The sequence below is a fragment of the Arachis stenosperma genome, chromosome 3 (assembly GCF_014773155.1).
Source record: "Arachis stenosperma cultivar V10309 chromosome 3, arast.V10309.gnm1.PFL2, whole genome shotgun sequence".
NCBI lineage: Eukaryota > Viridiplantae > Streptophyta > Magnoliopsida > Fabales > Fabaceae > Arachis > Arachis stenosperma.
The window spans coordinates 68,506,278-68,578,366 of record NC_080379.1 but is presented as its reverse complement, the minus strand read 5'-3'; the positions used below and the strand labels follow the sequence as shown (position 1 = coordinate 68,578,366).

General features: G+C 41.0%; 2 protein-coding genes and 2 non-coding genes across 4 annotated transcripts; 3 read left to right on the top strand and 1 right to left on the bottom strand.

Moving 5' to 3' along the window:
• The first annotated feature begins 8,855 nt into the window (after positions 1-8,855).
• LOC130966227 (uncharacterized) lies at positions 8,856-10,070 on the top strand. Its single transcript, XM_057891013.1, has one exon. It carries the CDS (start codon positions 8,856-8,858, stop codon positions 10,068-10,070), a length of 1,215 nt encoding a protein of 404 aa, XP_057746996.1.
• Positions 10,071-33,386: 23,316 nt separating this feature from the next.
• On the bottom strand, positions 33,387-33,490 carry LOC130971038 (small nucleolar RNA R71). The gene has a single exon (XR_009082276.1). It is a non-coding gene; the product is annotated as a small nucleolar RNA R71 (small nucleolar RNA).
• A 654-nt stretch (positions 33,491-34,144) lies between these two features.
• Positions 34,145-35,368, top strand: LOC130966225 (uncharacterized). Its single transcript, XM_057891010.1, has 2 exons — positions 34,145-34,582; positions 35,111-35,368. Exons 1-2 carry the CDS (start codon positions 34,145-34,147, stop codon positions 35,366-35,368), a joined length of 696 nt encoding a protein of 231 aa, XP_057746993.1.
• A 20,939-nt stretch (positions 35,369-56,307) lies between these two features.
• On the top strand, positions 56,308-56,415 carry LOC130971836 (small nucleolar RNA R71). Its single transcript, XR_009083042.1, has one exon. It is a non-coding gene; the product is annotated as a small nucleolar RNA R71 (small nucleolar RNA).
• Positions 56,416-72,089: the final 15,674 nt, after the last annotated feature.

Here is a 72,089-nt window from a genome sequence, read left to right as displayed (position 1 = left end):
GAAGCAAGAAAAAGCAGTGAATACAAAAAAAAAAAGCGAGACGAAAAAAAAAAGAGAAAGAAAAAAAAAGAAAGAAAAAGAAAGAAATAAAGTTGTGATCCAAGGCAAAAAGAGTGTGCTTAAGAACCCTGGACACCTCTAATTGGGGACTCTAGCAAGGCTGAGTCACAATCTGAAAAGGTTCACCCAATTATGTGTCTGTGGCATGTATGTATCCGGTGGTAATACTGGAAGACAGAGTGCTTTGGGCCACGGCCAAGACTCATAAAGTAGCTGTGTTCAAGAATCATCATACTTAACTAGGAGAATCAATAACACTATCTGGATTCTGAGTTCCTAAAGAAGCCAATCATTCTGAATTTCAAAGGATAAAGTGAGATGCCAAAACTGTTCGGAGGCAAAAAGCTACTAGTCCCGCTCATCTAATTTGGAGCTAAGTTTCATTGATAATTTGGAGTCTATAGTATATTCTTTTCTTTTTATCTTATTTGATTTTCAGTTGCTTGAGGACAAGCAACAATTTAAGTTTGGTGTTGTGATGAGCAGATAATTTGTACGCTTTTTGGCATTGTTTTTAGTATGTTTTTAGTAGTTTGAGTTGAGTTTTTAGTATATTTTTATTAGTTTTTAGTTAAAATTCACTTTTCTGGACTTTACTATGAGTTTGTGTGTTTTTCTGTGATTTCAGGTATTTTCTGGCTGAAATTGAGGGACCTGAGCAAAAATCTGATCCAGAGACTGAAAAGGACTGCAGATGCTGTTGGATTCTGACCTCCCTGCACTCGAAGTGGATTTTCTGGAGCTACAGAAGCCCAATTGGCGCGCTCTCAACGGCGTTGGAAAGTAGACATCCTGGGCTTTCCAGAAATATATGATAGTCCATACTTTGCCCAAGATTTGATGGCCCAAACCGGCGTTCAAAGTCACCTTCAGAAATTCCAGCGTTAAACGCCGGAACTGGCGCCAAAATGGGAGTTAAACGCCCAAACTGGCACAAAAGCTGGCGTTTAACTCTAAGAAGAGTCTCTACACGAAAATGCTTCATTGCTCAGCCCAAGCACACACCAAGTGTGCCCGGAAGTGGATTTTTATGTCATTTACTCATCTCTGTACACCTTAGGCTACTAGTTTTCTATAAGTAGGACCTTTTACTATTGTATTGGGACATCTTCTGATCTTTGGAACCTTTTTCTTTAGATCTTTTGATCACTTTGGGAGGCTGGCCATTCGGCCATGCCTAGACCTTGTTCTTATGTATTTTCAACGGTGGAGTTTCTACACACCATAGATTAAGGTGTGGAGCTCTGCTGTACCTCAAGTATTAATGCAATTACTATTGTTCTTCTATTCAATTCCGCTTGTTCTTTGTCCAAGATATTCATTTGCACTCAAGAACTTGATGAATGTGATGATTATGTGACACTCATCATCATTCTCACTTATGAACAAGTGACTGACAACCACTCTGTTCTACAAGCAACAAGGCTCTAATGTTTATCTCTTGGATTCCTGATACACGATGCATGGTTGATCGCCTGACAATCGAGTGCTCGCCTGACAACCAAGCCAGCCATTCCGTGAGATCAGAGTCTTCGTGGTATAGGCAAGAACTGATGGCGGCATTCAAGAGAATCCGGAAGGTCTAACCTTGTCTGTGGTATTCTGAGTAGGATTCAATGATTGAATGACTGTGACGTGCTTCAAACTCCTGAAGGCGGGGCGTTAGTGACAGACGCAAAAGAATCAATGGATTCTATTCCGGCCTGATCGAGAACCGACAGATGGATAGCCGTGCCGTGACAGGGTGCGTTGAACATTTCCACTGAGAGGATGGGAGGTAGCCACTGACAACGGTGAAACCCTTGCATAAGCTTGCCATGGAAAGGAGTAAGAAGGATTGGATGAAGGCAGTAAGAAAGCAGAGAGACGGAAGGGAAAGCATCTTCATACGCTTATTTGAAGCTCTCACGAATGATATACATAAGTATCTCTATCTTTATCTTTATGTTTTATTCATATATCATCTATACCCATTTGAGTCTGCCTGACTAAGATTTACAAGGTGACCATAGCTTGCTTCATACCAACAATCTCCGTGGGATCGACCCTTACTCGCGTAAGGTTTATTACTTGGACGACCCAGTGCACTTGCTGGTTAGTTGTGCAAAGTTGTGTTTATGCCATGGTATTAAGCACCAAGTCTTTGGGGCCATTACTAGGGATTATTTGAGTTGTGAAAAGTAGTGATCACAATTTCGCACACCACCTCCTCTGTGGTTGGACCACTGGTTTGGCATTATCCTCCAACAGGATCTTGTGCATGCATCTAGCTGGGCTAATGCCCTTAAGATCACTTATGGACCACCCAAGAGTTGTCTTGTGTGTCCTTAGCACTTGAATCAGTGCTTCCTCTTCCTGTGGATTTAAGGCAGAGCTTATAATCACTGGAAAAGTGTCACCCTCTCCCAGAAATGCATACTTCAGGGATGGTGGTAGTGGTTTGAGTTCAGGTTTGGGAGGCTTATCCTCCTCTTGAAGAGTTTTCGAAAATTCCTTTGTTTCCTCTGGTTCTTCTTGATCAGGTTGAGCATCCTTGAAGATGTCCTCAAGCTCTGATTCTAGGCTTTCAGTCATATTGATCTCTTCCACCAAAGAGTCAATAATGTCAGCGCCCATGCAGTCATTTGGTGTGTCTGGATGCTGCATAGCTTTCACAGCATTCAACTTGAACTCATCCTCATTGACTCTCAGGGTTACTTCCCCTTTTTGTACATCAATGAGAGTTCGTCCAGTTGCTAGGAAAGGTCTTCCTAGAATGAGAGTTGCACTCTTGTGCTCCTCCATTTCCAGCACCACAAAGTCAGTTGGAAAGGCGAATGGCCCAACCTTGACAATCATATCCTCTATTATGCCTGATGGATGTTTAATGGAGCCATCAGCAAGTTGGAGGCATATCCGGGTTGGTTTGACTTCTTCAGTCAACCCAAGCTTTCTGATAGTGGATGCAGGTATTAGATTGATGCTTGCTCCAAGATCACATAGGGCTGTCTTGGTGCAAGCACCTTCTAATGTGCATGGTATCATAAAGCTTCCTGGATCTTGAAGCTTTTCTGGTAAGCTTTTCAGAATGACTGCACTGCATTCTTCAGTGAGAAATACTTTTTCAGTTTCTCTCCAATCCTTCTTATGACTTAAGATCTCTTTCATGAACTTAGCATAAGAAGGTATTTGCTCAAGTGCCTCTGCAAACGGAATCTTTATTTCAAGAGTCCTTAGATAATCTGCAAAGCGGGCAAATTGCTTATCCTGCTCCGCTTGGTGGAGTTTCTGAGGATAAGGCATCTTGGCTTTATATTCTTCAACCTTAGTTGCTGCAGGCTTATTCCTTACAGAAGTGGTTGAAGAATCCTTTTTAGAGGGATTACTGTCAGCACTCTCAGTTGTCTGATCCTCCCTTGGCGTCTGAACGCCAGGAATGGGTGAAGATTGGGCGTTTAACGCCAACTTCTCCCCCTTTTCTGGCATTTGAACGCCAGAACTGGGCAAGGAATGGGCGTTCAACGCCAGCTTTCCTTCCCTTTCTGGCGTTTGAACGCCAAAAGTATTCCTCTCTGGGCTCTTACTGTCCTCAGAGGGATTTTGGGCAGTGGCTTGGTTATCCTCTGTCAATTGTTCCTTATTTGACTTTTTGCTCTTTTGAGTGGTGTTGTTCAGTGTCCTCCCACTCCTCAGTTGAACTGCTTGACACTCTTCTGTTATCTGTTTAGATATCTGCTGTTTTGCTCGATTCAACTGCAGTTCTATGTTCTTGTTAGCAACTTTAGTTTCATGGAGCATCTCTTTAAATTCTGCTAACTGTTCTGTCATTAGGAGCAATTGTTGATTAAGCTCAATCATCTGTTCTTGAGGATTAGGATCAGTGACTACTGCCAAGACTTCCTCTTTTGGAGAGAACTCATTGCTAGAGTACAAATATTGGTTTCTAGCAACAGTGTCTATAAGCTCTTGAGCTTCTTCAATTGTCTTCCTCATGTGTATAGATCCACCAGCTGAGTGGTCTAGAGACATCTGAGCTTTTTCTGTAAGTCCATAGTAGAAAATGTCTAACTGTACCCACTCTGAAAACATTTCAGAGGGGTATTTTCTTAGCATACCTCTATACCTCTCCCAGGCATTATAAAGGGATTCATTATCCTCTTGTTTAAAGCCTTGGATGTCCAGCCTTAGCTGTGTCATCCTCTTTGGAGGGTAAAAATGATTCAGGAATTTGTCTGATAACTGTTTCCATGTCTTTATGCTTGCCGTAGGTTGGTTATTCAACCACCTTTTAGCTTGATCTTTTACAGCAAATGGAAACAGTAATAGTCTGTAGACATCCTGATCCACCTCTTTATCATGTACTGTGTCAGCAATTTGTAAGAACTGTGCCAGAAACTCAGTAGGTTCTTCTTGTGGAAGACCGGAATACTGGCAGTTTTGCTGCACTATGATAATGAGTTGAGGATTTAGCTCAAAGCTGCTTGCTTTGATGGGAGGTGTATAGATGCTACTCCCATATGCAGCTGTGATGGGGTTAGCGTATGACCCCAGAGTCCTTCTGGACTGTTCAATTCCACTTAGGTCCATGATGGATAAAGGGAAATGATATGGATTGCAAGTAGATAAATATATATATATATATATATATATATATATATATATATATTTTGACCGAAAATAATAAACTAAAATAAATGGAAAATAAAGTCAAATTTCAAAAACTAAAAGAAAATAAGATCAAAGCAAATTGAAAACTGAATCAATTAGTCAATTAAGAAGATTTTGAAAAAGATTTGATTTTTGAAATGAGGAGAGAGAAAAACAACAAAATGACACCAAACTTAAAATTTTTAGGAAATCAGACACTAATTTTAGAAAATTTTTAAGGGAAAAACACAAAGAGGACACCAAACTTAGAAGTTTTAAGGATCAAAAAGGGACTAGGGACATGCAAATTCGAAAGTTAAAAGAAAAGCAAAAGCATGCAATTGACACCAAACTTAAAATATGAAACTAGACTCAACTAAAAGACTCTAAACCAACAAAAATAAAACAGTCCTAATCTAAGCAACAAGATAAGCCGTCAGTTGTCCAAACTCGAACAATCCCCGGCAACGGCGCCAAAAACTTGGTGCACGAAATTGCAATCACACTTTTGCAATCCCGCACAACTAACCAGCAAGTGCACTGGGTCGTCCAAGTAATACCTTACGTGAGTAAGGGTCGATCCCACGGAGATTGTCGGCTTGAAGCAAGCTATGGTTATCTTGTAAATCTTAGTCAGGATATCAATAATTATCAGGATTGATTGTGAAAAGCAAAAGAACATGAAATAAGTACTTGTTTTGCAGTAATGGGGAACAGGTTGAGGCTTTGGAGATGCTCCATCTTCTGAATCTCTGCTTTCCTACTGTCTTCTTCTTCAAACACGCAAGGCTCCTTCCATGGCAAGCTGTATGCAAGGGTTTCACCGTTGTCAGTGGCTACCTCCCATCCTCTCAGTGGAAATGTTCAACGCACCCTGTCACGGCACGGCTATCCATCTGTCGGTTCTCAATCAGGTCGGAATAGAATCCAGTGATTCTTTTGCGTCTGTCACTAACGCCCCGCCTTCAGGATTTTGAAGCTCGTCACAGTCATTCAATCATTGAATCCTACTCAGAATACCACAGACAAGGTTTAGACCTTCCAGATTCTCTTGAATGCCGCCATCAGTCCTAGCTTATACCACGAAGATTCTGATTAAAGAATCCAAGAGATATCTACTTAATCTAAGGTAGAACGGAGGTGGTTGTCAGGCACACGTTCATAGTTGAGAATGATGATGAGTGTCACGGATCATCACATTCATCCGGTTTAAGAACAAGTAATATCTTAGAATGGAAGCAAGCATGATTGAATGAAAAACAGTAGTAATTGCATTAATCCATCAAGACACAGCAGAGCTCCTCACCCCCAACCATGGGGTTTAGAGACTCATGCTGTAAGAAGTACACAAAGAAATGTGTAAAGTGTCATGAGGTACAGATACAATGTCAAAAGATCCTATTAATAGTGAACTAGTAACCTAAGGTTTACAGAAATGAGTAAATGACAGAAAAATCCACTTCTGGGCCCACTTGGTGTGTGCTTGGGCTGAGCATTGAAGCATTTTCGTGTAGAGGCTCTTTCTGGAGTTAAACGCCAGCTTTTATGCCAGTTTGGGCGTTTAACTCTAATTTTTATGCCAGTTCCAGCGTTAAACGCTGGAAATTCTGAGGCTGATTTGCAACGCCGGTTTGGGCCATCAAATCTCGGGCAATGGACTATTATACATTGCTGGAAAGCCCAGGATGTCTACTTTCCAACGCCGTTGAGAGCGCGCCAATTGGGCTTCTGTAGCTCCAGAAAATCCACTTCGAGTGCAGGGAGGTCAGAATCCAACAGCATATGCAGTCCTTTTCAGTCTCTGAATCAGATTTTTGCTCAGGTCCCTCAATTTCAGCCAGAAAATACCTGAAATCATAGAAAAACACACAAACTCATAGTAAAGTCCAGAAAAGTGAATTTTAACTAAAAACTAATAAAAAGTATACTAAAAACTAACTAAAACTACTAAAAATATACTAAAAACAATGCCAAAAAGCGTACAAATTATCCGCTCATCAATAGACTTAATGAACCTATACTTGGGACAGGCTAACTATTCATACCAAAATTTACATAACCTTCAACTATATATGTTAAGCAGAGAAAATCAGAGCAGAGTAGGGAAACACAGAGAACAGAATAATCAGAGTTGAGGAAAGAGATAAAGAGAAGAAGAGTAACATATATATAAAGGAAATAGTAATCAGAGAAAAATAAAGAGATACAAAAAACAGAGTAATTAGAGCAGAGTAAAGAGATAAAGAGAAAGTTAAGAAAGGTTTAGGAATATGTGTTAAGGATTCAAAGGGAAAGAGGAAATGAAGATTGATTTGTGGATTTGTTGAGGTTGAAAAAGGATAACGAAAAATGATAAAAGGCAGGAATACCCCACGAACTGTTAGTTGTTTAACTACGGGGGACACCCATGAACTGATAATTGGTTGAATTCGGAAAGTACCCACGAACTGAATGATCATTGATCTCGGGAAAAGCCATAAATTGTTATTTGTTTTATAAGCGGGAAAAACCCACGGACTGATAATCATTGATTACGGGAATAACCCATGAATCGTTGTATGTTGATCTCGGGTATAACCCACGAACTGAAGATCACTATGTTATTGTGTATTGATCTCGGGGAATAACCTACGAACTGAAGATCTCTGTTTTATTGTTGTGAATTGATCTCGGGGACGCCCACGAACTGAGGATCACTGTTTCCCCTTGTGCGTATATTATGGGGTCGGGCTTTGCGCCGACTGCCGGTAGTCACGAAGGAGTGGTATTCTCACCACCGACACATATGCACTAAGGACACAAAGGGAAGCCATATCTGGGACTTGTTCCTAGGTAATGTCGGGATGCAGGGTGTAAACCGACACGTGAGCTCATGGCCTGCATAGGACAGACATGCATCATACTTGGTTGTGCATTTCCTCTGTCATGATTGTTGAGTAAATGTATGCTTTGTTTGTTTGTATTCTATTCTTTGTATTTGTGTTGTATTTTCTTGTATTCTTTTGTTTGTGTCCTGCTTTCTGTTGTCTCTATTTTTTAATTTATCTATCTTCTGTTTACTGCTCATCTATATTCTGTTATTCATCTGCCAAACAACATAGAATTAATGAACTTAACTAATAACCCCGACCCTACTAAGAACTCCCCAGTTCTTACCCCTTCTCTCTCCCTTCCCCCTCCAGATGGAAGCATGAGTACCCTTCCGTAGTTCGCTGATGACTGTTCGTAAAGAGGATACTGCTCTAGGTAGTCTTCTGAGTCTAGGGTGAATTCCGTTCTCTGTTCATATGTATATACGGTGAGGCCAGCCAACGTCTGCACCCCGCTTATCTACAAACTTTAGCCTAACTCCTTCGTACGATGTTGCTGTTATGTGGCCACTCGATGAAGTACTTGAGAGATGCTCTTTGATGTCATATGATCGTGCAGAGGAGTAGTATACAACCTTCCACCTTTTGATGACGTTCCACCTGACTTGAGTTTAGAAGACCTAGAACGTATTTTCCCTCGCTTTAGTAGGTTAGAGGGACTAGGTGAGTATAGAGTCTAGGCTAGCCTGGGCGCCAGCTTAGGGACTTCTTGAACAGGTCAGGGCCTAGGATGTTGTATGTATATATATGTATATAGTTATTATTTAGCTATATCTAGGGGTGTTTTAACTAACGGTCTATGTTCTAATAAAGCTGGATCACGGAATGTTATCAACTGCTTGAGATGTATTTATGTGTGGTTGTTTATAACTATTTTATCTATTATTATTTGTGAATTGCTTATGAATGATTCTGTTTATTAATCCAAATGTTTTCAAAAAAAAAAAGTACCTCACAAATTAACTACGTTTTTAACAGCGAATCAGGCTCATATGATAAATAATAGATAATAATTAGGAAGACAAGTTGGTAGCGCTCAGTTTTTAGTATGATCATGACGTACAAGAAATTGGGTCGTTACAATTTGGTATCAGAGCAGTTCGTTCCCAGTAGAGCCTGGGGAGTGGACTGACTATGCTTCATTGCATACTCTGTTGTGTGTCTCATGCTTATAGGATATCTCAATGATATGTGTTGCATGATCGTTTCTGTGTTTTTATTTTGGGAATGTTCACACTTAAGTTGAGGTATTGAGACTGATCACCTTAATAACGATTGTTTGGTGTGAACAGGACTACAATGAGACCACAGAGACGGAGTGCGCGAGGAGGAACCCCTAGTGATAACCGAGAGAGAGAACAGGAAACGTTTATGACTACCATGAACGTTGTAGCTGAGGCAGTGCGTGAGGCTGCAGTTGCAACGGCTAGGGCTGTTGACCGTCTTGGAGTGAGAAACAGGAATGAGAATGAGCATGGGGAAGATAGTAGGAATGATGAGAACAACTTAGGGCATCCTGAAAGACCTATGACCCTTGCGACCTTTCTAAAGGTTAACCCGCCTAAGTTTAAAGGTACACTCGTTGCGGCCGATGCTGACAACTGGTTTCGAGGTATCGAACGATCACTGCGAGCGCAACATGTTCCGGAAGGCCAACACGTGGAGTTCGCTACTTATATGCTGGAAGGAGAAGCGGAGCATTGGTGGCAGGGGATACAGCGACTACTGCAACAGAATGAAAATGACATTCCTTGGGATACCTTTAGGGATGAATTTTATAAGAAGTATTTCCCGAGAGCAGCACGTGATGCCAAGGAGATGGAGCTTATGCAGCTGAAACAAGGGGATATGACTATTGCTGAGTATGCCCGTAAATTCGATGACTTGTGTCGTTTCTCCAAGATTTGTCAAGGGAACCCAGCAGACTTTGAGGAATTGAAGTGTTTAAAGTTTGAAGGAGGACTCCGAGAAGAACTAATGAATTCTGTTGTTCCGCTAGAAATACGAAATTTTGCTGAACTAGTGAATAAAAGTAAACTAGTGGAAGAATGTTCAAAGAAGTTGGCGATAGCTCGAGCAAGTCGTAGGGAGGATTTACAAAGAGACTTTGTTCAGAATTTAGCCCCTCAAGGTCGCAACTTTAAAGCCATTGGTCAATTCCAGCATTGGAATGGAAACCTCCGAGCTGTCAGCCTTCTAACTTGCAATAATGGTAGTGACAATAACCGTGACATTCGACAAGGACATGAGAGTCAACCTCACCAAGCTCAGAATGGTGTAATATGCCCAATTTGTGGAAAGAACCATGGTAATAGGCTTTTCCGGGTTAGAACAGGTTTATGTTACTATTGTAATAAGGAAGGACATCGGGCAAGAGACTGTCGGAAAAGAATGGTAGATGAGTCTGCTGGCAACACTATAAAATTTGGATCTATCGCTCGAGGTAAGTTCTATGCTAAGAATTTGCTTAAGTCAGATATCATTGCAACTTTTTACCTACGCCTCAAATTTTGAGGGCAAAATTTTCTTTTAGGAGGGTAGAATGTAACAACCCTAATTTTCGAGTACGTGAGATCTTTTCTAAAGATACGGAGAACTCCGGAGGATCGGTAAAAGGAGAACCTTTGATATATCATCAAGTATCTCAATCCCCATTGTCATTATGTCATCTTTAAGCTAGAACCTTTTCCGAGTCAAGCTCGATAACGCAGTCATGAAGAACATAGTTTTTCAACCGTATCGGTTAGGTATTTTGATCCGATTTTCCGTAAATAGTCTCAGTTTGACGAACCGGACTCGATTCATGAGAAAAGAGAGATAATAGGGTAATATCATCATTATATGAGTATTAGAAGCTTCTTGAATGATATTATAAGGTTACCTGGTCAGTTTTAGTTAAAAACAGAAAATCGGTTTAACCGGGTTCACAATTTACTGGTGCAGCTTAGCACCAGCACTCTCTGATGACTTTAGCAATGCTAAGGCCTCATCATACATGTTTTATTCTCATAATAAATATGTTACTAGTGTCATTTATGCTAGTAGCTCAGAAAATAATTTTTAGAGATGTTTTTACAAGTGTTCTGATACACCTAGTTTTAGTAGTTATACACCAGAGATATTTTAATATTATTTTAATCCACCTCCAAGCCAACCAATCACAACTCACCCTACACCCCCAAAACCCGCAAGGCTGCCTCATTTGCTCATTGTGGCCGAAAATCACCAAGAGAAAAAGGAGAGAAAATTTTTGGTTCATAAATCTTCAAAGCTTGATTTCTTCTGAACTAAAACTCAAATCAAAACTCCGATTTCACCAAAATGATCCTCTCTTCTTCCTCTACATAACCATATAACATATCAAGGCTGGAAATAAGGTGAGATGGCTGTCTCCCTCCCTTTTCAATTCGGTTTTCAAGGAAAACCATGTAAACATGTGTTTTCTTGATGTTTTTCCTTAGAAATCATGCTTAACTCGACTTGAGGGCCAAGAAACGTGAATTTCCAGCAACTCTAAGGTGATATATCTCTTCCTAACATGCTGAGTGAGATTTGGTCAGTTGAGAGTTTTTGGATTTAAAGTTGTTCTTGATGTGATTTAGGAGGAAAAAGTGCTTAAGGACCACCTGAAAGTTTGATTGAATTAGGAGCAGCAAATCAAGGTAGGGTGTCACGAAATTAATCTTGAATATTTGTGTTTGAGATGTGTGAATGTTGTATTATTTGGATGTGCTAAAAATTGGTTGCATATATGAATGATTCTTGGTGAAAATTTGGTGAAATTTTGATGAAATTTGATGAAATTCAAGCTTTAAAGTTCATGTTCTTGGGCAGCTGGGAAAAACGAAACCCTAAGCTTAAATTGAGGTTCAATTTATGTTGAAATCATGTAGAAAAGATGGGGTTTTAGTGGCTGCTAATTTATTATGAATTTTGGTAAAAATCGGTTGCTGAAAAGACTGAAAAACGGGTAAAAACAGAGAAAGAATTTGAAGAATATACGAAGAACATGAAGAACACTTTGAGTGTGGTGAAGAACATTGAAGAACAGGCCTTAGATCTTAAAAAGGGCAAGGAAGTAAAATTTTTGGTGTTTTAGGGGTTGTTTGGTAATTTCTAAAAGTTAGGGTGGTAAAAGTAGAAATATTAAAAGTTACGGATGGTAACAAGTGAATTTTAAAGGTTAAAAGTAAAAGTGAGTTAATTTTCGAAAATTTAATAATAAAATAATAAATAATAATAAAATATTAAATAATAATATTTAATTAAAAATAATATTTTAATAAAAATAATAAAATAATGCAGAAAAGGCAGTTTTCTGTAAAAGCTTTAGAAAGACAACATTAAGTGCAGAATCTCATAATTACCTTCATAAAACACTTAGGGAGTGGTAATAACATGTTAGTGAGGAAAAGATAAAGAAAAGATAAAAGTCAAAGAAAAAGTCTGTAAAGTTTTAATGACAGAAAACAGACAGAGATTAGTGAACGAATTAGGGCAACTTAGATAGTACTTGAGTTGCGACTAGGGTTAGGTATTATATGAAAAGTTAAACTGTTTCAGTATAGACTTAATGAACCTATACTTGGGACAGGCTAACTATTCATACCGAAATTTACATAAGCTTCAACTATATATGTTAAGCAGAGAAAATCAGAGCAGAGTAGGGAAACATAGAGAACAAAATAATCAGAGTTGAGGAAAGAGATAAAAAGAAGAAGAGTAACATATATATAAAGGAAATAGTAATCAGAGAAAAATAAAGAGATACAGAAAACAGAGTAATTAGAGCAGAATAAAGAGATAAAGAGAAAGTTAAGAAAGGTTTAGGAATATGTGTTAAGGATTCAAAGGGAAAGAGGAAATGAAGATTGATTTGTGGATTTGTTGAGGTTGAAAAAGGATAACAAAAAACGATAAAAGGCAGGAATACCCCACGAACTGTTAGTTGTTTAACTACGGGGGACACCCATGAACTGATAATTGGTTGAATTCGGGAAGTACCCACGAACTGAATGATCATTGATCTCGGGAAAACCCATAAATTGTTATTTGTTTTATAAGCGGGAAAAACCCACGGACTGATAATCATTGATTACGGGAATAACCCATGAATCGTTGTATGTTGATCTCGGGTATAACCCACGAACTGAAGATCACTATGTTATTGTGTATTGATCTCGGGGAATAACCCACGAATTGAAGATCTTTGTTTTATTGTTGTGAATTGATCTCGGGGACGCCCACGAACTGAGGATCACTGTTTCCCCTTGTGCGTATATTATGGGGTCGGGCTTTGCGCCGACTGCCGGTAGTCACGAAGGAGTGGTATTCTCACCACCGACACATATGCACTAAGGACACAAAGGGAAGCCATATCTGGGACTTGTTCCCAGGTAATGTCGGGATGCAGGGTGTAAACCGACACGTGAGCTCATGGCCTGCATAGGACAGACATGCATCATACTTGGTTGTGCATTTCCTCTGTCATGATTGTTGAGTAAATGTATGCTTTGTTTGTTTGTATTCTATTCTTTGTATTTGTGTTGTATTTTCTTGTATTCTTTTGTTTGTGTCCTGCTTTCTGTTGTCTCTATTTTTTTAATTTATCTATCTTCTGTTTACTGCTCATCTATATTCTGTTATTCATCTGCCAAACAACATAGAATTAATGAACTTAACTAATAACCCCGACCCTACTAAGAACTCCCCAGTTCTTACCCCTTCTCTCTCCCTTCCCCCTCCAGATGGAAGCATGAGTACCCTTCCGTAGTTCGCTGATGACTGTTCGTAAAGAGGATACTGCTCTAGGTAGTCTTCTGAGTCTAGGGTGAATTCCGTTCTCTGTTCATATGTATATACGATGAGGCCAGCCAACGTCTGCACCCCGCTTATCTACAAACTTTAGCCTAACACCTTCGTACGATGTTGCTGTTATGTGGCCACTCGATGATGTACTTGAGAGATGCTCTTTGATGTCATATGATCGTGCAGAGGAGTAGTATACAACCTTCCACCTTTTGATGACGTTCCACCTGACTTGAGTTTAGAAGACCTAGAACGTATTTTCCCTCGCTTTAGTAGGTTAGAGGGACTAGGTGAGTATAGAGTCTAGGCTAGCCTGGGCGCCAGCTTAGGGACTTCTTGAACAGGTCAGGGCCTAGGATGTTGTATGTATATATATGTATATAGTTATTATTTAGCTATATCTAGGGGTGTTTTAACTAACGGTCTATGTTCTAATAAAGCTGGATCACGGAATGTTATCAACTGCTTGAGATGTATTTATGTGTGGTTGTTTATAACTATTTCATCTATTATTATTTGTGAATTGCTTATGAATGATTCTGTTTATTAATCCAAATGTTTTCAAAAAAAAAAAAGTACCTCTCAAATTAACTACGTTTTTAACAACGAATCAGGCTCATATGATAAATAATAGATAATAATTAGGAAGACAAGTTGGTAGCGCTCAGTTTCTAGTATGATCATGACGTACAAGATATTGGGTCGTTACAATTTGCTGATAACTTGGGTTGACTTGGTCCGACTTTTTAGTGTCGGCCAGTCTTTTTAAGTTATTATATAGCAATCCATAAGACCTCGTCAGGTTCTTTTTGGGATCACTTTCGATAACTTCTTGCATTATTCTGTGTTCATCTTTGCCGATTTATAAATGGTGGTTTCTGTCCTGGTTTAATCGACCTTTAGGTGAATCGCGTTTTCATCTTTGTCGGTTGATCATTCCTATCGAGATCGTACAGTGAATCTGTTCTTCACTTTTTGTTCGATCCGTTGCTTTATAATCGGATGATGAATGCTTCAGATTAATGCGTCTTGGGAATTTGTAGAATATCTAAAATGTATTTTATTTAAAGAAAGTGCAAATATATACAGGCGGGAGTTTTTCATACCCTTAAGTCGGATTAAATCTCAATCTTGACGCCTCATTAAAAAACCTTTTCAGGAAAAAGAGTGCATCTTGTGATGAGATCTTTTACCTTTCCTAACTATAGTACATTCTTAGGTTACAGGCATGCCATGATCTGGGGAGTTCTCGTCCCTAGAGTTCGGACAGTCTGTAGTAGCCCTTCCCAAGTACTTCTGTGACTCGGTAGGGTCCTTTCCAGTTGGCTGCCAGCTTTCCTTCTCCGGGTCGAGTTGTTCCAATATCATTTCGGATTAAGATGAGATCATTCTTAGCGAAACCTCTTGGCACTACCTTTTGATTATACCTGGAAGCCATTCGCCGCTTTAGTGCTTCTTCTCTGATCCGAGCTTTTTCTTGGATTTTTGGAAGTAGGTCGAGCTCTTCTCTTTGAAGTTGAGAATTGGTTTGTTCATTGTAGTGGACTACTCGGGGAGACCCTTCCTCAACTTCTATTGGAATCATTGCCTCCACTCCGTATGCTAATCAAAATGGTGATTCGTTCATAGTAGAATAGGGGGTTGTTCGATACGTCCATAGGACTTGTGGAAGTTCCTCGGCCCAAGCCCCCTTTGCTTCTTGCAGTCTCCGTTTCAGCCCAGCCAATATGACTTTGTTGGCCGCTTCGGCTTGTCCATTGGCTTGGGGATGCTCTACGGAGGTGAACTGGTGTTTTATATTCATGTCGGCCACTAGTTTTCTGAAACCTGCATTTGTGAATTGGGTGTCATTGTTTGTGGTGATGGAGTATGGGACCCCAAACCTTGTAACGATGTTCCTATATAGGAATTTTCGGCTTCTTTGAGTAGTGGCGTTGGCTAGGGGTTCTGCCTCGATCCATTTCGTGAAATAGTCTACCCCTACTATGAAGAATTTTACTTGTCCCGATCCCTGTGGAAAGGGTCCGAGAAGATCGAGTCCCCATTTTGCAAATGGCCAGGGTGAGGTCACGCTGATGAGTTTTTCCGGCGGGACGATGTGAAAGTTGGCATGCTTCTGACATGGTGGACATGTCTTTACAAATTTTGTAGCTTCCCTTTGTAGAGTTGGCCAATAGAATCCCGCCCGGAGTACCTTTTTGGTGAGAGCTTGCGCTCCAAGATGATTGCCACAAATGCCGCTGTGTACTTCCTCCAAGACTTCCTTTGTGTTGGAAGTCGGTACGCACTTTAACAATGGTATTGAGATCCCTCTTTTGTATAGTGTGTTGTTTATGATAGCGTAGTACTGTGCCTCTCTTTTTAACCTCTTTGCCTCTTTTTCATCTGTAAGGAGAGTTTCTGTTTTGAGGTAATTAATTATGGGGGTCATCCACCCTTGATCCCGACCTGTTATGGCTAGGACTTTTTCTTCTTCCAATATTGATGGGTTCTGCAGTACTTCCTGGATGAGGCTTCTATTGTTGCCCCCTGGTTTGGTGCTGGCTAGTTTTGAGAGTGCGTCAGCTCGGACGTTCTGCTCGTGGGTTATGTGGCAGATCCTATATTCCCCGAGTTGTCCGAGCTGTTCCTTGGTTTTATCCAAATATTTTTTCATAGTAGGATCTTTGGCTTGGTAGCTCCCTATTATTTGTGAGGTAACGACTTATGAGTCGCTATAGATGTTGAGTTTCTGAGATCCAACTTCTCTAGCCAGCTTCAAGCCAGCTAATAATGCTTCGTATTCTGCCTGGTTGTTTGAGGTCGGGAATCCGAATTTGAGGGAAAGCTAAAGTTGGGTTCCTTGGTTGCTTTCGATTATTACACCTGCACCACTTCCGACTTTATTCGAGGAACCGTCCATGTATATATTCCACTCTATGGGGATCTCTGGGGTGTCTGTGAATTCTGCAATGAAGTCGGCTAGGTATTGTGATTTGATGGCTGTCCGCGCTTCGTATTGGAGGTCGAACTTGGACAACTCGATTGCCTATTGTAGGATTCTTCCTGCTAGATCTATTTTCTGCAATATCCCCTTTATGGGCTGGTTGGTCCGAACCTTAATGGTATGCGCTTGGAAGTACGAGCGAAATCGTCGGGATGTGAGTATGAGAGCGTAGGCAAACTTCTCTATTTTCTGGTAGTTCAGCTTTGACCCCTGCAGTGCTTTACTAATGAAGTAGACAGGTTGTTGCCCACCCTGGTCTTCTCTAATTAGTGCTGAGGCTATTGCTCGACTTCCTACTGCGAGGTACAATATGAGTGGTTCCCCTTCTCGTGGGCGAGATAGGATAGGTGGCCGTCCCAAGAATTCTTTGAAGTCTTGGAAGGCTTGTTCACATTCCATTGTCCACTCAAAGTTCTTTCCCTTCCTTAAAGTAGCGTAGAAAGGGAGGGATCTTATCGCTGACCCTGCTAGGAATCTGGATAAGGCTGCCAGTCTCCCATTGAGTTGTTGTACCTCTTTAACACAGGTTGGGCTCTTCATGTTGAGTATGGCCTGGCATTTATCTGGATTTGCCTCGATTCCTCTTTGTGTGAGCATAAAGCCCAAGAACTTACCGGCTTTCACTGCGAAGGTGCATTTAGCCGGGTTAAGTCGCATGCCATGCTTCCGTATGGTGTCGAATACTTGAACCAAGTCGGACAGTAATGTTTCTTCACTTTGTGTCTTTATCAACATGTCATCCACGTAGACTTCCATGATTTTTCTGATGTAGTCTGAGAAGACCTTATTCATTAGCCTTTGATAAGTAGCTCACGCGTTCTTAAGGCCGAAAGGTATTACGATGTAACAATAGTTTGCTTTGGGTGTTAGAAACGAGGTTTTTGCTTGATCTGGTGGATACATTGGAATCTGGTTGTACCCCGAGTATGCATCCATAAACGAGAGATACTTATATCCCGATGAGGCATCTACTAGAGCGTCGATGCTTGGTAGTGGATAAGGGTCTTTTGGGCAGGCTTTGTTGAGGTCGGTGTAGTCGGTGCACATTTGCCACTTCCTATTTGACTTTCTCACCAAGACGACGTTTGCTAGCCATAATGGGTACTTAACTTCTCTTATAAACCCTGCCTCTAGTAGTGCTTGCACCTGTTCTGCTACAGCCTGAGACTGTTCTGGCCCGAGTTTTCTTCGTCTTTGTTGTACCGGTCGGGATCCCAGATAGACTGCCAACTTGTGGCTCATCAGTTCGGGATCTATGCCTGGCATGTCGGCGGCTTTCCATGCGAAGAGATCAACATTATCTCGTAGGAACTGTATGAGTGATTCCTTTGTGTCTCCTTTCAGGATCGTGCCAATATTAGTTGTCTTATCCGAGGTGTCTCTGGTGCACGAAATTGTAATGCCAATATCAAAATCAAGATTTCTTACAACCTCGCACAACTAATCAGCAAGTGCACTGGGTTGTCCAAGTAATACCTTACGTGAGTAAGGGTCGAATCCCACGGAGATTGTTGGCTTGAAGCAAGCTATGGTTATTTTATAATTCTTAGTTAGGATATCAATTATAATTATCAGTTTGAATTATGAAAAATAAAAGAGCATAAAATAAATAATTGTTACTTAATAATGGAGAATATGTTGGAGTTTTGGAGATGCTTTGTCCTCAGAATCTCTGCAACATACTGCTTTCTTACTTTCAGAATTTGCAAGGCTCCTTCCATGGCAAGCTATATGTAGGGTGTCACCGTTGTCAATGGGTACTTCCCATCCTCTCAGTGAAAATGGTCCAAATGCTCTGTCACAACACAACTAATCAGCTATTGGTTCTCGATCATGTCGGAATAGAATCCATTCATTCTTTTGCATTTGTCATCACACCCAACACTCGCGAGTTTGAAGCTCGTCACAGTCATCCAATCCCAGAATCCTACTCGGAATACCACAGACAAGGTTTAGACTTTCCGGATTCTCATGAATGCCGCCATCAATTCCAGCTTATACCACGAAGATTTTGATTAAGGAATCTAAGAGATACTCATTCAATCTGATGTAGAATGAAAGTGGTTGTCAGGCACACGTTCATGGGGTGAGGAAGGTGATGAGTGTCATGGATCATCACCTCCTTCATAGTGAAGCGCGAATGAACATCTTAGATAGGAACAAGCATATTTGAATGGGAAACAGAAATAATTGCATTAATTCATCGAGACGCTGCAGAGCTCCTCACCCCCAACAATGGGGTTTAGAGACTCATGCTGCCAAAAGGTACAAATTTCAGATCTAAAAATGTCATGAGATACAAAATAAGTTTCTGAAAGTTGTTTAAATACTAAACTAGTAACCTAGGTTTACAGAGAATGAGTAAACTAAGATGGATAGTGCAGAAATCCACTTCTGGGGCCCACTTGGTGTGTGCTGGGGCTGAGACTTAAGCTTCTCACGTACCTGGGCTGTTTCTGGAGTTGAACGCCGAGTTGTAACGTGTTTCTGACGTTCAACTCTGGTTCGTGACGTGTTTCTGGTGCTGGACGCCAGACTACAACATGGAACTGGCGTTAAACGCCAGTTTACATCGTCTATCTTCGCGCAAAATATGGACTATTATATATTGCTGGAAAGCCCTGGATGCCGACTTTCTAACCCAATTGAGAGTGTGCCAATTGGACTCCTGTAGCTCAAAAAAATCCATTCCGAGTGTAGGGAGGTCAGAATCCAACAGCATCAGCAGTTCTTTTTCAGCCTAAATCAGATTTTTGCTCAGCTCCCTCAATTTCAGTTAGAAAATACCTGAAATCACAGAAAAATACACAAACTCATAGTAAAGTCCAGAAATATGATTTTTGCTTAAAAACTAATAAAATTCTATTAAAAACTAATAAAAACATGCTAAAATCTACATGAAATTACCCCCAAAAGCGTATAAAATATCCGCTCATCACAACACCAAACTTAAACTGTTGCTTGTCCTCAAGCAACTAGATAAATAAAATAGGATGAAAAGAAATTAAGAAGCAATAATATTTCAGAGTTTTAAGTGGAGCTCAGATTCTTATTTAGATGAGCGGGGCTAGTAGCTTTTTGACTTCCGAACAGTTTTGGCATCTCACTTTATCCTTTGAAATTCAGAATGATTGGCATCCATAGGAACTCAGAGTTCAGATAGTATTATTGATTCTCCTAGTGTAGTATGTTGATTCTTGAACACAGTTACTTTATGAGTCTTGGCCGTGGCCCTAAGCACTTTGTTTTCCAGTATTACCACTGGATACATAAATGCCACAGACACATAATTGGGTGAACCTTTTCAGATTGTGACTTAACTTTGCTAAAGTCCCCAATTAGAGGTGTCCAGAGTTCTTAAGCACACTCTTAACTGCATGTTTTGGGCGTTTAACGCCCAATTGCTGCTTCTCCTGGGCGTTCAACGCCCAGCTGTAGGAAGTCCTTTGTCACTCGGCATTTTTCTGAACGCCCATGACGTTGTAATTTTGGCATTAAACGCCCAGAAGGAGCTTCTTTCTGGCGTTCAACGCCCAGAAGATGCTTCTTTCTGGCGTTTAACGCCCAGATGGCTATCCTTACCGGCGTTGAACGCCCAGTGGATGCTTCTTTTGGGCGTTCAATGCCCAAAATATTTCTTACTGGCTTTTTCAAGCTAGTGAGCTTCCAAATTCCCCCGTAACTCTGTGAACTCAAGCAATTGCTATTCTACCTTGAAGATAACTGAGATATACCTGCAAAAATTAATTAATTAATAAATAAACTTTATAACTGACTGGGTTGCCTCCCAGTAAGCGCTTCTTTATTGTCTTTAGCTGGACTATTACTGAGCTTTAATCAAGCCCCAGTTTTGAGCATTCTAGCTCAAAATTGCTTTCAAGATAATGTTTAACTCTCTGTCCATTAACAATAAACTTTTTGTTAAAATCATTATCCTGAAGCTCTACGTATCCATATGGTGACACACTTGTAATCACATATGGTCCTCTCCACCGGGATTTCAATTTCCCGGGGAATAATCTGAGCCTAGAATTAAATAGCAGAACTTTCTGTCCAGGCTCAAAGACTCTGGATGACAGTTTCTTATCATACCATCTTTTTGCTTTCTCTTTGTAAATTTTTGCATTTTCGAAAGCATTGAGTCTAAATTCCTCTAGCTCATTTAACTGGAGCAAACGCTTTTCTCCAGCTAACTTGGCATCAAGGTTTAGGAATATGGTCGCCCAGTAGGTCTTATGTTCCAGTTCCACTGGTAAGTGGCATGCCTTTCCATACACAAGCAGGTATGGGGAGGTCCCTATAGGGGTTTTGAATGCTGTTCTGTATGCCCACAGAGCATCATCCAAGCTTCTTGCCCAATCCCTTCTACGGTTAATTACAGTCCATTCTAGGATTCTTTTAAGTTCTCTGTTAGAGACTTCAGCTTACCCATTTGTCTGTGGATGATATGGAGTGGCTACCCTGTGGCTAACTCCATAACGAACCAAAGCAGAGTAAAGCTGTTTATTATAGAAATGAGTGCTCCTATCACTGATTAGTACTCTAGGGGTGCCAAATCTGCTGAAGATGTATTTTTGGAGGAATTTTAACATTGTCTTAGTGTCATTAGTGGGTGTTGCAATAGCTTCCACCCATTTGGATACATAATCCACTGCCACCAGAATATAAGTGTTTGAGTATAATGGTGGGAAAGGCCCCATGAAGTCAATACCCCATACATCAAACAACTCAATTTCCAAGATCCCTTGTTGAGGCATGGCATAACTGTGAGGCAGATTACTAGATCTTTAGCAACTGTCACAATTAAGTACAAACACTCGGGAATCTTTATAGAGAGTAGGCCAGTAGAAGCCACATTGGAGGACTCTTGTGGCTGTTCGCTCACTTCCAAAATGTCCTCCATATTGTGATCCATGGCAATGCCATAGGATCTTCTGCGCTTCTTCTTTAGGCACACATCTACGGATTACTCCGTCTGCACATCTCTTGAAGAGATACGGCTCATCCCAAAGATAATACTTTGCATCCGTGATCAGCTTCTTTGATTGCTGCCTACTGTATTCTTTGGGTATGAATCTCACTGTCTTATAGTTTGCAATGTCTGCAAATCATGGCACTTCCTGGATGGCAAAGAGTTGCTCATCCGGAAAGTTTTCAGGGATCTCAGTAAGAGGGAGGGACGCCCCTTCTACTGGTTCTATTCGGGACAGGTGATCTGCTACTTGATTCTCTGTCCCTTTTCTGTCTCTTATTTCTATATCAAAATCTTGCAGAAGCAACACCCATCTTATGAGTCTGGGTTTTGAATCCTGCTTTGTGAGTAGGTATTTAAGAGCAGCATGGTCAGTGTACACAATCACTTTTGATCCTACTAAATAGGATCTGAACTTGTCAATGGCATAAACTACTGTAAGTAGCTCTTTTTCTGTGGTTGTGTAGTTCTTCTGTGGGTCATTTAAAACACGACTGGCATAGTTAATGACGTGCAGAAGCTTGTCATGCCTTTGTCCCAACACTGCACCAATGGAATGGTCACTGGCATAACACATCAATTCAAAAGGTAATGTCCAGTCTGGTGCAGAGATGACTGGTGCTGTGACCAGCTTAGCTTTCAGAGTCTCAAACGCCTGTAGACACTCCTTATCAAAGATAAATGGCGTGTCAAGAGCTAGCAGATTACTTAGAGGTTTGGCGATTTTTGAAAAATCCTTTATAAACCTCCTATAGAATCCTGCATGCCCCAGAAAGCTTCTGATTGCCTTAACATTGGCTGGTGGTGGTAATTTTTCAATTACCTCTACCTTAGCTTGATCCACCTCTATTCCCCTGTTCGAGATTTTGTGCCCAAGGACAATTCCTTCAGTCACCATAAATTGACATTTCTCTCAGTTTAAAACTAGGTTAGTCTCTTGGCACCTCTTTAGAACAAGTGCTAGATGGTCAAGACAGGAGCTGAATGAGTCTCCAAATACTGAAAAGTCATCCATGAAGACTTCCAGAAATTTTTCCACCATATCAGAGAAAATTGAGAGCATGTATCTTTGAAAGGTTGCAGGTGCATTGCACAGGCCAAATGGCATCCTTCTGTATGCAAATACTCCAGATGGACATGTGAATGCCATTTTTTATTGATCTTGGAGATCTACTGCAATTTGATTATAACCTGAATATCCATCCAGGAAGAAGTAGTATTCATGACCCGCTAGTCTTTCTAGCATCTGGTCTATGAATGGTAAAGGAAAATGATCCTTTCTGGTAGCTGTATTGAGCCTTCTATAATCAATACACATACGCCACCCAATAACTGTTCTTGTAGGAACCAGTTCATTTTTTTCATTATGAACTACTGTCATGCCACCCTTCTTAGGGACGACTTGGACAGGGCTCACCCAGGGGCTATCAGAAATAGGATAAATGATCCTAGCCTCTAGTAATTTAGTGACCTTTTTCTGCACCACATCCTTCATGGCTGGATTCAGCCACCTTTGTGGTTGAACCACTGGCTTGGCGTCACCTTCCAATAGAATATTGTGCATGCATCTGGCTGGGCTAATGCCCTTAAGATCACTGATGGACCACCCAAGAGCTGCCTTGTGTGTCCTTAGCACTTGAATTAGTGCTTCCTCTTCCTATGGCTCTAAGGTAGAGCTTATGATTACAGGAAAGGTATCACCTTCTCCCAGAAATGCATATTTCAGGGATGGTGGTAATAGTTTGAGCTCGAATTTAGGAGGTTTCTCCTCTTCCTAAGGGATTTTCAGAGGTTCTATCATTCTCTCTAATTCCTCCAGATCAGGCTGAACATCTTTAAAGATATCCCCTAGCTTTGATTCGAGACTCTCAGTCATATTGACTTCTTTTACCAGAGAGTCAATAATATCAACACTCATGTAGTCATTTGGAGTGTCTGGATGCTGCATAGCTTTGACAACATTCAACTTGAACTCCTCCTCATTGACTCTCAGGGTTACTTCCCCTTTTTGAACATCAATAAGGGTTTGGCCAGTTGCTAGGAAAGGTCTTCCTAGAATGAGAGTTGCACTCTTGTGCTCCTCCATTTCCAGCACCACAAAGTCAGTAGGAAAGGCAATTGGCCCAACCTTGACAATCATGTCTTCAATCATGCCTGATGGGTATTTAATGGAGCCATCAGCAAGTTGGAGACATATCCGGGTTGGTTTGACTTCTTTAGTCAAACCAAGCTTTGTGATAATAGATGCAGGTATTAGGTTGATACTTGCCCCAAGATCACATAAAGCTTGCTTGGTACAAGTACCCTCTAATGTGCATGGTATCATAAAGCTTCCTGGATCTTTAAGCTTTTCAGGTAAGCTTTTCAAAATGACTGCACTGCATTCTTCAGTGAGGTAAACTTTTTCAGTTTCCCTCCAATCCTTCTTATGACTTAAGATCTCTTTCATGAACTTAGCATAAGATGGTATTTGCTCAAGTGCCTCTGCAAATGGAATCTTTATTTCAAGAGTCCTGAGATAGTCTGCAAAGCGGGCAAATTGCTTATCCTGTTCCGCTTGGCGGAGTTTCTGAAGATAAAGCATTTTGGCTTTGTATTTCTCAACCTTAGTTACTGCAGGTTTATTGCCTACAGATGTAGGTTGAGAAACCTTCTTAGAAGGGTTATTATCAGCACTTGTATATGTCTGATCCCCCACTGGCATTTGAATGCCAGGGGTGGAAGCTGGAGTGCCGTTAGACGCCAACTCCTCACCTATTTCTGGCGTCTGAACGCCAGAACTATGCTTCCTTTGGGCGTTCAACGCCAATTCCTTGCTTGTTTCTGGCGTTGAACGCTAGGACTGAACATGGTTTGGGCGTTCAGCGCCAGCTTCCCACCCATTTTCTGGCGTTTGAATGCCAGAATTATTCCTCTCTGGGCTCTTAATGTCCTCAGAGGGATTTTGGGTAGTTTGCTCATTTCTTGGCTTCCTACTATCTTTGAAGTGATGTTTTTAATGTTTTCCTACTTCTTAATTGAACTGCTTGGCACTCTTCTGTTATTTGTTTTGATAGCTGCTATTCTGTTTGCTTCAACTGTACTTTCATATTCATATTAGCCATTCTTGTTTCTTGTAATATCTCCTTGAATTCGGCTAACTATTTTGTTAGAAAGTCTAATTTCTGATTGAATTCCGTAGCTTGTTCTGCAGGACTGAGTTCAGCAGTCATTGTTTTAGCTTCTTCTTTCATGGAAGATTAAATGCTTAGGTACAGATGCTAATTTCTGGCAACTGTATCAATAAGCTCTTGAGCTTCTTCAATTGTTTTTTTCATATTTATAGATCCACCAGCTGAGTGGTCTAGAGAAATATGAGCTCTCTTTGAAAGCCCATAATAAAAGATGTCTAACTGCACCCACTCTGAAAACATTTCAGAGGGACATTTTCTTAGCATCTCTCTGTATCTCTCCCAAGCATCATAAAGAGATTCATTATCTCCTTGTTTGAAGCCTTGGATGCTCAGCCTTAGCTGTGTCATCCGTTTCGGAGGAAAATAGTGATTCAGGAATTTTTCTGACAACTGTTTTCATGTCTTTATGCTATCCTTAGGTTGGTTATTTAACCACCTCTTAGCTTGACCTTTTACAGCGAATGGAAACAGTAATAATCTGTAGATATCCTGATCTACTTCCTTATCATGTACTATGTCAGCAATTTGTAAAAATTGTGCTAGAAACTCTGTAGGTTCTCCCTGTGGAAGACCGGAATACTGGCAACTTTGCTGCACCATGATGATGAGCTGAAGATTCAGCTCAAAACTACTGACTCCGATGGAGGGTATACAGATACTACTCCCATATGAAGCAGTAGTGGGGTTAGCATATGACCCCAGAGTCCTTCTGGACTGTTCATTTCCACTTAGTTCCATGATGGAGCAAGGGAGATGATATGGATGTAGATATTATTTATTTTATTATATATAAGAATTTATTTTCGAAATAATAAAGTAAAATAAAGTAAGATAAAATAAAAACAAAATAAAAATAAAAATAAAAAATTTGAAAATGTTTTGTGAAGATTTTCGAAAAAAATTGAGGAGAGAGAGAAAGTGGTTAGGATATTTTTGAAAAAGATAACAAAATATTATTATTATTATATTTATTTTTTTTAAAAAATCTTAAGAGGATAAGATTTAAAAAATTTTGAAATTGAAATCTGAATTTTTATTAAAAAAATTTCGAAAAAGTAGCTTAAAAATAGTTAGAAAAGATATTTTTTTTGAATTTTGAATTTTATGATGAAAGAGAAAAACACATAAAAGACACAAGACTTAAAATTTTTAGATCTAATGCTCCTTGTTTTCGAAAATTTTGGAGGGAAAACACCAAGGAACACCAAACTTAAAAATTTTAAGATCAAAACATAAAGAAGACTCAAGAACACCTTGAAGATTCATAAGAATAACAAGAACAAAAGAAAGAACACCAAACTTAAAATTTTTAGAAAACATCAATAAAATTTTTGAAAATTATAAAAAGATTAACAACAAAACACCAAACTTAAAGTTTGGCACAAGATTCAATCAAAGAAAAATTATTTTTGAAAAAGATTTTAAAAAGAAGATATCCAATTACCAAGAACATAGACCAACGCTCTAGCCAATTGGGCAGTAAAGGTGACACTTGTTTTGAAGAGGTATATTTATATTATTCCTTTTAGAAGACTAATGCTTTGGAAAAGAACAAGAAAAACAAGAAAAGGCACAAAACAAGAAAAACTAAAAATCAAACAAGAAAAATAAACAAAAACAGCTTAAAGATCAAAGAACACAAATTCAAAAATTTAAAAGGAAAATATAAAATATGCAATTGACACCAAACTTAGAACAACACACTAAACTCACGAAAAAAATTAAAAATTGATAAAGAAAAATAATATTTTTGAAAAATTTTTGAAAAGGGAATAAAGGACTCAGAATTTAATGACTTTATAGCAACAAAAATAAATTATTCCTAATCCAAGCAACAAAATGAACCTTAGTTGTTCAAACTCAAACAATGCCCAGCAACGGCGCCAAAAACTTGGTGCACGAAATTGTAATGCCAATATCAAAATCAAGATTTCTTACAACCTCGCACAACTAACCAGCAAGTGCACTGGGTCGTCCAAGTAATACCTTACGTGAGTAAGGGTCGAATCCCACGGAGATTGTTGGCTTGAAGCAAGATATGGTTATTTTATTATTCTTAGTCAGGATATCAATTATAATTATCAGTTTGAATTACGAAAAATAAAAGAGCATAAAATAAATAATTGTTACTTAATAATGGAGAATATGTTGGAGTTTTGGAGATGTTTTGTCCTCTGAATCTCTGCAACATACTGCTTTCTTACTTTCAGAATTTGCAAGGCTCCTTCCATGACAAGCTATATGTAGGGGGTCACCGTTGCCAATGGCTACTTCCTATCCTCTCAGTGAAAACGGTCCAAATGCTCTGTCACAACACGGCTAATCAGCTGTTGGTTCTCGATCATGTCGGAATAGAATCCATTGATTCTTTTGCGTTTGTCATCACACCCAACACTCGCGAGTTTGAAGCTCGTCACAGTCATCCAATCCCAGAATCCTACTCGGAATACCACAGACAATGTTTAGACTTTCTGGATTTTCATGAATGCCGCCATCAATTCCAGCTTATACCACGAGGATTCTGATTAAGGAATCTAAGAGATACTCATTCAATCTGATGTAGAACGAAAGTGGTTGTCAGGTACACGTTCATGGGGTGAGGAAGGTGATGAGTGTCATGGATCATCACCTCCTACATAGTGAAGTGCAAATGAACATCTTAGATAGGAACAAGCATATTTGAATAGGAAACAGAAATAATTGCATTAATTCATCGAGACGCTGTAGAGTTCCTCACCCCCAACAATGGGGTTTAGAGACTCGTGCTGCCAAAAGGTACAAAATTCAGATCTAAAAGTGTCATGAGATACAAAATAAGTCTCTGAAAGTTGTTTAAATACTAAACTAGTAACCTAGGTTTACAGAGAATGAGTAAACTAAGATGGATAGTGCAGAAATCCACTTCTGGGGCCTACTTGGTGTGTGCTGGGGCTGAGACTTAAGCTTCTCACGTGCCTGGGCTGTTTTTAGAGTTGAACGCCAAGTTGTAACGTGTTTCTGGCGTTCAACTCTGGTTCGTGACGTGTTTCTGGCGCTGGACGCCAGACTGCAACATGGAACTGGCGTTAAACGCCACTTTACATCGTCTATCTTCGCGCAAAATATGGACTATTATATATTGCTGAAAAGCCCTGGATGTCTACTTTCCAACCCAATTGAGAGCGCGCCAATTGGACTCCTGTAGCTCCAAAAATACCATTCCGAGTGCAGGGAGGTCAGAATCCAACAGCATCAGCAGTCCTTTTTCAGCCTAAATCAGATTTTTGCTCAGCTCCCTCAATTTCAGCCAGAAAATATCTGAAATCACAGAAAAACACACAAACACATAGTAAAGTCCAAAAATATAATTTTTTCTTAAAAAATAATAAAATTATATTAAAAACTAATAAAAAATGCTAAAATCTACATGAAATTACCCCCAAAAAGAGTATAAAATATCCGCTCATCGTCTCCGATCTGAACTTTCTCTTTCACCTTCTAGCTGTGGATGGAGTTCTCCTTGTCTATGAACTCCGCCAAGTTCGATTGTGTGGAACTCTCCTCCTTCGCCTCTGAGGTTTAGACTTTCGTTATAACAACAACGCGCCATCTTTTGATGTGCTTTTATTGTAGCTATCCCTTCTGCAGTTGGGAATTTCATACATAGATGTGGAGTTGAAACTATTGCGCCGTGTTGGTTTAACATCGTTCGACCTATTAAGGCATTGTATGCTGAGCTTACGTCGACCACGATGTAGTCTATCTTAAGTGTTCTGGACTGGTTCCCCTTTCCAAAGGTTGTATGTAGCGATACGTATCCCAGTGGTTGTACTGGGGTATCCCCAAGCCCGAACAGGCTGTTCGGATATGCTCTTAGCTCTTTTTCTTCTAAGCCGAGCTTCTCAAAGGCAGTTTTGAATAAGATGTCGGCGGAGCTTCCTTGGTCAATTAATGTACGGTGGAGGTTGGCGTTTGCCAGTATGATAGTGATGACCATGGGGTCGTCGTGTCCAAGATGATTCCAGATGCATCTTCTTTGGTAAACGTGATTGCTGGGATGTCTGGCGCCTCCTTCTTTCCTTCGACATGGTATACTTCTTTGAGGTGTCGCTTGCGGGATGATTTGGAGATTCCTCCTCCCGCAAAGCCGCCGTGTATCACGTGGACATGTCTCTCTGGTGTGCGAGGTGATCGTTCAGACCGTCCGACATCTTCATCCCTTCTTCTTTTTCTTAGCTCTTCGTCCCGGTTGGCCAAAAACCGATCTAGTTTTCCTTCTCTTACTAATTTTTCTATGACATTTTTCTGGTCAAAGCATTCGTTGGTGGAATGTCCTCGAATTCGATGATATTCACATTATTCGTTCCGATTCCCTCCTCCTCTTTTGCCTTTGAGTGGCCGAGCTGGGGGTATTTTTTCCGTATGGCAGACTTATTTGTAAACATCTACCAAGGATACCCTGAGAGGGGTGTAGTTATGATATTTTTTTATTTTCTCCCCGAAGCGATCTTCCTTTTTCTTGGATTCTTTATCTTTATCTTGGTAGGCAGAACCGAACCTCGAGGCTTCCCCAAGTCGAGAATTCTCCTCCATGTTGATGTACTTCTGCGCCCGTTCTTGTACTTCGTCCAGGGATGCAGGGTACTTCTTTGATATAGATTGGCTAAACGGTCCTTCTCATAGGCCATTTATGAGGCCCATAATGGCAGCTTCTGTTGGTAGACTTTGTATGTCCATGCATGTTTTGTTGAATCTTTCCATGTAGTTACGAAGACTCTCCCGATCTCCTTGCTTGATTCCTAGTAGGCTGGGTGCGTGTTTAGCCTTGTCTTTTTGTATGGAAAATCTGGCCAGGAACCTTTTGGCCAGGTCGTCAAAGCTCGAGATGGACTTTGGAGGTAGGTTGTCGAACCATCTAATGGCTGTTTTGGTAAGAGTTGCTGGAAAGGCTTTGCAGCGAACTGCATCCGAGGCATCAGTAAGGTACATTCTACTTCTTAAATTGCTGAGATGATGGTTGGGGTCCAAGGTACCGTCATACAGAGTCATATCCGGAAGTTTGAAGTCCTTTGGGATTTTGGTCTTCATAATTTCCCTGGTGAATGGATCTTGATCCTTGCAAGGGCTGTCCTCTGGAGTGGATCGAGGAGCTTTAGTTTTGAGATCGGCTTCGAGTTTTAGAAGCCTATCTTCTAATTCTCGGCGTCGCCTTATCTGCCAATGTATATCCTCTTCTTTTTCGCGTTGATGTTGGGCCTCTTTCTCAAGTTGCTTTAATCGATCTTGAAGTGCCTCTATCACCCCTGGATTTGATGAATTTTTGTCCCCGTTGGGCTCTGGAGTATCTTTGAGTATAGCATCCACGTTCTTGTGCGGCGTTCTATCTTCCAAACCTGAATCGTGGTCGTTGTCATGGTCGTCCGCCATGGTGATGGGATGACTTCCAGGTTCCCCGGCAACGGCGCCAATGTTCCAAGGGTTACCTGAAACTGTAGGTCGATCTCAGACGAGATCTTCTGTGCTGGTCGGAGCCGACGTGTCCGGCAGGTGTATAGCGGTCGGAGCTGGTGTGTCCGACATGTGGAATTGAGAATGCTGTTGATCCCTTGTCACCGAAGGGTGGGGGTACCTGCAAGGGACTCCGATGCTTAAGTTAGCAAGGGTATTAAACAGGTATTAAGTAGAATCAGAGTATGAGTTATACCTGGGTGCTCCAGTGTATTTATAATGGTGAGGAGTGACCTTCTGTGGATAAGATAAGTTAGTTATCTTATCTTATCTTTATCTTTAAGTGAGGTCATCTTATCTTCAAGGGAACCGCCCTTCCCTCTGTAGGCTTGGGCTGCCTTAGGATTTGGGGCGTGTTCCTCTATTTGGGCCCTTCTGATGCCAAGGCATCTTAGGCTAGTTTCACTAGCAATTTTCTGTTAGTTTTAGTTGTTTTATGCATTTTCTTGAGCTTAAAGTAACCAAGAATGGTTAAATGAATAACAAAGCAATGAACCATCCAAACAGTGTGATTTTGATGCAAATTCCATGAGTTTTTAGTTATATTACTTGAATGCTATGAATGGAAGATTTCTCATGAAATTTTGCAAGACTTTGATGCAGTTGTTTGGATGATTTCAGGGAAGAAGAGGCTAGGCAAGGAAGCAACAAAATCAATAAAGGAAGCTTGAATATCACATGTGGAGTTTAAGTTCCAGTTTAAGCTTAAACTGGAACTTAAACTGCCAAGCCATATAATGCTGGGAACTATCAGTGGCGTTTAAGCTCCAGTTTAAGCTTAAACTGGAGCTTAAACGCCAAAATCATGAAAGCTGAGGAAAAGCTGAAAGTGGCGTTTAACCTCCAGTTTAACCTTAAACTGGAAGTTAAACGCCAGAAATGAGAAATGCACCAGGGAGCCATTTCCACGTTTAAGCTCCAGTTTAACCTTAAACTGGAGCTTAAACGTGTTCGACCAAAATTCTCCTCCAGGGTTGCTTTCTTCATTTCCACGTTTAAGCTTCAGTTTAACCTTAAACTGAAGCTTAAACGTGTTCGACCATTCCACACTCCAGGGTTGCTTTCTTCCATTTCCACGTTTAAGCTTCAGTTTAACCTTAAACTGAAGCTTAAACGTGCTTGAGTTATACCACCTCCAGGAGTGTCCAACGTTTAAGTTCCAGTTTAGCTTAAACTGGAACTTAAACGTGCTTCCACAAAAGGCATCACTGGAAGTGTCTGGCGTTGAAGTTGCAGTTTAAGCTTAAACTGCAACTTAAACGCCACTATTTGAAAAGGTTTCTGGGCCAAAGATATTGCAGTTTAAGTTAGCATTTGAGCACAAACATTAACTTAAACGTACTCTGGTATGAAACCCAATTGAATATCATGGTTTATGGGATTGGGCCTGAAGAATTGATGAGTCTGGAATTTCAATTTGTTGAGTCATGTGTCATTACTTGATTATCACTAAGTTGGCTCAATGAATGTTACAGAATTGGATCAGCAGCCTCATCAGGATTATGGATCATAAACCCAAAGCAAAAGGAAATCAGGGAAAGGCCTCAAAGCCCAAGAAACACAACAGAAGCTCAATTTAGAAAGTGTATAAATAGGATAGAATTTAAGTTAGAGAGAAACTTTTGGATCATTTTTTCTAGTTTTCATACTTTTTGTAATTGAATTCAGAGCTATGACTCACTAAACCCCCTTTCATTGGGTTAGGGAGCTCTATTGTAATTCAATGAATCAATAATAGTTTTTATCTTCTTCTTCAATCTTTTCTCTTGAATTTTGTTAGCAAGCTTCTCGATCTAATTCCATTGGTTAGTTGTCTTGGGAAAGAAACTATCCATAATTGGAATCCTTCGGAACCTTGGGAAAGGAATGGAGGATTCATGCTAGAGAAGCTTTCTCACAGTGAATTGGATTGGGGTTTGGATGGATATTGTGACATGTAATCCTACCAAATTGTGGTTCATGAAACTGTGTGGTATAATCAGTGATCGAGCGTCATCTCTTCTTATGAACATTTAAACCAAGGGATTGGGAATTTGTTTGTTTTTAGAGAGAATTGGTGAGCCAAGGGATTGGGATCCAATCATATAAGATTGCCAAGCAAAATTTAATGAACGCATTGGTTGAGGAAGGGATAAAAATGTTTTGATTCGGAGATCTCAATATCTCCTGAAATCCAATGAATTCCCCATTTCTGATCTACCATTTTCTCTTTACATTCTGCAATTAAATTCATGCAATCACCCCGATCCCTTTTTTAATTTCAATAATTTAGCTTCTCGCTCTTTAATTCATGCAATTTAAGATTCCGCAATTTCAATTTCTTGCCATTTACGTTTCCCGCCAATTTTACATTCCGCAATTCTCATCTAAATCTTGATTCCGCTCAACTAGAACACACTTCTAATCCGAATTGCTCACTCAACCAATCCTTGTGGGATTCGACCTCACTCTATTGTGAGATTTTACTTGACGATAACCGGTGCACTTGCCGGAAGGAATTTTTGCCGATCGTGCAATTTCCTAAAATCGTAGCATCAAGTTTATGGCGCCGTTGCCGGGGATTGGTTTTCGATTGACAATTCTCAAATTGGAAGTTAACTAGATTGAGCATTTTTCTTGTTTTGTTAATTCAGTTCAAGTTACTTGTTGAATTTTAATTTCTGCACTCTGTTACTTGCTTTCTTTCTTTATGCCTTTAAATTCAAGCAACTAACTCACTGACTCACTAACTATTTGAATTAATTCCTCAACTGCTCTAACCATACTCTTCCATTAACCAAGAGTATTTCACTTGTTTGTTGCCTGTGCTGTGTTCTTGTATGACAGGTAGGAGAGGAGAGACATCAACTCCTCCATATACCGAACCAGAGAGGACCCTTCATAAACTTAGAAGGGAAGCAAGAGGGAAGAGAGTACTGGGAGAAGAAGAATCTGAAGGAGAATCTGAGGACAATTTTGAGGAAGCTCTAGATCTCAACATGGATAGAGAAGTTCACAACCATGAGAGAGCTGATGGAAACAATGCCATTCCCGAGAGGAGGGTTCTTGGTTCATACATAAACCCAACCTCTGGGAATTGTGGTAGCAGCATTCAGAAACCACCCATTCAGGCCAACAATTTTGAACTCAAACCACAGCTAATATCACTGGTGGAGAATCATTGTTCATTTGGTGGGAGTGCTAATGAAGATCCAAACCAACATCTCACAAAATTCCTGAGAATTTGTGACACTGTGAAGTCCAATGGAGTCCAGGAAGATGCCTATAAACTGCTCTTGTTCCCATTTTCACTTAGGGACAAGGCAGCTAAGTGGCTGGAATCATTCCCAAAGGGGAGCCTAACAACCTGGGATGAGGTGGAAAGCAAGTTTCTGGCACGTTTCTACCCCCCACAAAAGGTCAATAGGCTTCGATCTAAGGTTCAGACTTTTAGACAACAAGATGGTGAAACTCTCTACGAGGCATGGGAGAGGTTCAAGGATTTGACAAGGAAATGCCCACCAGACATGTTCCATGACTGGGTGCAATTGCATATTTTCTATGATGGACTTTCTTATGAATCAAGGAAGGCTGTAGACCATTCATCAGGAGGTTCATTGAACAGGAAAAAGACTATGGAAGAAGCCATTGAAGTGATTGAGACAATGGCTGAGAATGAGTACTACTATGCTTCAGAGAGACACAACACTAAGGGAGTCATGGAGCTGAACCATGTTGATACAATTCTAGCCCAAAACAAGGTGTTTGCCAAGCAACTAGCAGAGCTCACCAGGAAATTAAAAACAAATCAAGTGGCTTCAATACACACACAAGATCAAGAGGAAGTAAGCACTGAAGGAGGTGATTGGGAAGAGGCCAACTATGTGGGAAATCAACAAAGGCAACCATATGATCCACATTCCAACACTTACAACCCAGGCTGGAAAACCACCCAAACTTTGGGTGGGGAAACCAGCAAACCCAACCACAAAACCACAAACCTTACAACCCCAACCAACATAACAATTCCACATACCAAAACTCCAACCAAAGATCATACCAAGCCACACAAAACACTTACTACCAACCACCATATCATGGCCAAAATAATCAACCTGCCCAACCTAATCCGAACCAACAATTTCAAGATCAATTAAACAGGATAGAAGGAATGCTTGCAACCATGGGTCAAGACATAACCGAATTGAAAGCCTTTAAGGAAGAAGTAAATTCTAACTTGCAAAACCAAGGAGCTGCCATCCAGAAGCTAGAAAATCAAATTGGGTATTTGTCTAAGCAAACCCCTGGGCCAAGCGTTTCTCATGCTGCCAAGGCTATTGCAAGGGAAGAATGTAAGGCCATAACCCTCAGAAGTGGAAAGAAGCTAAAGGAGATCTCAAAGGAAACCACAGAGGATGAAGCAAAGGAGAATGTGAGAGACAAGGAACAGGGACAATCTTTTACACCGTCTGCAACAAAAGAAAAAGAAAAAGAGGTACTGAAGCCTTATACACCCAAAGCACCATATCCTCAACGTTTGATGAAAAGTGAAAAGGATGGCCAATTATCCAGATTCTTGGAGATTTTCAAGAAGCTTCAAATCAACATTCCATTTGCTGAGGCAATAGAGCAAATGCCACTCTATGCAAAATTCTTAAAGGAATTAATGACCAAGAAGAGAAGCTAGAGAAATGAGGAAACTGTGTTGTTGACTGAAGAATGCAGTGCCATCATTCAACACAAATTGCCTTAGAAATTGAAGGATCTAGGCAGTTTCCAAATCCCCTGCATCATAGGAGAAGTCATGGTGGAGAAGGCCTTGTGTGACTTAGGGGCCAGTATCAATTTGATGTCTCTAACAATGATGAGAAGAATGAAGATTGAGGAAGCCAAACCAACAAGAATGGCCCTCCAATTGGCAGATCGAACTTTTAAATTCCTTCATGGGATAGTTGAGGATTTGTTGGTGAAAGTGGGAGATTTTATATTTCCTGCCGATTTTGTGGTGTTAGATATGGAGGAAGAAGCCAAAGCTTCGATAATCCTGGGAAGACCCTTCCTGGCTACTGCTGGAGCCATCATAGATGTCCAAAAGGGTGAACTCACTCTTATACTACATGATGAGCAATTGGTGTTTAACGTATTCAAGGCAATGAGCTATCCATCAGAATCACTAAAGGAATGCATGAGGGTGGATGTAGTGGACATTGCAGTACAAGAAACCTTTGAGGAAACAACAAAGGAAGTGGCAGAGGAGGAGTTCACCAAGGATATTGAAGTTAGTGACATCAAGGCTGCTGAAACAACCATGCCAAGCATGCCAGAGAGGGTGAAAGAAGAGAAGGAAGCACCAAAACCTGAGCTCAAAGCATTGCCCCCTAGTCTCAAGTATACATACTTGGGGTAGTGATGAGAGCCATCCTGTTATCATTAGCTCTGCCCTGAGCCAAGAACAGGAAGAAGAATTGATCAAGGTGCTACAAACTCATCAAGATGCCATTGGATGGACCCTAGCTGATTTGAAGGCGATAAGTTCATCCATATGCATGCATAAAATCTTGTTAGAAGAGGATGCTAGACCCTCCCTTCAAGCTCAGAGAAGATTGAATCCCATCATGAAAGAAGTGGTACAAAAGGAGGTCATGAAGTTATGGCAGGCAGGGGTAATCTACCCCATTTCTGATAGCCCATGGGTTAGTCCCATCCATGTAGTTCCCAAGAAAGGTGGCATAACTGTGGTGCCAAATGAGAGGAACGAACTTATACCCACAAGAACTGTCACTGGGTGGAGGATGTGCATAGACTACAGGAAGCTCAATGAAGCCACCAGAAAAGATCATTTCCCACTCCCATTCATGGATCAGATGCTTGAAAGGCTTGCAGGACATGCTTACTATTGCTTTCTGGATGGATACTCAGGCTATAATCAGATAGTAGTTGATCCAAGAGATCAAGAGAAAACATTATTTGTTTGTCCATATGGAGTTTTTGCTTATAGACGCATGCCCTTTGGATTGTGCAATGCACCTGCCACTTTCCAAAGATGCATGTTGTCCATCTTTTCGGACATGATTGAAAAATTTATTGAGGTTTTCATGGATGATTTTTCTGTGTTTGGAGATTCTTTTCCTAGCTGCCTACACCACCTTGCCTTGGTGCTTAAGAGATGCCAAGAGACCAACCTAGTATTAAACTGGGAAAAGTGTCATTTCATGGTCACAGAAGGAATAGTCCTTGGCCACAAAATCTCTAATAGAGGCATTGAGGTGGACAGAGCTAAGGTGGAACTTATTGAAAAACTACCTCCACCAAGTAATGTCAAGGCAGTTAGGAGTTTTTTGGGACACGCTGGCTTTTACAGAATGTTTATTAGAGACTTTTCTAAAATAGCCAAACCTTTGAGTAACTTGCTTGTCTCTGATACACCCTTTGTATTTGATAAAAATTGCATGCTAGCCTATGAACTTTTGAAGCAAAAACTTTCCTCTGCACCTATCATTGCCCCACCTGATTGGAACTTACCTTTTGAACTGATGTGTGATGCATCAGACCTTGCTATTGGGGCAGTGTTAGGACAAAGGAAAGACAATTTGGTACATGTGATTTATTATGCCAGTAAAGTCTTGAATGATAACCAAAGGAATTACACAACCACTGAAAAAGAACTCTTGGCAATAGTCTTTGCATTTGACAAATTTAGATCCTATCTCATTGGATCTAAAGTCATTGTCTTCACTGATCATTCAGCTTTAAAATACTTACTTGCTAAACAAGAATCCAAACCAAGACTTATTAGATGGGTTCTTTTGTTGCAGGAATTTGACATTGAAATCAAAGACAAGAAGGGTGTAGAGAACAAGGTGGCAGACCATTTATCAAGGATACCATGTGAAGAAGGAAGCACACAAAGCACACATATAAATGAGTGCTTTCCTGATGAACAACTCATGGTAATTCACAAAGCACCCTGGTTTGCAGACATAGCAAACTTCAAGGCCACTGGGAGTTTGCCGTTGGAATTTAACAAGCATCAAAGGAAGAAATTGGTAAATGATGCCAAATACTTCATCTGGGACGAACCATACTTGTTCAAAAAATGTTCGGATGGCATACTCAGAAGATGCATATTAGAGGAAGAAGGAAGGGAAGTCTTATGGGACTGCCATGGCTCCACTTATGGAGGACATTTTGCAGGAGAAAGAACAGCAGCTAAGGTGTTGCATTGTGGTTTTTATTGGCCCACTATCTTCAAAGATGCAAAGGAACTAGTGAAGCACTGCCATGAATGCCAGAAAGCGGGGAACCTGCCAAGAAGAAATGAAATGCCACAACAATTCATTCTGGAACTTGAATTATTTGATGTATGGGGGATAGATTTCATGGGACCCTTTCCCACCTCATACTCAAATAATTACATTCTTGTGGCAGTAGACTATGTCTCCAAATGGGTTGAAGCAATAGCAACTCCAACCAATGATAATAAGGTAGTCATGAACTTCCTCAGAAAACACATTTTTTGCCGTTTTGGGGTTCCAAGAGCAATCATCAGTGATGGAGGAAGCCACTTCTGCAACAAACCATTAGAGGCATTGCTTCTAAAATATGGAGTCAAACACAAGGTAGCCACACCATACCATCCACAGACAAGTGGGCAAGCTGAAATATCTAATAGGGAACTCAAAAGAATCCTGGAAAAGACTGTGGGAACTTCAAGGAAGGACTGGTCGATTAAGCTAGATGATGCTCTTTGGGCATATAGGACAGCTTTCAAAACACCAATTGGAATGTCTCCTTACTAACTAGTATATGGAAAAGCTTGCCATTTGCCACTGGAGTTGGAGCACAAGGCATTCTGGGCCTTGAAACTCTTGAACTTGGACAGCAAAGCTGCTGGAGAAAGAAGGATGTTGCAAATTCAAGAGTTGGAAGAATTCAGAGCTGAAGCTTATGAGAATGCCAAAATTTACAAAGAAAGAGCAAAGAAGAAGCATGACAGCAACATAGCCCCAAGGAAATTTGAAGAGGGACAAAAAGTATTGCTCTACAATTCTAGGCTGAAGCTATTTCCAGGGAAGCTAAAATCAAGGTGGTCTGGACCATTCCTTGTCACCAAGGTCTCCCAATATGGACAAGTAGAAATCATGGAAGAAAAGTCACAACGAACCTTCACTGTGAATGGTCAAAGACTCAAACATTACTTGGGAGATGTGGAGGAGAAGGACAAGGTTAAATATCACCTCAACTGAGGAAGCTGACCGTCAAGCTAATGACGTTAAAGAAGCGCTTGTTGGGAGGCAACCCAACCTGAGGTAATACTCCTTTGTTGTTTCTTTTATTTGTTTCAATAAAAAGGTGAAGTAGTTTCTGTGCATTGCAAAAAAATTAAGTTTGGTGTTTCACACCAAACAATGAATTCGTGGATCAAGAATTCAAAGGGGAATGTGTGACTCTAAGTTTGGTGTTCCACCATACAGATCAACTGAACACAACAACCTTTGAATTATATGAAAGGAACAACCATTCTAAGCAATCACAGAAATGCTTAAAATCCTTAGCAGCAACTTCATTCCAAGGAGAATTCAAGGATTCAAAGAGCAGAGGAGTAAGTAGGAGACTAAGTTTGGTGTTCACACACCAACTTAAGACTCAGACACTTGCTCATACATAGTTGAGCTAACCATTCAAGTGCTTGAGAAGCAAGCAACTTCATCACTCTTTGCAGGAAAGGAAACAAGGATCTTAGAAAGAACATGAAGCAACAACTAGGAGAAGAAGGAGAAATCAAATTGTTTCCTGGCAACAAAGAGAAAACAAGAAATTTCACAAGGTGGTGTTGTTCCTTGACCATTCTTTAAAAGGCAAACAAAAGCATGCTTGTTCTGGTTTAAACTGTAATTGTTGAATCTTTCTGGAATGTGAAGTTTTTAGTATGAGTGTTGGTTTACTACTTTGAATAAAGTGAATGCCTAGATGTTTGGATATAACTTCACCTTCTTAAACAAATGCTTGCCATGCTTGTTCTGTTTCCAAAAATAAAAGAAAAGTCTGAACAAAAGTAACTTGGCTCAATTAGTGACAAATCAAGTAGAATTAAGTGGTGGTATGCATGCTTGATTGTTTAGTCAGATCACTGGAAATTGAGTGTAGAATTATCATTTTTGTGTAGAAGTTTGAATACTGTCTATGGATCTTGATGAATAAATGTCTTTGGCCATGAAAAAGAAAGAAAAAGAAGAAGAAAAAGCCACTGAAAAAGGGCAACCAAAAAGCAAAAAAATTGAGAAAATAAGCTAGGCACCAATGGTTTGAACTTCTGAGACAAATGCCTGTGGTGTTTATGTATTCAGGATATGCTTGGATGAATAGGTTCTGAGGAGTGTTTCAACACTTGGTAACTTGGGTTAACTAACCCGGGATTATCAACCAAAAGTCCATTATCAAGAGCAACCTAAATACAAAACATTTAGTCACACAAAGAGGTGCTGGGCACCAATGTCTCAAGAAGAAATGTGAACTAAAATGCCTGTAGTGGATATGTGTAGTGCACTGATAAGAAAAAGAAAATGCCAAAGGCTTGTGCAACACATGACACTGAGCAAACAAGGAGCAAAGGAGCTCTAAGAAAAAGAAAAACAAAGAAGGGAAAAGTGTCAAGGACATAAGAATAACAAGAGGCCATAGCAGTGTTTGATGGGTGCAATGAAAAAGTGATAATCTTACCTGATAAGAATGAAAAAGTGATGCTGCAACTTTCTGCATAAAACCCTTCTGATGAACTTCAAATGCTTGCTAATATAGCCAATGTAATTGCTTTCTGTTTCATACTTTCTTCTCAAATAACTCAGGACTTGCTTAGGGACAAGCAAGTATTAAGTTTGGTGTTGTGATGCCAAGGCATCTTAGGCTAGTTTCACTAGCAATTTTCTGTTAGTTTTAGTTGTTTTATGCATTTTCTTGAGCTTAAAGTAACCAAGAATGGTTAAATGAATAACAAAGCAATGAACCATCCAAACAGTGTGATTTTGATGCAAATTCCATGAGTTTTTAGTTATATTACTTAAATGCTATGAATGGAAGATTTCTCATGAAATTTTGCAAGTCTTTGATGCAGTTGTTTGGATGATTTCAGGGAAGAAGAGGCTAGGCAAGGAAGCAACAAAATCAATAAAGGAAGCTTGAATATCACATGTGGAGTTTAAGTTCCAGTTTAAGCTTAAACTGGAACTTAAACTGCCAAGCCATATAATGCTGGGAACTATCAGTGGCGTTTAAGCTCCAGTTTAAGCTTAAACTGGAGCTTAAACGCCAAAATCATGAAAGCTGAGGAAAAGCTGAAAGTGGCGTTTAACCTCCAGTTTAACCTTTAACTGGAAGTTAAACGCCAGAAATGAGAAATGCACCAGGGAGCCATTTCCACGTTTAAGCTCCAGTTTAACCTTAAACTGGAGCTTAAACGTGTTCGACTAAAATTCTCCTCCAGGGTTGCTTTCTTCATTTCCACGTTTAAGCTTCAGTTTAACCTTAAACTGAAGCTTAAACATGTTCGACCATTCCACACTCCAGGGTTGCTTTCTTCCATTTCCACATTTAAGCTTCAGTTTAACCTTAAACTGAAGCTTAAACGTGCTTGAGTTATACCACCTCCAGGAGTGTCCAACGTTTAAGTTCCAGTTTAAGCTTAAACTGGAACTTAAACGTGCTTCCACAAAAGGCATCACTGGAAGTGTTTGGCGTTTAAGTTGCAGTTTAAGCTTAAACTGCAACTTAAACGCCACTATTTGAAAAGGTTTCTGGGCCAAAGATATTGCAGTTTAAGTTAGCATTTGAGCACAAACATTAACTTAAACGTACTCTGGTATGAAACCCAATTGAATATCATGGTTTATGGGATTGGGCCTGAAGAATTGATGAGTCTGGAATTTCAATTTGTTGAGTCATGTGTCATTACTTGATTATCACTAAGTTGGCTCAATGAATGTTACAGAATTGGATCAGCAGCCTCATCAGGATTATGGATCATAAACCCAAAGCAAAAGAAAATCAGGGAAAGGCCTCAAAGCCCAAGAAACACAACAGAAGCTCAATTTAGAAAGTGTATAAATAGGATAGAATTTAAGTTAGAGAGAAACTTTTGGATAATTTTTTCTAGTTTTCATACTTTTTGTAATTGAATTCAGAGCTATGACTCACTAAACCCCCTTTCATTGGGTTAGGAGCTCTATTGTAATTCAATGAATCAATAATAGTTTTTATCTTCTTCTTCAATCTTTTCTCTTGAATTTTGTTAGAAAGCTTCTCGATCTAATTCCATTGGTTATTTGTCTTGGGAAAGAAACTATCCATAATTGGAATCCTTCGGAACCTTGGGAAAGGAATGGAGGATTCATGCTAGAGAAGCTTTCTCACAGTGAATTGGATTGGGGTTTGGATGGATATTGTGACATGTAATCCTACCAAATTGTGGTTCATGAAACTGTGTGGTATAATCAGTGATCGAGCGTCATCTCTTCTTATGAACATTTAAACCAAGGGATTGGGAATTTGTTTGTTTTTAGAGAGAATTGGTGAGCCAAGGGATTGGGATCCAATCATATAAGATTGCCAAGCAAAATTTAATGAACGCATTGGTTGAGGAAGGGATAAAAATGTTTTGATTCGGAGATCTCAATATCTCCTGAAACCCAATGAATTCCCCATTTCTGATCTACCATTTTCTCTTTACATTCTGCAATTAAATTCATGCAATCACCCCGATCCCTTTTTTAATTTCAGCAATTTAGCTTCTCGCTCTTTAATTCATGCAATTTAAGATTCCGCAATTTCAATTTCTTGCCATTTACGTTTCCCGCCAATTTTACATTCCGCAATTCTCATCTAAATCTTGATTCCGCTCAACTAGAACACACTTCTAATCCGAATTGCTCACTCAACCAATCCTTGTGGGATTCGACCTCACTCTATTGTGAGTTTTTACTTGACGATAACCGGTGCACTTGCCGGAAGGAATTTTTGCCGATCGTGCAATTTCCTAAAATCGTAGCATCACCTTCTTTGGGCTTTTCTGGTGACTTGGCCGAGCTCTTAAGAAAGAGGTCGGGTTGTCCTGACCTGAAGAGGTCGATCGCTTTGTCTGTCGAACATCTCGGGTCAGACAGCTCGATCCAGGGTATGAACAATAGTGATTCAGGAATTTTTTTAACAGTTGTTTCCATATCTTTATACTGTCCATAGGTTGGTTATTTAACCACCTCTTAGCTTGGTCTTTTACAGCAAATGGAAATAGTAACAATCTGTAGACATCCTGATCTACTTCCTCATCATGTACTATGTCAGCAATTTGTAAAAACTGTGTCAGAAACTCTGTAGGTTCTTCCTGTGGAAGACCAAAATACTGGCAACTTTGCTGCACCATGATAATGAGCTGAGGGGTATACAGATACTACTCCCATATGAAGCAGTAGTGGGGTTAGCATATGACCCCAGAGTCCTTCTGGACTGTTCATTTCCACTTAGGTCCATAATGGAGAAAGGGAGATGATGTGGATTTATTTTATTTATTTTATTATATTAAAAAAAATTATTTTCGAAATAATAAAATAGAATAAAATAAAAACCAAAATAAAAAACGGAAACTAAAAAAATAAAATAAAAAAATAAAAAAATTTGAAAATATTTTATGAAGATTTTCGAAAAAGTGAGGAGAGAGAAAGTGGTTAGGATATTTTTGAAAAAGATATGATTTGAAAAATTTTGACCAAGTCAACCCAAGTAATTCGAAAATTATGAGAAATTAAAGGAAAAGATATATTTTTTTATTTTTGAATTTTATGATGAAAGAGGACAAACACACAAAAGACACAAGACTTAAAATTTTTAGATCTGATGCTCCTTGTTTTTCGAAAATTTTGGAGGGAAAACACCAAGGGACACCAAACTTAAAAATTTTAAGATCAAAACACAAAGAAGAATCAAGAACACTTTGAAGACTCACAAGAACACCAAGAACAAAAGAAATAACACCAAACTTAAAATTTTTAGAAAACCAATTTAAAATTTTTGAAAACTAAAGAGAAATTAACAAGAAAACACCAAACTTAAAGTTTAGCAGAAGATTTAATGAAAGAAAAATTATTTTTGAAAAAGATTTTAAAAAGAAGATACCCAATTACGAAGAACACAAACCAACACTCTAGCCAATTGAGCTATAAATGTAACATGTTTTAATGTGGTATTTTTAATAAATAAAAATAATTTTTTTTTGAAAACTAAAATTTTGAAAATGCACAAGGAAAACACGAAAACACATAGAATAGGAAAAACCAAAGATCAAACAAGAAATATTGACAAGAACAATTTAAAGATCAAGGAAAAATAAAGAACATGCAATTCGAAAATTGAAAGACAAAAAAAAGCATGCAATTGACACCAAACTTAAAACATGACACTAAACTCACAGAAAAACTAAAAATTAATAAAGAAAAATAATATTTTTTGAAAAAAAAAATTTTAGAAGGGATAATAAAAGATGCAATTCTAGTGAAAAAAAGACAAATTTTTCCTAATCTAAGCAACAAGATTCACCGTCAGTTGTTCAAACTCAAACAATCCCCGGCAACGGCACCAAAAACATGGTGCACGAAATTGCAATCACACTTTTGCAATCCGTACAACTAACCAGCAAGTGCACTGGGTCGTCCAAGTAATACCTTACGTGAGTAAGGGTCGAATCCCACGGAGATTGTTGGCTTGAAGCAAGCTATGGTTATCTTATTAATCTTAGTCCGGATACCAATTATAGTTATCAATTGACTTGCAAATAAACAAGAGAGCATGGACTAAATAATACTTATTATGAAGTAATAGAGAATATGTTAGAGTTTTGGAGATGCTTTGTCTTCTGAATTCCTGCAACATAATGCTTTCTCACTTTCATAAATGCAAGGCTCCTTCCATGGCAAGCTGTATGTAGGGCATCACCGTTGTCAATGGCTACTTCCATCCTCTCAGTGAAAATGTTCCAAATGCTCTGTCACAGTACGGCTAATCATCTGTCGGTTCTCGATCATGTCGGAATAAGATCCATTGATCCTTTTGCGTCTGTCACTACGCCCAACACTCGCGAGTTTGAAGCTCGTCACAGTCATCCAATCCCAGAATCCTACTCGGAATACCACAGACAAGGTTTAGACTTTCCAGATTCTCAAGGATGCTGCCAATGGATTCTAGCTTATACCACGAAGATTTTGATTAAGGAATTTAAGAGATACTCATTCAATCTAATATAGAACGGAAGTGGTTGTCAGGAACACGTTCATGGATTGAGGAAGGTGATGAGTGTCACGGATCATCACCTTCTTCATAGTGAAGTGCGAATGAACATCTTAGATAGGAACAAGCGTGTTTGAATGGAAAACAGAAATAATTGCATTAAGTCATCGAGACACTGCAGTGCTCCTCACCCCAATCAATGGAGTTTAGAGACTCATGCCATCAAAAGGTACAAAATTTAGATCTAAAAATGTCATGAGATGCAAAATAAGTCTCTAAAAGTTGTTTAAATACTAAACTGGTGACCTAGGTTTACAGAAAATGAGTAAACTAAGATAGATGGTGCAGAAATCCACTTCTGGGGCCCACTTGGTGTGTGCTGGGGCTGAGACTTGAGCTTCTCACGTGCCTGGGCTGTTTCTGGAGTTAAACGCTAGGTTGTAACCTGTTTCTGGCATTTAACTCCAACTCGCAACCTGTTTCTGGCACTAAACGCCAGAATGCAACATGGAACTGGCATTAAACACAAGTTTACGTCGTTTATCTTCGCGAAAAGTATAGACTATTATATATTGCTGGAAAGCCCTGGATGTCTACTTTCCAACCCAATTGAGAGCACGCCAATTGGACTCCTTTAGCTCCAAAAAATCTATTCCGAGTGCAGGGAGGTCAGAATCCAACAGCATTAGTAGTCCTTTTTCAGCCTGTGTCAGATTTTTGCTTAGCTCCCTCAATTTCAGCCAGAAAATACCTGAAATCATAGAAAAACACACAAACTCATAGTAAAGTCCAGAAATATGATTTTTGCCTAAAAATTAATAAAAATATACTAAAAACTAACTAGAACATACTAAAATCTACATGAAATTACCCCCAAAAGGCATATAAAATATCCGCTCTTCAGTAATCCTCTTTTATAGGGCTGGCCAGACCTCTTTCTAGGGATTTAATTATAACTTCGGTTATTGCGACTGGTCCGACTTCTTTATGTCAGCCAGTCTTTAAGTTATTTTATAGCAATCCATTTTATTAGGACCTCATCAGGTCCTTTCTATGGATCACTTTCTATAACGTCTTGCATTATTCTGTTTTTGTCTTTATCGATTTTATAGAGATTGGGTTTAACCCTCGTTTGGTCGAACTTTTAATAAATTTGGTTTTCATCTTTGGTCTTTATCGTGATCGTGTAGTGAATTTGATTTTCACTTTTTGCCGATCTGTAGCTTTATAATCGGATGATGAATGTTTCAGATTAATACGGCTTGATTGAGCAGTGAATTTTATTTTTACTTTGTCGACCTTCGTTGAAATCAAATGATGAATTCGGTTTTCATCGTGGTCGATGAATTTGGTTTTCATCTTGCCGACTTTGTCGTGATCAGGCGGTGAATTTGGTTTTCACCTTGCCAACCTGCCGTAATCGGGCGTCTTGGTAGAAAACTTTTTAGGAAATCTGCAATCTTTTAAATAATAAAATGAAGATAAGAGTATGTACATGTTAGTACTTACCCTTCAAGGTCGGGCAATCTTTTTGGATCTCGACCTGGCGCCCTTTTTAGATTGCAGGCATGCCATGACCTTGGAAGCTCTTGCCCCTTGAGGTCGGATACTCTGTCGTAGCCTTTCCCTAGTACCTCTGAACACTTGGTATGGTTCTTTCTAGTTGGCAGCTAGTTTCCCTTTCCCTGACCGACCTGTTCCGATATCATTTCAAAATAGGATGAGATAGTTGTTAGCGAAACTTTGCTGGATTACCTTCTGATTGTATCTTGAGGCCATTTGACGATTTAACGCTTCCTCCCTAATCCGAGTAGGTCAAGTTCTTTCCTTTAGATTTGGGTGTTGACCTCTTTATTGTAGAGGATCATTTTGGGGGATCCTTCTTCGATCTCTACTGGGATCATTGCCTCCACTCCGCGAGTCAATCGGAAGGGTGATTCCCCCGTGGTGAAGTGTGGAGTTGTCCGATATGCCCATAGGACTTGTGGGAGCTCTTCAGCCCAAGCTCCCTTTTGATCTGAAGAACATTGGTTCTTTCTACAAAAAGTTTGCATCTTTGATCATTTGTTGTGACTTTTCTTTTGTTGTTCGCCTTTGAGGAGAATGTGTGCTTTGCTTAGGATTTGGTTGCTGTTCCTGTTTCTTTTCATCGTTGCCTGACTCCTTTTGTACAAAAGTTCTAGCTTTTGTTTTTACTTTTTGTTTGAGAGGTGTTCGAACTGTTTATATATGGATTGTCGGCTTCTCTTCTCTGTGTTCTTGCCCTATTGTTACCTCTAAAGGGTGCCCCTGGACTTTTGTGTGAGTCTTGGGGTTTCTCTTTTACTGCTATATCTGATATCTGATGTTTTACTATTATTGTCCGAGTTGTTTCCTTATTTGTCCAAGTTGTTTGGTAATAACCCCATGGTTGACCTATGTCTTCTTGAAAAAATATTGCTGAGATGTCTACTAAGATCCCGAATGACATGTCTGATTGACTGGATTCCATAGTTTTAATACGTGTTACTGTGGCTGACCCTGAGTACTGTGTGCGACTTAGGAGGTTCCGTAGAATTTGTAGGGATAGGGATGAGGAGAAGAATTATGAGTTGGTGTCACCGGACCCTGAGGAGAAGGTTTGTTTTCCTTCCTTGTTGTGGTCTTGTAATGTAGCTTGGATGAGGCTTCTGTTATTGCCCCCTGGTTTGGTGTTGGCTAGTTTTGAAAATACATCATCTCGGGCATTATGTTCCCGAGGTATGTGTCGGAATTCATATTCCCCGAATTGTCCGAGATGTTGGTGCTGGCTGATTTTGAAAGTGCATCAGCTCGGGCATTCTGCTCTTGAGGTATGTGTCGGACTTCATATTCCCCGAAATGTCTGAGCTATTTTTTGTTTTTGTCCAGGGTCCCCCGAATTGTCCGAGATGTTCTCTGGTTTTGTCTAGGGTCTCCCGAATTACCCGAGGTATTTTTTCATGGTGGGATCCTCAGCTTGGTTGCTCCCTTCTATTTGTGAGGTGACTACTTGTGAATCACTGGACATGGTAAGCTCCTACATTCTTAGCTAGCCTTAAACCAGCCAGTAGTGCCTCATATTCAGCTTGGTCATTTAGCTTGATTTGCCTTCCCTGATCACTTTCTATAATTACACCTACACCACTCCCGATTTTGTTTGAAGAGTCGTCCATGTAGAGTTTCCATTTTGTAAGAGTTCTTGGGGTGTCAATGTACTCTGTAATGAAGTCGGCCAGAAACTGTGATTTGATGGCTGTCCAAGTTTCATGTCGAAGATCAAATTTGGATAACTCGATTGCCCACTGTAGGATTCTTCCAGCTAAGTCTGTTTTCTGTAGGATGCCTTTTATGGGCGTAGGTGAACTTTTCTATCTTTGGATAGTGTTAGCTTGAAAATATGGGCAGAGTTGTTAAGAAGAGAGTATGAGGGCGTAGGTGAACTTTTCTATCTTTGGATAGTTTAGTTCGGCCACTTGTAGAGCCTTGATGATGAAGTAGACGGGTTGTTGCCCACTTTTGTCTTCTCTAACTAGTGATGAGGCTACTGTCCGACTTTCCACTCTTTGAGGTGTCCTTTGCGAGATGATTTAGAGATCCCTCCTCCTTCGAATCCTCCATGAACATGTCTCTCAGGGGTGTGAGGTGGACGTTCAACTCGTCCGACCTCTTTGGTGTTAGACGTTCAACTCGTCTGACCTCTTCGATGTGTGGACGTTCAATTCGCTCGACCTCTTTGGTGTGAGGTGGACCTTCAACTCGTCCAACCTCTTTAGTGTGAGGTGGACCTTCAACTTGTTCGATCTCTTCGGCGTGAGGTGGACCTTCAACTTGTCCGACCTCTTTCGTGTGAGGTGGACCTTCAACTCGTCCGACCTCTTTGGTGTGAGGTGGACCTTCAACTCGTCCGACCTCTTTGGCGTGAGGTGGACCTTCAACTCATACGACCTCTTCTGTTTTTGATTGGGCGACGTGGTGGGATCTTCTCAGTATTGCATATTTCTCGGTAGACATCCACAAGAGAAACCCGAAGGGGTGGGTGTAATTGTGGTATTTTCTAGGCTTCTCACCGGATGGATCTTCTTTTTTTCTTGGACTCTTTATCCTTGTCCCTTGGTGGGTTAGGAGAATCCGGTTTTTGAGCTGTCTCCCAATCAGGAGTTCTCCTTCATATTGATATATTTTTCCACCCTTTCTTGATCCTCGATTAGAGATGTTGGGTACTTCTTGGATATTGAGCGGCTGAAAGGTCCTTCTCTTAGGCCATTGATGAGTCCCATGATGGCCGCTTCTGTTGGAAAACTTTGTATGTCAAGGCATGCTTTGTTGAATCTTTCCATGTAGCTATGATGGCTTTCTTGATCTCTTTGTTTCATTCCCAGCAAGCTTGGAGCGTGTTTGGCTTTATCCTTCTGGATGGAGAACCTGGTGAGGAACTTTTTAGCAAGGTCATTGAAGTTTGAGAAGGACCTAGGGGTAGATTGTCGAACCACTTAATCGCCATTTTTGTTAAGTTAGTCGGGCAGGCTTTGCAGCAGACTGCGTCTGAGGCGTCGGTGAGGTACATCCGACTCCTGAAATTACTGAAGTGATGGCTGGGATCTGCCGTGCCATCATATAAGGTCATATCCGGGAGTTTAAAGTCCTTTGGGATTTCGGTCTTCATGATCTCCTTGGTGAATGGATCTTGGTTCTTGTGGGAGCTATCCTCACGAGAGGATCGATTGGCTTTGGTCTTGAGATCTGCTTCGAGTTTTAGGAGTTTGTCTTCCAATTCCTGGCGTCACCTTATTTCCCTTTGTAGGTCTTTCTCAGCCTCTCATTGATGTAGGGCTTCTTTTTCAAGTTGTTTCAAACGGTCTTGAAGCACTTTTGTTGTTAAGTTGAGGAGTATCCTTTGGTGTAGTGTCCGCATTTTTCTGTGGCGTTCTATCCTTTAGATCTAAATTGTGGTCGTTGTCATGGTCGTCTGTCATGGTGATGGGATTACTTCCAAGTTCCCCAACAACGGCGCCAATGTTCTGAGGGTTACCTAAAACTATAGGTCGATCTCGGACGAGATCTTCTGTGCTAGTCGGAGCTGACGTGTCCGACTTGTTGAAGCTGTCGCGTCCGACTTGTTGTATCTGGCAGTCGGAGCTGTCGTGTCTGACTCGTTGGATCTGGTGGCCGAAGCTGTCATGTCCGACCTGTTGAACTTGGTGCAGGTGCTAAACCTTCGTCACCGGAGGGTGGTGGTACCTGCAAGGGAATCTGATGCTTAAGTTAGCAAGGGTATTAAGCAGGTTTTTAGTAGAATCAGAGTATGAGTTTTACCTGGGTGCTCCAGTGTATTTATAATGGTGTGAAGTGACCTTTTTAGGTAAGATAAGTTAGTTATCTTATCTTATCCTATCTTATCTTTGAGTGAGGTCATCCTATCTTCTGGGGAACCGCCTTTATCTTTTCTGGGCTTTTAGCTGCCTTTAGATTGGGCTGTGTTTCTTCGTTTGGGCTTACTTGTGCCTCTATGGTGTTTTGTCCGAGCTCTTTGTTAAGAGGTCGGACATTGGCCGAGCTCTTTGAGAATAGGTCAGATAGTCTGACCTCAAGAGGTCGGTCGACTTGTTGCTAAACATCCAGGGTCGGACAGCTTGACCCAGGGTATGAACAGTTACCTTTGTTGGAATGGAGACATTATCTTCCTGTTAGGAAATGTAGATGGTGCGCGAAATTGTGAACTATACTTTTTCACAACTCTCATAATCCCTGGTAATGGCTCCAAAAACTTGGTGCGCTCAATACCATGGCATTACACAACTTCGCACAACTAACCAGCTAGTGCACTGGGTCGTCCAAGTAATAAACCTTACGTGAGTAAGGGTCGATCCCACGGAGATTGTTAGTATTGAAGCAAGCTATGGTCATCTTGTAAATCTTAGTCAGGCAAACTCAGATATATATGGTGATGAACGAAAACAACATAAAAGATAAAGATAGTGATACTTATGTAATTCATTGGTAGGAATTTCAGATAAGCGCATGAAGATGCCTTCCCTTTCGTCTCTCTGCTTTCCTACTGTCTTCATCCAATCCTTCTTACTCCTTTCCATGGCAAGCTCGTATAGGGTCTCACTGTTGTCAGCAGCTACCTCCCATCCTCGCAGTGAAAGCTAATGCACACACTCTGTCACAGTGCTGCCAATCACCGGTGTGGTTCCCTCCCCTACCGGAATAGAATAACTCTTTTGCGTCTGTCACTAACGCCCAGTAGGTTACAGGTTTGAAGCACGTCACAGTCATTCAATCATTGAATCCTACTCAGAATACCACAGACAAGGTTAGACCTTCCGGATTCTCTTGAATGCTGCCATCAGTTCTTGCCTATACCACGAAGACTCTGATCTCACGGAATGGTTGGCTCGTTTGTCAGGCGAGCACTCGGTTGTCAGGCGATCAACCATGCATCATGCAATCAGGAATCCAAGAGATATTCACCAAGCCTCAAATGCTTGTAGAACAAGAGTGGTTGTCAGTCACTTTGTTCATGAGTGAGAATGGTGATGGGCGTCAATCATCACCTTCATCATGTTGAAGAACAAGTGATATCTTGGATAAAGAACAAGCGGAATTTGAATGAAAGAACAATAGTAATTGCATTAATACTCGAGGTACAGCAGAGCTCCACACCTTAATCTATGGTGTGTAGAAACTCCACCGTTGAAAATACATAAGCATAAGGTCTAGGCATGGCCGAATGGCCAGCCTCCCAATGATCTAAGAACTGAAATGTCCAAAGATGATCTAGAGATCTAAAAGTGATCAAAAGATGATCTAGAGATCTAAAAGTGATCAAAAGATGATCTAGAGATCTAAAAGTGATCAAAAGATTTCTATACAATAGTAAAAGGTCCTACTTATAAGAAACTAGTAGCCTAGGGTGTACAGAAATGAGTAAATGACATAAAAATCCTCTTCCGGGCCCACTTGGTGTGTGCTTGGGCTGAGCAATGAAGCAATTTCGTGTAGAGACTCTTCTTGGAGTTAAACGCCAGCTTTGGTGCCAGTTTGGGCGTTTAACTCCCATTTGGGTGCCAGTTCCAGCGTTTAACGCTGGGATTCCTTGAGGTGACTTTGAACGCCAGTTTGGGCCATCAAATCTTGGGCAAAGTATGGACTATTATATATTGCTGGAAAGCCCAGGATGTCTACTTTCCAACGCCGTTGAGAGCGCGCCAATTGGGCTTCTGTAGCTCCAGACAATTCGCTTCGAATGCAGGGAGTTCAGAATCCAACAGCATCTGCAGTCCTTTTTGGTCTCAGGATCAGATTTTTGCTCAGGTCCCTCAATTTCAGCCAGAAAATACCTGAAATCACAGAAAAACACACAAACTCATAGTAAAGTCCAGAAAAGTGAATTTTAATTAAAAACTAATAAAAATATACTAAAAACTAACTATATCATATCAAAAACATACTAAAAATAATGCCAAAAAGTATACAAATTATCCGCTCATCACAACACCAAACTTAAATTGTTGCTTGTCCTCAAGCAACTGAAAATCAAATAAGATAAAAAGAAGAGAATATGGAATGAATTCCAAAAACATCTGTGAAGATCAGTATTAATCAGATGAGCGGGGCTTTTAACTTTTTGCCTCCGAACAGTTTTGGCATCTCACTCTATCCTTTGAAATCCAGAATGGTTGGCTTCTTTAGGAACTTAGAATCCAGATAGTGTTAATGATTCTCTTAGTAAAGTATGATGATTCTTGAACATAGCTATTTATTGAGTCTTGGCTGTGGCCCAAAGCACTCTGTCTTCCAGTATTACCACCGGATACATACATGCCACAGACACATAATTGGGTGAACCTTTTCAGATTGTGACTCAGCTTTGCTAAAGTCCCCAATTAGAGGTGTCCAGGGTTCTTAAGCACACTCTTATTGCCTTGGATCACAACTCTTATTCCTTTCTCTCTTTCTTTTTTTTTCGTTTTTTTTTTTTCGTTTTTTTTTTTTGAAATGCTTTTTCTTGCTTCAAGAATCATTTTATTGATTTTTCAGATCCTCAGTAACATGTCTCCTTTTTCATCATTCTTTCAAGAGCCAACATTCATGAACCACAAATTCAAAAGACATATGCACTGTTTAAGCATACATTCAGAGAACAAAAATATTGCCACCACATCAAAATAATTAAACTATTATAAAATTCAAAATTCATGCAATTCTTTCTTTTATCAATTAGGCACGTTTTTATTGAAGAAAGGTGATGGATTCATAGGACATTCATAACTTTAAGGCATAGACACTAAGACACTAATGATCACAAGACACAAACATGGATAAACATAAGCATTAAAATTCGAAAAACAGAAGAACAATAACAAGGAAATCAAAGAACGGGTCCACCTTAGTGATGGCGGCTCTTTCTTGCTCTTTGAAGATCCTATGGAGTGCTTGAGCTCCTCAATGTCTCTTCCTTGTCTTTGTTGCTCCTCCCTCATGATTCTTTGATCTTCTCTAATTTCATGAAGGATGATGGAGTGTTCTTGATGCTCCACCCTCAGTTGTCCCATGTTGGAACTTAGTTCTCCTAGGGAGGTGTTTAGTTGCTCCCAATAGTTTTGTGGAGGAAAATTCATCCCTTGAGGAATCTCAGGGATCTCATGATGAGTGAGATCTCTTGTGTACTCCATCCTTTTCTTGGTGATGGGCTTGTCCTCATCAATGGGAATGTCTCCCTCTATGTCAACTCCAACTGAATAACAGAGGTGACAAATGAGATGAGGAAAAGCTAACCTTGCCAAGGTGGAGGTCTTGTCCGCCACCTTATAGAGTTCTTGGGCTATAACCTCATGAACCTCTATTTCTTCTCCAATCATGATACTATGGATCATGATGGCCCGGTCTATGGTAACTTCGGACCGGTTGCTAGTGGGGATGATTGAGCGTTGTATGAACTCTAACCATCCTCTAGCCACGGGCTTGAGGTCATGCCTTCTCAATTGGACCGGCTTTCCTCTTGAATCTTGCTTCCATTGTGCGCCCTCTTCACATATGACTGTGAGGACTTGGTCCAACCTTTGATCAAAGTTGACCCTTCTAGTGTAAGGATGCTTATCTCCTTGCATCATAGGCAAGTTGAACGCCACCCTCACACTCTCCGGACTAAAATCCAAGTATTTCCCCCGAACCATAGTGAGATAATTCTTTGGATTCGGGTTCACACTTTGGTCATGGTTCTTTGTGATCCATGCATTGGCATAGAACTCTTGAACCATCAAGATTCCGACTTGTTGAATGGGGTTGGTAAGAACTTCCCAACCTCTTCTTCGGATCTCATGGCGGATCTCCGGATATTCACCCTTTTTGAGTGAAAAGGGGACCTCGGAGATCACCTTCTTCAAGGCCACAACTTCATAGAAGTGGTCTTGATGCACCCTTGAGAGGAATCTATCCATCTCCCATGACTCGGAGGTGGAAGCTTTTGCCTTCCCTTTCCTCTTTTTAGAGGTTTCTCCGGCCTTGGATGCCATAAATGGTTATGGAAAAACGAAAAAGCAACGCTTTTACCACACCAAACTTAAAATGTTTGCTCGTCCTCGAGCAAAAGAAGAAAGAAGAGACTAGAAGAAGAAGAAATGAAGAAGAGGGAGATGGTGGTGTATTCGGCCAAGAAGGGGGAAGAAAGGGTGTTTAGGTTGTGTGAAAATGAAGAGTTGAAGAAGGGTATTTATAGGAGAGAGGGGGGTAAAGGTTCGGCCATTATGGGTGGGTTTGGGAGGGAAAGTGGTTTGAATTTGAAGGGTGAGGTTGGTGGGGTTTTATGAAGGATGGATGTGAGTGGTGAAGAGAAAGATGGGATTTGATAGGTGAGGGGTTTTTGGGGAAGAGGTGTTGAAGTGATTGGTGAATGGGGGAAGAAGAGAGAGAGTGATGGTAGGGTCCTGTGGGATCCACAGATCCTGTAGTGTCAAGGAAAAGTCATCCCTGCACCAAATGTTGCTCAAAATCACGTTTTGAGCTATTTCTGGCGTTAAACGCCGGGCTGGTGCCCATTCCTGGCGTTTAACGCCAGGTTCTTGCCCTTTACTGGCGTTTAACGCCAGTCTGGTGCCCCTTTCTGGCGTTAAACGCCCAGAATGGTGCCAGACTGGGCGTTAAACGCCCAACAGCTAGCATTACTGGCGTTTGAACGCCAGTTTCTTCTCCTCCAGGGTGTGCTGTTTTTCTTCCTGTTTTTCATTCTGTTTTTGCTTTTTTCATTGTTTTTGTGACTTCTTATGATCATCAACCTACAAAAAGATAAAATAACAACAGAAAATAATTAATTATAAAACATTGGGTTGCCTCCCAACAAGCGCTTCTTTAATGTCATTAGCTTGACAGAGGACTCTCATGGAGCCTCAGAAATGCTCAGAACCGTGTTGAAACCTCCCAACACCAAACTTAGAGTTTGAATGTGGGGTTTCAACACCAAACTTAGAGTTTGGTTGTAGCCTCCCAACACCAAACTTAGAGTTTGACTGTGGGGGCTCTGTTTGGCTCTGTTTTGAGAGGAGCTCTTCATGCTTCCTCTCCATGATGACAGAGGGATATCCTTGGGCCTTAAACACCAAGGATTTTTCATTCACTTGAATGATTAACTCTCCTCTGTCAACATCAATCACAGCCTTTGCTGTGGCTAGGAAGGGTCTGCCAAGGATGATGGATTCATCCATGCACTTCCCAGTCTCTAGGACTATGAAATCAGTAGGAATGTACTGGTCTTCAACTTTAACCAGAACATCCTCTACAAGTCCATGGGCTTGTTTTCTTGAGTTGTCTGCCATCTCTAATGAGATTCTTGCAGCTTGCACCTCTAAGATCCCTAATTTCTCCATTACAGAGAGGGGCATGAGGTTCACACTTGACCCTAAGTCACACAAGGCCTTTTTGAAGGTCATGGTGCCTATGGTACAAGGTATAGAAAACTTCCCAGGATCCTGCCTCTTTTGAGGCAGTTTCTGCCTAGACAAGTCATCCAGTTCTTTGGTGAGCAAGGGAGGTTCATCCTCCCAAGTCTCATTTCCAAATAACTTGTCATTTAGTTTCATGATTGCTCCAAGGTATTTAGCAACTTGCTCTTCAGTAACATACTCATCCTCTTCAGAGGAAGAATACTCATCAGAGCTCATGAATGGCAGAAGTAAGTCCAATGGAATCTCTATGGTCTCATTTTGAGCCTCAGATTCCCATTGTTCCTCTTTGAGGAACTCAGAGGAGAGTGGTGCACGCCCACTGGGGTCTTTCCTCAGTGGCGTCTTCTTCCTCTCTTTCCTCTCCATATTCGGCCATGTTGATGGCCTTGCACTCTCCTTTTGGATTTTCTTCTGTATTACTTGGGAGAGTACTAGGAGGGAGTTCAGTAACCTTCTTGCTCAGCTGACCCACTTGTCCTTCCAAATTTCTGATGGAGGACCTTGTTTCATTCATGAAACTTTGAGTGGTCTTTATTAGATCAGAGACCATTGTTGCTAAGTCAGAAGTATTCTGCTTAGAACTCTCTGTCTGTTGCTGAGAAGATGATGGAAAAGGCTTGCCATTGCTAAACCTGTTTCTTCCACCATTATTGTTATTGAAACCTTGTTGAGGTCTCTCTTGATTCTTCCATGAGAGATTTGGGTGATTTCTCCATGAAGAATTGTAGGTATTTCCATAGGGTTCTCCTAGGTAATTCACCTCTTCCATGGAAGGGTTCTCAGGATCATAAGCTTCTTCCTCAGATGAAGCATCCTTAGTACTGTTTGGTGCATTTTGCATTCCAGACAGACTTTGAGAAATCAAATTGACTTGTTGAGTCAATATCTTATTCTGAGCCAATATGGCATTCAGAGTGTCAATCTCAAGAACTCCTCTCTTCTGACTAGTCCCATTGTTCACAGGATCTCTTTCAGAAGTGTACATGAATTGGTTATTTGCAACCATTTCAATCAATTCTTGAGCTTCTGCAGGCGTCTTCTTCAGATGAAGAGATCCTCCAGCAGAGCTATCCAAGGACATCTTAGATAGTTCAGAGAGACCATCATAGAAAATACCTATGATGCTCCATTCAGAAAGCATGTCTGAAGGACATCTTCTGATTAATTGTTTGTATCTTTCCCAAGCTTCATAGAGGGATTCTCCATCCTTCTGTCTGAAGGTTTGGACTTCCACTCTAAGCTTACTCCATCTTTGTGGTGGAAAGAACTTTGCCAAGAAGGCATTGACTAGCTTTTCCCAAGAGTCCAGGCTTTCTTTAGGTTGAGAATCCAACCATATTCTAGCTCTGTCTCTTACAGCAAAAGGGAATAGCATCAGTCTATAGACCTCAGGGTTAACCCCATTAGTCTTGACTGTGTCACAGATTTGCAAGAATTCAGCTAAAAACTGATGAGGATTTTCCATTGGAAGTCCATGGAACTTGCAATTCTGTTGCATTAGAGAAACTAATTGAGGCTTAAGCTCAAAATTGTTTGCTCCAATGGCAGGGATAGAGATGCTTCTCCCATAGAAGTCGGGAGTAGGTGCAGTAAAGTCACCCAGCACCTTCCTTGCATTGTTGGCATTGTTGTTGTTTTCGGCTGCCATGGGTTCTTCTTCTTTGAAGAATTCGGTCAGGTCCTCTAAAGAGAGTTGTGCTTTGGCTTCTCTTAGCTTTCTCTTCAAGGTCCTTTCGGGTTCAGGATCAGCTTCAACAAGAATGCCTTTGTCTCTGCCCCTGCTCATATGAAAGAGAAGAGAAAAAGAAAATGTGGAATCCTCTATGTCACAGTATAGAGATTCCTTGAAATGTCAGAGGAAAAGAGAAATAGAAAGAAGAAGGAGAAGAAGAATTCGAACTTTAATTAGATAAGGTTCGAATTGTGCATTTAGAAGGAGTGGTACTCCATAAATAGAAGGATGTGAGAAGGAGGGAAGAGGATTTTCGAAAATTCAATTAAAAGATTTTGAAAACATTTTGAAAATTTGATTGATAATTTTCGAAAATTGAAAGTGGAAGAGAAATCAAGTGATTTTTGAAAAAGATTTTGAAATTAGAAACTAAAAAGATTTGATTGAAAACTAATTTGAAAAAGATATGATAAAAAAATATGATTGAAAGGTTATTGTCTTAAAAAGATGTGATTGAGAAGATATGATTTGAAAACCATTTTAAAAGATATGTTTTGAAAATTATTTTAAAAGATTTGATTTGGAAAATTAGTGACTTGCCTAACAAGAAAAGATATGATTCAAACATAAAACCTTCCTTAACAGAAAAGGCAAAAAATGTTCAATCAAATCATTAATTGTTAGTAAGTATCTTTGAAAGGAAAGAAATTAATTTTGAAAACATTTGAGTGAAAAGATTTGATTTGAAAAAGATTTGATTTTGAAAAACTTGAAAAAAATTGATTTGAAAACAAAATCTTCCCCCTAGCACCATCCTGGCGTTAAACGCCCAGAATGGTATACATTCTGGCGTTTAACGCCCAAAATGCTACCTTTTTGGGCGTTAAACGCCCAACCAGGTGCCCTGGCTGGCGTTTAAACGCCAGTCTGCCTTCTTCACTGGGCATTTTTGAATGCTCAGCTTTTTCTGTATAATTCCTCTGCAGTGTGTTCTGAATCTTCAATCCCTTGTATCATTGACTTGAAAAGACACAAATTAAAAATATTTTTGGATTTTTAATAATTAAAATGCAACAAGAATCAAATAACAATGCATGCAAGACACCAAACTTAGCAGTTTGTATACTACTGACACTAATGAACTGAAAATGCATATGAGACACACAAAATACTCAAGTCAATAGAATTCAAAGATCAGAGCAAGTGAATCATCAAGAACATCTTGAAGATCACTAAGACATATGAATGCATGCAATTGACACCAAACTTAGGATGAGACACTAGACTCAAACAAGAAATATTTTTGAATTTTATGATTTTTTATTTTTTAATTTTTTTGTGTTTTTCGAAAATTAAGTGGAAAAAGAAGGTATCAAAATTCTTAATGAGAATTCCAGGAATCAGTGCAATGCTAGTCTAAGACTCCGGTCCAGGAATTAGACATGGCTTCACAGCCAGCCAAGCTTCCAAAGAAAGCTTCGGTCCAAAACACTAGACATGACCAAAGGTCAGCCAAGCCTTAGAAAATCACTGCTCCAAAAGCAAGATTGATACGAAATCAACAAGCTCTTGTGGTGATAAGTTGAAACCTCGGTCCAATCAGATTAGACATGGCTTCTCAGCCAGCCAGATTTCAACAAATCATCATGAAACTCTAGAATTCATCTTCAAGAATTTCAAAAAAAAAATACCTAATCTAAGCAACAAGATGAACCGTCAGTTGTCCAAACTAGAACAATCCCGGGCAATAACACCAAAAATTTGATGTTGTTGCCGGATCTTGGCACTGATGTTACCAAAGGCTTGCTCAAAACTAGAACAATCCCCGGCAACGGCGCCAAAAACTTGGTGCGCGAAATTGTGAACTATACTTTTTCACAACTCTCATAATCCCTGGTAATGGCTCCAAAAACTTGGTGCGCTCAATACCATGGCATTACACAACTTCGCACAACTAACCAGCAAGTGCACTGGGTCGTCCAAGTAATAAACCTTACGTGAGTAAGGGTCGATCCCACGGAGATTGTTAGTATTGAAGCAAGCTATGGTCATCTTGTAAATCTTAGTCAGGCAAACTCAGATATATATGGTGATGAACGAAAACAACATAAAAGATAAAGATAGTGATACTTATGTAATTCATTGGTAGGAATTTCAGATAAGCGCATGAAGATGCCTTCCCTTCCGTCTCTCTGCTTTCCTACTGTCTTCATCCAATCCTTCTTACTCCTTTCCATGGCAAGCTCGTATAGGGTCTCACTGTTGTCAGCAGCTACCTCCCATCCTCGCAGTGAAAGCTAATGAACACACTCTGTCACAGTGCTGCCAATCACCGGTGTGGTTCCCTCCCCTACCGGAATAGAATAACTCTTTTGCGTCTGTCACTAACGCCCAGTAGGTTACAGGTTTGAAGCACGTCACAGTCATTCAATCATTGAATCCTACTCAGAATACCACAGACAAGGTTAGACCTTCCGGATTCTCTTGAATGCTGCCATCAGTTCTTGCCTATACCACGAAGACTCTGATCTCACGGAATGGTTGGCTCGTTTGTCAGGCGAGCACTCGGTTGTCAGGCGATCAACCATGCATCATGCAATCAGGAATCCAAGAGATATTCACCAAGCCTCAAATGCTTGTAGAACAAGAGTGGTTGTCAGTCACTTTGTTCATGAGTGAGAATGGTGATGGGCGTCAATCATCACCTTCATCATGTTGAAGAACAAGTGATATCTTGGATAAAGAACAAGCGGAATTTGAATGAAAGAACAATAGTAATTGCATTAATACTCGAGGTACAGCAGAGCTCCACACCTTAATCTATGGTGTGTAGAAACTCCACCGTTGAAAATACATAAGCATAAGGTCTAGGCATGGCCGAATGGCCAGCCTCCCAATGATCTAAGAACTGAAATGTCCAAAGATGATCTAGAGATCTAAAAGTGATCAAAAGATGATCTAGAGATCTAAAAGTGATCAAAAGATGATCTAGAGATCTAAAAGTGATCAAAAGATTTCTATACAATAGTAAAAGGTCCTACTTATAAGAAACTAGTAGCCTAGGGTGTACAGAAATGAGTAAATGACATAAAAATCCTCTTCCGGGCCCACTTGGTGTGTGCTTGGGCTGAGCAATGAAGCAATTTCGTGTAGAGACTCTTCTTGGAGTTAAACGCCAGCTTTGGTGCCAGTTTGGGCGTTTAACTCCCATTTGGGTGCCAGTTCCAGCGTTTAACGCTGGGATTCCTTGAGGTGACTTTGAACGCCAGTTTGGGCCATCAAATCTTGGGCAAAGTATGGACTATTATATATTGCTGGAAAGCCCAGGATGTCTACTTTCCAACGCCGTTGAGAGCGCGCCAATTGGGCTTCTGTAGCTCCAGAAAATTCGCTTCGAATGCAGGGAGTTCAGAATCCAACAGCATCTGCAGTCCTTTTTGGTCTCAGGATCAGATTTTTGCTCAGGTCCCTCAATTTCAGCCAGAAAATACCTGAAATCACAGAAAAACACACAAACTCATAGTAAAGTCCAGAAAAGTGAATTTTAATTAAAAACTAATAAAAATATACTAAAAACTAACTATATCATATCAAAAACATACTAAAAACAATGCCAAAAAGTATACAAATTATCCGCTCATCAGTAGACATGTAGGCTTGTAGATTTTCCTGAGTCGTTGTTCCATACTTGCCTCCAAATGAGGCCCCTAGATATTTAGTGTCGGTCTTGGGGTCTCCTTTTGTTGCTCTGTCTGGCTTCTTGACACCTATATGCTTTAGTTCGAGTTGTATCCGTTTATGCCCGAGTTGTTTGATTAGTAACTGTTCCAAGGGTTACCTGAAACTGTAGGTCGATCTCGGACGAGATCTTCTGTGTTGGTCGGAGCCGACGTGTCCGGCAGGTGTACAGCGGCCAGAGCTGGTGTGTCTGACTTGTTGGACTTGGTGGTGGTGCTGATCCTTCGTCCCCAGAGGGTGGGGGGTACCTGCAAGGGACTCCGATGCTTAAGTTAGCAAGTGTATTAAGCAGGTATTGAGTAGAATCAGAGTATGAGTTATACCTGGGTGCTCCAGTGTATTTATAATGGTGAGATGTGGCCTCTCGCGGATAAGATAAGTTAGTTATCTTTATCTTATCTTTATCTTATCTTTAAGTGAGGTCATCTTTTAAGGGAAACGCCTTTATCTCTATGGGCTTGGACAGCCCTTGGATTTGGGGCGCGTTCCTTTATTTGGGCCCTTCGTTTGGGCTTTCCTGTGACTTGGCCGAGCTCTTTGAGGAGAGGTCGGGTTGTCCTGACCTGAAGAGGTCGGTCGCTTTGTCTGCAGAACATCCCAGGTCGGACAGTTCGACCCAGGATATGAAGAGTGCCCCTGCTTGAGCTCGGTCTTCTTTTTTGAGGCCGAGTCTTTTGACTTTGGTCCTTCTTTGGTAAAGCCGAAGTCAAGTATTTTGTCGATTCCTTTGCAACAGCTTTGAATGTAGAATCGTTTCCTCTAAAAGACGCGCACTTTATACCGGTGCTTTTTTGGGAACGTGCGAGGGTTTAATGCTTTTAAATTTGAGCATTAATTGCCCCGTTTCCCTTAGGCTCTTTTACTTTGGATTTTGAAAACCTGAAAATGGTTTCTCTTCTTTTGCTCTTTCGTAACTTTCTTTTCTTAGTTCTCTCCACTCTCTGTTTTTTCGTTTGCATTTCTGTTTTCCTTGTGTTGCGGCGTCATTTGGTGTTGGAGCTTTGTATTTCTTCCGGCGACATTGCTCTTGTTCGCATTCCCAGATTTCATCTTCCTCCTTTGGTTTTTGCTGAAGCTCGCTGTTCTTTCCAGGTTGGTAATAGCTTTTCTCGTTTTCTTCATGGCTTCGTCTTTAATTTTGGTGAAGTTCTGGTTTTGCATGTTTGAAAGTTTGGATCTTTTTGTGATCTTATATTTACCTGTTGCCGTGATATGCTTTTCCTTTGGAGATTCTTGGAATTTTGAGGCTTTCTGAGTTTTTACTGTAGCTTCTGGTTGTTTTTTGGTACTAGTACGAAATCTGTATCTGTTTCTCACCTTTGGAGATTGCTTCCTGTCTGATCTTTGAAAAAAGGTTGCTCTTTTAATGGTCTTGTGCTCGATGCTTGGGAGTGGTTTTTGCTTGGTAGGCTTGTAATGTTTTGCTGTGTTTTCTTTTGATGAAAGCGCTTGTTGTTTTGAATTCTTTTTTGAGAAATGCTGGGATGTGATCTGTAGAGTATTTCTGGAGACCTTGCTTTGTTGTTGCCTCCAAAGGATGCCCCAGGACTTTGGTTTGAGTCTTGGGGTTTTCCTTTTCTTGCTTTTCATTGCCTCAGAAGTATTGACCGAGTTGTTTTCCCCTTTGTCCGAGATGTTTGTAGTAACCTCATTTTCTTTTCTTACTTGTAGGATTAGTTGGCCTCATGTCTTCTCGCAATAACATTGTAGAGATGTCTTCCAGAGTTCCCGAGGGGATGTCCGATTGGCTGGACTCCCTTGTTTTGTTGTGTGTTTCCGTTGTGGATGTTGAATTTTGCACAGAGCTGAGGAAGCGTCATAGGATTTGTGGTAACAATGCTCGCGAGGGGGATTACGAGCTTGTTGATCCTGATTCTGATGAGAGGGTTTGCTTTCCGACTTCCATTGAGAGGGAGCGTCCCTTCTTCTATGCCTATGAATACTTTTTTAGCTAGTTGAATGTTACTTTTCCTTTTACTGCTTTTGAAACCGACCTGTTGTGGTCGTGTAATATTGCTCCATCCCAACTTCACCCCAATTCCTGGGATTTTATTAAAATTTTTTAACTTCTCTGCCGTGAACTAGATGTAACACCTTCCCAGACTCTATTTCTTTACTTGTTTGTTTCTGCCAAGCCTGGCGGTTCTTCAAAAAAGAAAGCTTCTTATGTTTCTTTCCGGTCCACCCAGGGCCATAAAGTGTTTGCGATGTATGATGAGTCCTTTAAGGACTTCAAGAACTACTTCTTTAGAGTTCGAGCTGTTGAGGGGGCCCGCCCCTTTTTTCTTGATGAGAATGACGAGCCCTCCTTCCCTCTAGAGTGGCAGAAGGATGTAAGAGTTTCTCGCTATTCTTGGGAGATGCTTGATGATGTCGAATGCGTTTTTGTAGTTGTTCTTGAGGATCTCTGGGGGAAACCTCCTCATCTTGATACAAAAAGATTTTTGACTAATCCGTCCTTGGTTCGGACTGCTTTGGGTATTTGTTTGTCTCTTTGTCTGACTTGTTTCTATGTTTGTTTCTTTTTCTTCTTCTTTTGTAACTCTTTGTTGTGGTTGTTTTTGTGTTTGTAGAGATGTCAAAGAACAATGACTCTATAAAGGCCTTCAAAAGGGCAAAGAAGGCAACTGCTGCTCTGAACATCTCGGCCAAGGTGGCCGGCGAGGGATCTTCACAGGTCCCCATGAAGCCCCCTGTGCTGAGTTCCCTTGGGCCGAGGAAAGTAATTCCTACTCCCCAGTTTCATCAGGTCGATCCTTCTCAGACTTCTGCTGCTGCTTCTGGTGCCCTACCTTTGAAAAAGCAAAAAACATCCGAGCCTTTTAACTTGGATGCCACAGACTTTGATGCCATTGAGTTTGTTGACCAGCAAATTGCCCCCCTATGGTGGGCTTTCCATGGACGACGTGTCTCTTCTTTGGCATTTAGATTTTATCACTAAAAATAGTGTGAAGATGGCTCATATGGGTGCGGCTATATTCTGGACAGTTCAGGGGATTCCGATTCATGCCACAAAATCCTTTATGGAAGAGGCCAAGTCGGAATTTGATCGAATCAAGGGTCTGAAGGAGGAGTCGGAGGTGAAGTTGGCGAAGGTAGAGAAGGAGCTGGAGGGTGAGAAGGCCAGCTCTATTGCCCTTGCTGCTTCTTTGAAGCTGGCCGAAGACATTGCATTGAAACATAAGGATAGCTATGTCTCAGCTTATAGGGAATTGATGCATCTTCGAGAGGATTTGGAAACAGCTCGGGTTAATTATGGTGAGCTTCAGGGTCACCTTGTGGGTAGCGTAACTGCTGCCTCCGAGAACCTGATGGAGCAGTTCCGGGTTGTTGCTCCTGATGCCGACTTGACTCTTATCAGCCTGGACAATGTTGTGAGAGATGGTAAGATTGTCCCTGATGACCAGGATGATGATGAGACTAATCCTCCCCCCGTGCCTTCTCTTAAGGTGTCGACCTCCTCTGTTCCCCGTGTTACATCTAATCCGGAATGCCAGATTCTGAACCGGGAGGATGGGACCGTAGATGCTGTGCCCCTTCAGACTCGTCCTCCTTCTCCCCATACTGATGCTGCCGGGAAAGCTCCTGATCTTTAGCTGATCTTTTTCTGGATATTTTGTGTAAATAGCCCGGTTTGTGGGCTTTTGAACTTTGTTTTGTTTGTTCTTCTTGACACTTCTAGTTGTCTGCTTTGCAACTTTTTTGAAAAACAAAAGTAGCTTCCGTGGTTGGTATTGTGGTGACCTTTTGACGCTTTATCGTATTATGCATGATATCTATTGAAATTTTGTTGTCTGGCCTCTTTAGGTTGTTTTCATGCTTATCGTTTGTAGCTTGGATCCTTTTGAGGCTGTGCCTGTGGGGGGGTCCGACTTGTTTCTCGGTTTCCTCGCTCTTGTTTGTATTTTTAGCACCTTATGACCAATTTCTTTATGTTGGTCCCCTTCAAAAGTTATTTTTGTGATCCCCTTTTCTGGGCCTTTACTCGGTCTCTTTTAGGGATTATGTTGATAACTTTTTAATGGTAGGAATCTGACTTGGTTATATCGGTCTCCTTTAAGTTATTTTTGTAGTCCTCTTTCTTGGATCTTTGTTAGATCTCTTTCAGGGACTACTTGTATAACTTTTTTAGTGGTAGGACTTTGGTTATGTCGGTCTCCTTTAAGTTATTTTTCGTAGTCCTCTTTCTTGGATCTTTGTCAGATCTCTTTCAGGGACTACTTGTATAACTTTTTAGTGGTAGGAGTCCGACTTTGGTTATGTCGGTCTCCTTTAAGTTATTTTTCATAGTCCTCTTTCTTGGATCTTTGTCAAATCTCTTTTAGGGACTACTTGTATAACTTTTTAGTGGTAGGAGTCCGACTTTGGTTATGTCGGTCTCCTTTAAGTTATTTTTCGTAGTCCTCTTTCTTGGATCTTTGTCAGATCTCTTTCAGGGACTACTTGTATAACTTTTTAGTGGTAGGAGTCCGACTTTGGTTATGTCGGTCTCCTTTAAGTTATTTTTCGTAGTCCTCTTTCTTGGATCTTTGTCAGATCTCTTTCAGGGACTACTTGTATAACTTTTTAGTTTGGGGCTGACTTTGTCAGGCCCTTCTAAGTTAAAGTAATCCTCTTTAATAGGGTTGGCCAGACCTCTTTCCAGGGTTTACTTATAACTTGGGTTGACTTGGTCCGACTTCTGAACGTCGGCCAGTCTTTAAGTTATTATATTAGCTACCCGTAAGACCTCGTCAGGTTCTTTTTTTGGATTGCTTTCGATAACTTCTTACATTATTCTGTGTTCATCTTTGCCGATTTGTAGAAAATGGTTGGCATCTTTAGATCGTCCTTTGGGTGAATCGCGTTTTCACCTTTATCGGACGATTGTCTTTATCGTGGTCGCGCAGTGAATTTGTTTCTCACTTTCTGCCGAGCTGTTTCTTTATAATCCGACGATGAATACATCAGATTAATGCGTCTTGGAATCTTGTAGAATATCTAAATAAACTTTATTCAAAGAAAAAATACAAATATATAGATGTGGGAATTTCCTTGTCCCTTTAAGTCGGGTATGATCTAGGTCTCGACATGGTGCCTCATTAAAAAACCTTTTCAGGAAAAAGAGCGCATCCATTTAGTGAAATCCTTTACCTTTTCTAACTGTAGTACCTTCTTAGGTTGCAAGCGTGCCATGATCGGGGAAGCTCTCGTCCATCAAGCTCGGACAGTCTGTAGTAGCCCTTCCCCAGTACTTCAATGACTCGGTAGGGTCCTTTCCAGTTTGCTGCCAGCTTTCCTTCTCCGGGTTGAGTTGTTCCAATGTCATTTCTGATTAGGATGAGATCATTCTCTACAAAACTTCTCGGCACTACCTTTTGATTATATCTGGAAGCCATTCGTCGCTTTAGAGCTTCTTCCCTGATCCGAGCTCTTTCTTGGATTTCAGATAACAAGTCGAGCTCTTCTCTCTGAAGTTGGGAGTTTGCTCGTTCATTGTAGTGGACTACTCGGGGAGATCCTTCTTCGATTTCTATTGGAATCATTGCCTCCGCTCCGTATGCTAGTCGAAATGGTGATTCATTTGTAGTAGAATGGGGGGTTGTTCGATACGCCCATAGGACTTGTGGAAGTTTCTCGGCCCAGGCTCCCTTTGCTTCTTGTAGCCTCCGCTTTAGTCCGGACAATATGACTTTGTTGGCCGCTTCGGCTTGTCCATTGGCTTGGGGATGTTCGACGGAGCTGAACTGGTGTTTTATGTTTAAGTTGGCCACCAATTTTCTGAAGCCTGCCTCTGTAAATTGGGTACCGTTGTCCGTGGTGATGGAGTATGGTACCCCGAACCTTGTAATAATGTTCCTATATAGGAATTTTCGACTTCTTTGAGCGGTGGCATTGGCTAGGGGTTCTGCCTCGATCCATTTTGTGAAATTGTCTACTCCTACTATGAGGAATTTTACTTGTCCTGATCCCTGTGGGAAGGGTCCGAGAAGGTTGAGTCCCCATTTCGCAAATGGCGAGGGTGAGGTCACGCTGATGAGCTTTTCTGGTGGGGTAATGTGAAAGTTGGTATGCTTCTGGCATGGTGGGCATGTCCTCACAAATTCTGTAGCCTCCTTTTGTAGAGTTGGCTAATAGAATCCCGCCCGGAGTATCTTTTTGGTGAGAGCTTGCGCTCCGAGATGATTACCACAGATGCCACTGTGCATTTCCTCCAAGACTTCCTTTGTGTTAGAAGTTGGTACGCATTTTAGTAAAGGTGTTGATATCCCTCTTTTGTATAGTGTGTTGTTTATGATAGTGTAGTACTGTGCCTCCCTTTTCAGCGTCTTTGCCTCCTTTTCATCTGTAGGGAGTGCTTCTGTTTTGAGGTAATTTATTATGGGAGTCATCCATCCTTGATCCCGACCTATTATGGCTAGGACTTTTTCTTCTTCCGCTATTGACGGGTTCTGTAGTATCTCCTGGATGAGGCTTCTGTTGTTGCCCCCTAGTTTGGTGCTGGCTAATTTTGAAAGGGTGTCATCTCGGGCATTTTGCTCACGAGGTATGTGGTAGATCCTATATTCCCCGAGTTGTCCGAGCTGTTCTTTGGTTTTATCCAAATATTTTTTTATGGTCGGATCTTTGGCTTGGTAGCTTCCTGTTATTTGTGAGGTTATGACTTGTGAGTCACTGTAGATGTTGAGTTTCCGAGCTCCAACCTCCCTAGCCAGCTTCAAACCAGCTAATAGTGCTTCGTATTCTGCTTGGTTGTTTGAGGACGGGAATCCGAATTTAAGGGAGAGCTAAAGTTGAGTTCCTAGGTTGCTTTCGATTACCACACCCGCACCGCTTCCTGTTTTATTCGAGGATCCGTCCACGTATATGTTCTATTCTATGGGGATTTCCGGGGTGTCTGTAAATTCTACGATGAAGTCGGCCAGGTGTTGTGATTTGATGGCTGTCCGTGCCTCGTATTAGAGGTCGAACTCAGACAACTCGATTGCCCATTGTAGGATTCGTCCTGCTAGATTTGTTTTCTGCAATATCCCTTTTATGGGTTGGTTGGTCCGAACTTTAATGGTATGCGCTTGGAAATATGGGCGAAGCTACCGGGATGTGAGGATCAGAGCGTAGGCAAACTTTTCTATTTTCTGGTACTTCAGCTTAGATCCCTGTAGCGCTTTGCTAATGAAGTAGACGGGTTTTTGCCCATGTTCGTCTTCTTTGACTAGCGCTGAGGCTATTGCCCGGCTCCCTACTGCGAGATAAAATATGAGCGGTTCTCCTTCTCGTGGCCGAGATAGGATAGGTGGCCGTCCTAAGAACTCGTTGAAGTCTCGGAAGGCTTGCTCACATTCTGTCATCCATTCGAACTGTTTTCCCTTTCTTAAAGTAGCATAGAAGGGAAGAGATCTTATCGTAGCTCCTGCTAAGAATCGGGATAGAGCGGCCAACCTCCCGTTGAGTTGTTGTACTTCTTTGTCACAGGTTGGGCTCTTCATGTTGAGTATAGCTTGACACTTGTCTGGATTTGCTTCAATCCCCCTTTGTGTGAGCATGAAGCCTAAGAATTTGCCTGCTTCTACTGCGAAGGTGCATTTTGCGGGATTGAGCCGCATGTTGTGTTTCCTGATAGTGTAAAACACTTTGTGTCTTTATCAACATGTCGTCTACATAAACTTCCATGATTTTTCCGATGTGATCTGAGAAAACTTTATTCATTAGCCTTTGATAAGTAGCTCATGCGTTCTTGAGACCGAAAGGCATCACGATGTAACAGTAGTTTGCTTTCGGTGTTAGGAACGAGGTCTTTTCTTGATCTGGTGGATACATGGGGATTTTGTTGTACCCTGAATATGCGTCCATGAACGAGAGATACTTATATCCTGATGAAGCATCTACTAGAGCGTCGATGCTTGGGAGTGGGTAAGGGTCTTTTGGGCAGGCTTTGTTGAGGTCGGTGTAGTCAGTGCACATTTGCCACTTCCCATTTGACTTTTTCACCAAGACGACGTTTGCTAGCCATAGTGGGTATTTAACTTCCCTTATGAACCCGGCCTCTAGTAGCGCCTGTACTTGTTCTTCTACAGCTTGAGCTCGTTCTGGTCCGAGTTTTCTTCGTCTTTGTTGTACCGGCCGGGATCCTGGGTAGACTGCCAATTTGTGGCTTATTAGTTCGGGATCAATGCCTGGCATGTCGGCAGCTTTCCATGCAAAGAGATCAACATTATCTCGTAGGAATCATATTAGTGATTCCTTTGTGTCTCCTTTCAGGATCGTGCCAATATTAGTTATTTTATCCGAGATGTCTCCGATCTGGACTCTTTCTACTTCTCCTTCGGGTCGTGGTCGGAATTCTTCTCGCCTCTGAACTCCACCGAGCTCGATTGTGTGGAACTCTCCTCCTTCGCCTTGGAGGTTTAGACTTTCGTTATAACAGCGACGTGCCATCTTTTGATCTGCCTTTATTGTAGCTATCCCTTCCGCAGTTGGGAATTTCATACACAGATGTGGAGTTGAAACTATTGTGCCGAGTTGATTTAACGTTGTCCGACCTATTAAGGCATTGTAGGTTGAGCTTACGTCGACCACGATGTAGTCTATCTTGAGTGTTCTGGATTGGTTCCCCTTTCCGAAGGTTGTATGCAGCGATACGTATCCCAACGGTTGAACTGGGGCATCTCCTAGTCCAAACAGGCTGTTCGGGTACGCTCTTAGCTCTTTTTCTTCTAGGCCGAGTTTGTCGAAGGCAGTTTTGAATAAGATGTTGGCAGAGCTTCTCTGGTCAATTAGTGTACGGTGAAGGTTGGCGCTTGCCAGTATGATCGTAATGACCATGGGGTCGTCGTGTCCCGAGATGATTCTGGATGCATCTTCCTTGGTAAACGTAATTGCTGGGATGTCTGGGGCTTCTTTTTTTCCTTCGACGTGGTACACCTCTTTGAGGTGTCGCTTGCGGGATGATTTGGAGATTCCTCCTCCAGCAAATCCGCCGTGTATTACGTGAACGTGTCTTTCCGGTGTGCGAGGTGATCGTTCAGATCGTCCGACATCCTCATCCCTTCATCTTTTTCTTGGTTCGTCATCCCGATTGGCCAAAAAACGATCTAGCTTTCCTTCTCTTACTAGTTTTTCTATGACATTTTTCAAGTCGAAGCATTCGTTGGTGGAATGCCCTCGAAGTTGGTGATATTCACAGTATTCATTCCGATTTCCTCCTCCTCTTTTGTCTTTAAGTGGCCGAGCTGGAGGGATTTTCTCTATATGGCAGACTTCTATGTAAACATCTACCAAGGATACCCTAAGAGGAGTATAGTTATGATATTTTTTGATTTTCTCTCCGGAGCGATCTTCCTTTTTCTTGGATTCTTTATCTCGGTAGGCAGAACCGAACCTTGAGGCTTCGCCAAGTCGAGAATTTTCCTCCATGTTGATGTATTTCTGCGCCCGTTCTTGTACTTCGTCTAAGGATGTCGGGTATCTCTTTGATATAGATTGGCTAAATAGTCCTTCTCGCAGGCCATTTATGAGGCCCATAATGGCAGCTTCTGTTGGTAGACTTTGATGAATTTTTGTCTCCGTTGGTTTCTGGAGTATCTTTGAGTATTGTGTCCACGTTTTTATGCGGCGTTCTGTCTTCCAAACCTGAATCGTGGTCGTTGTCATGGTCATCCGCCATGTTAATGGGATGATTTCCCGGTTCCCCGGCAACGGCCCCAATGTTCCGAGGGTTACCTGAAACTGTAGGTCGATCTCGGACGAGATCTTCTGTGTTGGTCGGAGCCGACGTGTCCGGCAGGTGTACAGCGGCCGGAGCTGGTGTGTCCGACTTGTTGGACTTGGTGGTGGTGCTGATCCTTCGTCCCCGGAGTTTCCTATTAAGGATCCAAAGGAATCTGAGGCTCATAAAGACACCATAGAGATTCCATTAAATCTCCTTCTGCCATTCATGAGCTCTGAAGATTATTCTTCCTCTGAAGAGGATGAAGATGTAACTGGAGAGCAAGTTGCTCAATACTTAGGAGCTATCATGAAGCTGAATGCCAAGTTATTTGGTAATGAGACTTGGGAAAGTGAACCTCCCTTGCTCATTAATGAACTGGATACTTGGATTCAGAAAATTCTACCTCAAAAGAAACAAGATCCTGGCAAGTTCTTAATACCCTGTACCATAGGCACCATGATCTTTGAAAAAGCTCTGTGTGATCTGGGGTCAGGGATAAATCTTATGCCACTCTCTGTAATGGAGAAGCTGGGGATCATTGAGGTACAACCTGCCTTGTTCTCATTACAACTGGCAGACAAGTCATTGAGACAAGCCTATGGAATAGTAGAGGACGTGTTAGTAAAGGTTGAAGGCCTTTACATCCCTGCTGATTTCATAATCTTAGACACTAGGAAGGAAGAGGATGATTGCATCATCCTTGGAAGACCTTTCCTAGCCACAGTAGGAGCTGTGATAGATGTCAACAGAGGTGAATTAGTCCTTCAATTGAATGGGGACTACCTTGTGTTCAAGGCACATGGCCATCCCTCTGTAACAAAAGAGAGTAAGTATGAAGAGCTTCTCTCAGTTCAGAGTCAAGAAGAGCCCACACAATCAAACTCTAAGTTTGGTGTTGTGAGGCCACAACCAAACTCTAAGTTTGGTGTTAAGATCCCATATCCAAACTCTAAGTTTGGTGTTGGCAACTATACAACATTGACCTGATCACCTTGTGGCTCCATGAGAGCCACTGTCAAGCTATTGACATTAAAGAAGCACTTGTTGGGAGGCAACCCAATTTTATTTATCTAATTTTATTCTATTTTATTGTTATTTTGTGTTTTATTAGGTACATGATCATGAGGAGTCATGAAAAAATCATAAAAATTAAAAACAGAATCAAAAACAGCAGAAGAAAAAAATTCACACCCTAGAGGACGCACAGGCTGGCGTTCAACACCAGTAAGATGCATCTGGCTGGCGTTCAACGCCAGAACAGAGCATCATTCTTACGCTGAACGCCAGAAACAAGCAACATTCTGGCACTGAACGCCAGGAATGTGCCCAGAGAAGAAAAGCTGGCACTGAACGCCAGAAACATGCTTTACATGGGCGTTGAACGCCCAGAATGTGCACCATACGGCGTTTAAACGCCAGAATGGTGTGCAAAGGCAATTTACATGCCTATTTGGTGCAGGAATGGAATTCCTTGACACCTCAGGATATGTGGACCCCACAGGATCACCTCAGGGTCTGTGGACCCCACAGGATCCCCACCTACCGTATTCCCACCTTACCTCCTAATCCTAATTACACTCTCCTAATCCCCATGTCACACTTCCCAACAACTTTCACCAATCACCTCAATTCCTCTTCCCAATCACCCCCCCTCACCACTCACATCCATCCACTCTTCCCCATAAACCCCACCTACCTTCAAAAATTCAAAACAATTTCCCACCCATTCCCACCCTAAATGGCCGAATACACACTACCCCCTCTCCCTATAAATACCCTTCCATTCTACTTCATTTTTCACACAACACACACCCCTCTT

Coding starts and splice junctions, on each gene's coding strand:
- LOC130966227 (XM_057891013.1), top strand. CDS start 8,856: ATGAGACCACAGAGACGGAGTGCGCGAGGAGGAACCCCTAGTGATAAC.
- LOC130966225 (XM_057891010.1), top strand. CDS start 34,145: ATGGGTCAAGACATAACCGAATTGAAAGCCTTTAAGGAAGAAGTAAAT. Junction 34,583..35,110: donor TCAACATTCCATTTGCTGAG/GCAATAGAGCAA, acceptor AACGTATTCAAG/GCAATGAGCTATCCATCAGA.